This window comes from Perognathus longimembris, chromosome 13, assembly GCF_023159225.1.
Source record: "Perognathus longimembris pacificus isolate PPM17 chromosome 13, ASM2315922v1, whole genome shotgun sequence".
NCBI classification, from domain to species: Eukaryota; Metazoa; Chordata; class Mammalia; order Rodentia; family Heteromyidae; genus Perognathus; species Perognathus longimembris.
Window position 1 is genome coordinate 14778824 of NC_063173.1, and position 72089 is coordinate 14850912.

The 72089-nt window shown below is 39.3% G+C and overlaps 1 protein-coding gene across 2 annotated transcripts; it reads right to left on the reverse strand.

Moving 5' to 3' along the window:
- Positions 1 to 917: 917 nt before the first annotated feature.
- Positions 918 to 53634, reverse strand: LOC125361160 (interferon-induced very large GTPase 1-like). 2 transcript variants are annotated; one of them, XM_048359374.1, is made up of 3 exons: positions 53490 to 53634; positions 50349 to 50535; positions 918 to 8319 (listed from the first exon to the last, which is right to left on the reverse strand). In XM_048359374.1, the coding sequence occupies exon 3, from the start codon at positions 8313 to 8315 to the stop codon at positions 1032 to 1034; it is 7284 nt and encodes a 2427-aa protein (XP_048215331.1). In that variant the 5' UTR covers positions 8316 to 8319; positions 50349 to 50535; positions 53490 to 53634; the 3' UTR covers positions 918 to 1031. The 2 variants fall into 2 exon arrangements, with proteins under 2 accessions (XP_048215331.1, XP_048215330.1); XM_048359373.1 differs by having other exon boundaries at positions 918 to 8317; positions 50333 to 50535.
- Between the last annotated feature and the right edge of the window lie 18455 nt (positions 53635 to 72089).

A 72089-nucleotide genomic window follows, 5' to 3' on the forward strand; every position in this document is an offset into this window, starting at 1 on the left:
GTCTGAGAGCATGTCTTTTTTCTTTTTTTAATTTAAATGATCTGGCATGTTAATCATTTGCTCTGGCAACTCTCCTTTAATTGCATGTTCTCAGAATTGATAAATTTGGGATTTCTAGAGGCCAAGCCTCTTATAGATGATACATATTTGACAGGCTGCCAGGTACTTTCTTCTAGAAGGTTTTTGGGCAGTAAAACCCATTATTGGGAGATAACTGCTGCTCATTACCAAAGTCTCCTTTTGTCTAAGGATGAGTTTTTGGGCACTATCCTTGAGTTTTTATGCTCCAGGCCAATACTCTGCCACTTGAATCACAGTTCTATTTCTGGCTTTTTTGGTGATTAATTGGAGACAAAGGTCTAATGGACTTTCCTTCCCAGGTTGGCTTAAACCACAATCCTCAGATCTCAGCCTCCTGAGTGAGTAGCTAGTATTAAAGGCATGAGCCACCGGTGCCTAGAGAAAACCCCATTCTTGCACAGTCATTAGATCTCTGTCCCAAGTTATCTCTTCCCTATTTTGGTGTTTGAGTGTGTGTGTGTGTGAGAGCACGCACGCGTGTGTGATTTCTCAAGAAAAATCTCTAATTCTCATTTAATAATCACACTGCTTACTATTTGAGGATTTTAATCAAAGACCTGTTTTATTTAAACAAAACAATTTTGGCTTGAAAATGAATAGTAATGTATGATACATGATATTGATTAGTAGCTAAAGGCTTTTATGTATTCATTAAAATATTAAAAGTGGAGCTGTGAATGTGGCTTAGTGGTAGAGTGCTTGCTTAGCTTACACAAAGCCCTGGGTTTGATCCCTCAATACCACAGAAAAAGCCAGAAGTGGCGCTGTGGCTTGAGCAAAAAGAAGCCAGGGACAGTGTTCAGACCCTGAGTTCAAGCCAGAGGACTGGCAAAAATAGAACGCCTATCTAGCAGGCCTGAAGCGCTGAGTTCAAACTTCTGTATTACCTCATCCCAAAACAGATTAATCTGTGCTCTTTACATTAATCTAGTAATGAATTCAACAAATATTTACTTTTTCAGGTCATTGAGCACATCCTGTTTTGTGATTTTGGCCCATGCATCAGGAATTTTACCTGTGTCTGTAAATATTTTCTGATATTTTTCTTCTAGGTTTGATCTGAAGTGTGAGATGAACCATTTCCAGTATGGCTGACTGGATGAATCCGGGGTGATGCTCCAGGTGGCATAATCCCCTCCTGCCTGTCGATAGTTCTTATATGGGATTTCCTGGTCATTTCCTAAAAGTATGAAACGATCACTTGCTACTGAAGTTGTACAGCAATCAATGACAAAGTGGTTTGTTTTGTGCTTATGCCACCCATTGACAGCCTGAGGACGGTGGAAGGGGACACTGTGGTCCCCTTCATGATTAGGGATTGTGTTAGTACAAATTGCATTACATAAGGGACATTGTTTCCAGCAGCCACAGAGGTGTTCGGAGAGGATTTTCTCAATTTCAGGAACCATTACATCTATAGGAAGACTTGAAAAATTCTCTTCGACTTTCTTCATTGCTGGATTCAAAGCTGAACTCATAGCTTCTTTGAGAAACTCAATGTCTTTTATCTCCTGGTGTTCAATATTTACCAAATCTCTTCGTGGAAAGATCACATTGCTCCCCAGGTGATCACAGAACAAATCCAACCACTCAGATGCAGTGCTGCCTTTATCTTTAGCTACTGCTGTGGAGTCATGAATGGCAGAGAGAATGGCATTCTTCATGTCATCTAAGCTCATTTTAAAGAACATTCGTATTTTTTCACCTTCATTTGAACAGTATCTTTTAATACAGTTTTCAATGTAGCTGCTAAAAAATGATTTTGTGTGACGAAGGTATTGCCAGTAATTATCAAAGTTCTCTTCTTCTGCCAGAGAAATGAGAATGTGCTTCTCTAAGTTTGCCCTGTTTCCATTGAAGGCAGGGCAAGTAGCTCGCATTTCCCCAGCTATTTTAATGATCATCTTTCCTTGTATTGTGGCAGAGACAGCAGGGGTGAGCTTGTGCCACAGAAAATCAACAAATGTTGTGATGGAGGTGGCTCCTTGGCAGGAGATCTTAAAACTCATGAAGAATTCATCTTTCTTGCTTTCCAGGTAGTTCACAGGATCATTTGCTGCCTTGAATGCCCTGTGCATGTCCTTAAAAATTTTTGATGCTCTTTGGAACAAACACAAAGATAAGTCAATGTTGTATTTGCTTGTAAAAGTGTATCTTTCCTCAGTGAGTGCAGATTTTACCTCCTCATTTATTAGTCTCAGGATTTCATGGAAATAGCTTGCACTGTAATCACTTTGTTGCTTACGAATGTTGTTAATAGTTTCATTAAATCTTGAAACAATGTGGTCAGTAGTCATATTAATGGATTCTCTATCACAAGCTTTTAATGTCCTTGTCATGAAGTTATATTTTTTACTCATTTTGATATGTTCATCATAATTGATTTGAAACTTCTCTCCACAATTAGTCCTTAGTATGTCTACCATGTTTATCTCTTTTTGGAAATACTCCCAAAGGATATTTTCAGAATCTATATCAATATCAGGCTCTGTTATTTGAGGAAGATCTGAAGACACATCATAAACCCATTTTTTCAAAAGTTGGTTGAATTTCTCATGTAACTCTTCCTCACTTAATTCTTTACCCTTTATGGTTAAAGCCAACTTTCGGCTTCTTTCAAGTAATTCATTTTCATAACCTGTCTTTTTCTTATGTAATCTTTCTTGATTCTTTTTAAACTGCATAAGTTCCTTGGCTTTCCTTTTGCTGTCTAAAATAAGTGCCTCTTTAAGGATTACTAGCTTATTTTCAAAATTTGCTTTCCATTGAACCAGTATTTCACTCTCTGGGTCTTCACTGAAATATTTTTCAAGCTCTTGCTTGATTGCTGTGTATTTTTCTGTAACTGGAGCCTCACACAAGCTTGTTTGGAGTGTCTGAATCTTTCCATTCTGAATCTGATTGTTTAACCGATTCTGCAGGTCAAGCACATAACTCCTCAGCTCCCAGGTCCAGTGGTTGTACATGGTTTCTAATTTGCTCATGGCCATGACCTCTCGGGTATTCCTGAAACTGAAAATAAAGTTCTCATTTATCAGAGCTCTCCATAAATCTTGAATTCGGGATTTCACATGTGATATCTTCATGATGCTTCCCCTGGATTCTTGTTCTGCAGTCGAAAGAATTCTATTTTTCAGTTCTTGGACATTGTGGCTGTAGCGAGGATTAGGAGGGGCCATTGGGGGATTGCCATCCCAGAGGTGAGCAAAGTAGTAGATGTGAGTATTGACATTAAACCTAATGACATCACTGAAGTGAGCTATATCTGAGCACTCTTCTTGCTCAGCAGCTGTTACAGCCATTTCATCTAGTCTCTGCTCTAGACATCTTCGTCCTTCCATGGTCAGATCATCAGCTATAACATCTCCCACATTCTGATGGACAAAGAGACAACTTGGGGAGATTTTGACTTGCTTCATCCTCAGAAAGGCTTGGACAGCTATTTGTAGTATATCCTGCATCTCTGATGGATTCTCTCCAAAAATATTGATGATAGTCAAGTTTCCAAGCCCAATGACAAAGGTGGCCAGCTCATTGTCCCAGTTCTGAGATTTGTTGTTGAGTTCTGGGGCCCGAAGTCCTTCTGTGTCTACAACCAGCAGAAAGTCAAAGCCAAGTTCTTCTGTAAAGTTCTCCTCCACTTTGAGGAGCTGCATGTAGGCCCCCCTGGTGCACCTGCCAGCACTGATAGTGAACTGGAGGCCAAAAAGGGCATTGAGCAAGGTGGACTTCCCTGAGCTCTGCAGACCAAGGATAGAGAGAACAAACATCCGTTTGTCTCCAACTTTCTCAGAGACCTTGTCAAACACAGCTGACACCCACTTGAGAGGCACATAGGAGGCGTCCCCATCCATCAGCTCAATGGGAACTCCAGATAGCATCAGGTCTGCAGCAATTTGAGGAAGGGAGAGAAAAAGAGTGTCTCTTGTAGAAGAAGTTGCTTCCAGGGCTTCATAGATCTGGCCAACTTCTCTGAGAATTTGCTCAATTCCCAAGGTACAGTCTTGAATTTCTTTGGATATGGCTTCTATCTGATTTTGCCAGAGTTGCAGGGAATTACTCTTTTGTGCCTTTTGCTTTTCAGTTTGTACTTGTGACCACAAAGATCTTTGGTGTTCACGCAGTTTTTCCAAGTGTTCTGCTGTGAAGTTTTCCAAAAACACACTCAGCCACTGCAAGAAGTAGAGTTTGGTTTGAGTTTCTGAATGTTGAAAAATTTCAAGGACAGATCGCATTAAATCATTGAGAGGAAAGGCCTTCTCCAACTGCTGATGCCGTATTATTTGTTTATCGGTCTCAATCTCACTCTTATGTTGTTCAATGCTTCTATTTCCTTTTTCTCTCAGGTGATAGAATTCTTTGTCTTTCTTACACCAAAGATGCCACAGCTGTCCCTGAAGAGGTAGTAAGTTTTCTTTTATCTGAGATAATTTTGTTTCTCCCAAGAGGGCCATGATAGTCTGTGCCTTTTCTTTGGCTTCCTTGCAATCTCTCTGATATTCGTCCACAAGGAAACCTTGTTTATGAGCAATCAAGGAACACTCTTCTAAGCTGAAAGCAGTGTCAGAGAGTTCTAGCAAATGTCTGATTCCCATTGTGAGCTCTTCTGTTAATTCTGCCTCGTTTCTGTTCCTGATGCCAATTCTTACTTTTCTCCCAGAATTATTGGCCATGATTTTCTCTCTGTCATCCAGTAAGCAGATCACAGGTCTTGATGACTGGCACAGATCACGCACTACTTGTTGGTTTTCTTTATTGCCATCAGAAGCTGACATGAGGACCACAATGAGAGACGAGATCTCCTGAAGGAAGGCAAGCTGTCTCTTATGTTCCTTTGCATCTCCATGAAGATTAGTGAAGGCCACACAGTTGTCAAATGTGTCCTCTTCCTCCCCCCCAGGACAGAACCAGCAGATTTCCACCACACCCCCCATCAGGAGACAGTCTTTGCTGCTGGCTCTGCAGTGTCTGTGAAAAAACACATCATGTTTGCGTTTACTGAGAAGACAGTTCATGATCTGAGATTTGGAGGCAGAGAGGCCATTTCCAACTCTAATGAAGGACACGATGGAGGTAGAGACCTGACACATCTGCTGATTCTTATAGCTGTTCTTCTTTCCTTGTGATTTCCTTGCTTGTTGCCAACTTTTCCTAATTTGACTGAGAGACCAGAGAGGGAATTCAATTTCAGAAGTGCAAGGATTAGGCACTACAAGGGGGAGAGCAAACTGACAAATGGACAGTTTGGCCAAAATGTATTGTCTGGCTAGATCATCTGCACAGTGAAAAATAGTCATTTGAATATCCATTGGGTTAATATGTGGCTTAAACTTAATAGCTGAAGCACTAGTGACACTTTGGTTGTCTTCAAATGAGTCCTCATATGGATCAAAAGCTTCATTTTCCTCATTTGAAACACTTTGATAGTCTTGGTGTTCTGTGTTTCTGTCTTCTTTGAAGACCATGTGCCGTAACCCATAATCTAACATTAGTAGCTTCTGCAGGAAATAGAAGGGAAGTTCCTGTTCTGATTTGGGCTGGGTATTACATACAGAGTTCTTGTAGATAAGATGGAAGTTAGTTCTGCCCATCTTTTTTGGGTAGTAATGCTCTAGGCCTAGTCGTTTGAGTAAATCTAAGAAAGATGCATTTTCTATTACCTTGCATTTGTTGTTTATATCATTATATTGTTCATAGGATTGCTTCTTTCCATGGAAGAGACTTTGCAATTGTCTCTTCACATTGTCCATTTGCAAAGAAGAGATGGTGGCTTCATAATCACCATCAATGAGTAATTTCAAGTCTTTCTCTAGGTTTTCCCAATCATATTCTGCTCCAAGTTTGGTTAGGACATGTACAACTTCATTAGACAATGATTGTTCCATATGATGCCTCATTAGTGCCATTCGTTTTACTTTCTCTTTTGGAGAAACAGCTGCAACTCCAACTGTGGCTGTTAGACTTGTGAGCACCAGGAATGCTTGAGCTCTATAATCGCAAATATTTTTGAGCTCCTGATATTTATTTAAGGTGGTCTGTGTTTCATCCAGTAGGAAGTTTAACTCATCATACCCTAGGAGATACTGAAAAGTATTGTTTATTACTTGGTAGCCTACACCAGCTGCAATGGAAAGTAGCAAGAACTCTATGTCTGTCTGCTCTGTTTTTTTAAGGTGATTCAAGAAGCAGCTGAGAGCCATGCTGACCTCATAGGTAGCCTTTCTTTGAACTTCTTCCACTATTTCTGTGGATTCAGGTTTGACATTCATTTCCATGAGGTTATTTTGGATTTCTTTTAAGATTTTGATGAATTGAGAGAATTGGGAGATGCTGACATGCTCTGGCTCTGCCTCTGACTGGTAGATCCACTGCATGATGGAATGAGCTTGAGGAAAGTTAGTCACTTTGTAGATGTGAGGATCCAGAAGACTGCACAACTGAGATTTAATAAATTCAGTTTTATAAATGGGTGACTTTTTGCAAAAGTTAACAGTGTTTACTAGAAAATTCTGCAAATCCCAATCTGTGAGGCATATGTTAATCCAAATATCATAATTTTCCATTTTATGGCTCAACATTTGCATGAAATCTGTCAGTTGTTTAAGCTGTTCTTCAGGATTGGACACCTCCCAGGACTTTACATCCTCTAGAAAAGCCCGAGCTTCCTTCCCAGTACTCAGTATCCCCTCTCCATCCTGGATCTGGGCAGCAAGGCCACTCAGAGCAATGTAATTGTCCTTTAGGCAGATAGCCACCTGAAGGGGATCCTTAAAATCACTTGTATGATTGGACAGGATGATGTCCCAAATGGGCACCAAGTGAAGCCCTCGGTCAATGACACGCCAGGTTTGGTTGCTGGTAATAAGGCCAGCTTTCCACTGGACAAATCCATCTGCTACTGGTGGGCCACCTATCTGGGCCACTGATAATTGGACTGTGGTTTGGAGGTTTTGAAGACATTTACTCTGAGAGGCTGTTTTTGAATGTGGATCTGATGCATTCATACATGGAGCAACTTTTACTCCAAAGCCACTATAGCTGCCCTTTATGTACATTTCCAGGGTCTCTTCTACCTCCTTCTTCACCTCAGTCAGCTGCTCATTCTGGAAATCCTCTGCAGTGGCCTTCCACCAGTAGATTCCTCCTAAGTGCACAGGACCTTGATTAGCATGAGAGCCAAATCTGTGGAAGAAGTTTTCAGTTCTGTGTCTCAATAATGACATCATGTCTGAGTTTGTAGTTTGACCCAAGAGTTCTTCAATGCTTTTCAGTTCCTGGAGAGCAGGTGTGGAGAGCTGGAGTTGATCTGTGGGAAAGTGGCAGGAGGCCAGGGGGAGGTAGCAGAACTTGGATGAGCAGAAATGAGAATGTTCAGAATGCGAGTGTTGGGTTTCCTTTGATTCTGAATGCTTGCTTTGATCTATCCCAGCTTCTAAACTAAATCCCCAACCTCCACCCTTTGCAGCGGCAGTTATGCTGGAGGCTAGATTCGCTATAGTCTGGAAGAACATGGATTCTTCTTGGGAAGATGAAAATTCCTTTGTTTCTATCCATGTGCTCTGTTCAGGTCCAAAGAGTGAAAACTCCTTGGGGACACTAAGTAGCTCTTCTCTCTTCTGGATTAGGCCTTTTTGGTGACTGGTTTTATATATCCCCTGCAAGGCCAGCCCTCCAGATGCCCTTTTTATCAGATCTCTATCTGGGAGATTTTGCCTGTGGTTCATTGTCTGGTCCATTAGATGGAGTTGTTTCTGCATGTTTTCTATGACTTCCTGTAGAGACTCTTCAGGCAGGGGCCAATACTCTTCAGGTATCTCCATTACTTGCCTCAGCTCTATTTCTTTTCTCTCTACTACCTCTTCCTGCCTGTGTCTCCCTTCTGACAGTAAGTTCTTCAGCTCCTGCAATGTCTGTTCAGCCTCTTTCTGCCTTTTCTGTACCATTTGCATTGATGATGACTCCTGTAAGTCCAAAATACTATTTGATTGTGTTAGGTCAAATAGCTTCTCCAGGGCCTTTTTCTCCCATGGATGCTGTACCTGAGCTTTCAGCTTCTGGAGGTCTTTTTCTTTTAAGTATTGTAAAGACTGGGTACAGGTCACACCAAGATGTTCCTGCAGCTTTGGCAACCAGTATTCAACAGGAAGTCCCACTTCTTCCAGCATCACTTGGAGCTCTTGCTTCCTTTTGTCTCTGAGCAGAGGGTCCTCAGAGTTGTTCTCTGTTGTGGCCATGGCTCTGAAAAACAGACACTCAGTTAGCCTGATAGTGCTAATCAGAAGAGTCAACTACTTGGCCCAAAGGGTGAATATACTGATGATGCAAGTCTACAAGGGTTTCTCATCCCCTGTTTTAGTTTTATCAGCACACACACACACACACACACCTATTTCTATTCATTATTTAAGTTTTTAAAACTTATTTTTATTGTAGAGTTGATATGCACCAACTGATATGCACCAACTTATATTTTAAATACCATTTTTTGTGTGTTTGTGCAAGATGTTATTGTGGGTGCTTTCAACATGGATTGTCTTGCCTTAGTTACTGAGAAAGTTTTAATTTACTTTGACATTTGCATTACTTCTTACACAGAATCAGTTGCAAAGAGACTTGCATTAATCTGAGGGATGACATTTGATAATGTACATGATTTCCTAGGCTGATGCTTATTTTTAAAATAAGTATTACTATCAATTGATTACATTTTCTCTTTTAGTTTCTGTGAATTCTGTATTGACTGGTTCCATATGTATACCCCCTCCCCGTTCCAACCTCCTCCTCTTTTTGTTGGTTGTGGGGCTTGAACTCAGGACCTAGGAGCTGTCCCTGAGATCTGAGCCATAGCACCATTTCTGGTTTTCTGGTGGTTAATTGGAAATATGATCTCATGGCTGGCTTTGAACCATGATCCTCAGATTTCAGCCTCCCGAGTAGCTAGGATTACAGGCGTGAATCATATGAGGAGTTTTCGTCTTCCTTTTTAGAGGCAGCATCTCACTGTGTAGCTCAAGTGGTCAGAAACTTGCTAGGTAGTTCAGGCTCGCCTTTAATTTGAGATTCTCCTGTTGCAAGTCTACGAAGAACTTGGGTTTAGTCGTATGCTACAACACTTGGCTCTCTGTGCCTCTAGCAAGTCTTTTCATGATATTTATTAGCTGTCCTCCCATTTAAATGCACTACTAATCTTGTTTAAGGCTCTCAATTCTTATTCTTCATCTTTTCCTAGTTAATGTGTCTTTCTTTGATCTAAACCAATATCTATTTATTGATATCATCCATTCCTATGTATGTGAGCCCGAATAATCTCCTATATCCAGTATTTCATCAATGTTATGGACCATCTCCCTGCTTCACTGCCTCAGGACAGCCAATAAGATAAAATTTCCTAGGTTTCAACTTGGATACAATGGTCAAGTTTCCTTTTATGCATTAATTCCTGTCCTAATGAATGGTACTACCATATTTATTATCATTCTTTTCTAAGTACAAATTTAGTGTAACATTTACTTTCAGTTTGTATATTTTTTTTTTCTTATGTGAGTAGTGGAACTTGAACTCATGGCTTCTCACTCTCACTTTGCTTTTTCCCTCAAGGCTGGCTCTCCACTACTTAGGACATACCTCCACTTCCAGCCTTTTGCTGGCTAATTAGAGATAAGGGTCTCTTAGATCTACCTTCCTGGCTTCCAACTTCTATCCTTAGATCTCAGCCTCCTGAGTACTTATGATTACAAGTGTAGGCCACTGGCAACTGACATTTACTTTTTTAGCTGGTTTGAATTTGTACTTATTTCTATTAGACACACATTCTACCATCTGTCCTGGACTTTCCATTTACTTTCTTAACTCTCTCTCTCTCTTTTTTTTTTTTTTTTTTGCCAGTCCTGGGGCTTGAAATCGGGGCCTGGGCACTGTCTCTAAGCTTCTTTTGCTCAAGGCTAGCACTCTACCACTTGAGCCACAGCGCCACTTCCAGCTTTTTTTGTGTATATTAGTACTGAGGAATCGAACCCAGGGCTTCATGTATGCTAGGCAAGCACTCTGCCACTAAGCCACGGTCCCAGTTCTCACTTCTTTTTCTAACATGTACAACCTCTCCCTTTGATTTTGCTTCCATTGTCCTTCTATTGGATTGATATCCTAGTTGTCCAATCTGTTCTGGTTTGAATGTTTGTCCTCTTCAGAACTCATGTTTAAACGTAATTGCTATTGTACAATATTAAGATATGAGACTTTTCTTTTTGTTGTCTGTCCTAGGGCTTGAATCTGAGCCTGGGTTCTCTCCTTGAGCTTTTTGGTGGTTAATTGGAGATAAGAATCTTACGGGCTTTCCTACCTGGGCTGGCTTTGAACTGTGGTCATCATATCTCAGCCTCTTTAAGTAGCTAGGATTATAGATGTGAGCCACTGGCACTGGGTATGGATGTGAGACTTTCAGGAGGTGATTAGGCCATGAGATCTATGCTCTCATGAGTGAGATTAATGCTGCTATAAAAGAGAAAATTTAGTCCTCCATTGCTTCTTTGTGCTTGAGGAGGCTGGAAACCTGATATTTGACTTTTGTGCTTTCAGATCAACTCTAGGCATTGTTTATGGCAACTAAAATGGACTAAGACTGAAACTGATACCATAGAAGTATTGGTTTATGTTTGCCCTAACAGAAACTTAAAAATGTAGAGATTACTTTGGAACTAGGTAATGGACAGACATAAGTTAGAAAAGCTTGTATTGCCATGAATGGAACACTAAGGGAAAACCTGGTAAACGTGCAGGAAAAGAGATTTCAGAGAATGACTCAGTGATGACTTAAGTATTGCAGTCAGAATATGTATACTTAAGGCAATTCTGATGAGTAAGGATTAAGGAATTAGAAACTAGAAGAAAGAACATCTTTACTATAAAGAAGCAAAACAAAACAAAAACCCAACAACATGGCTGAATCATATCCATTTTTTAGGGCTCTATGTAAGCTAGAGTTTAAAAACAGTGAACTAAGGCCAGGTGCTGGCGGCTCATGCCTGTAATTCTAATTTCTCTGGAGGCTGAGATCTGGAGGATAGTGGTTTGAGGATAGCCTGGGAAAAAAATTTGGGGAGATTCCAGCTCCAAAATACACCTAGCATGCATCCAGAATGCTACCTGAATTTTATTAATTTAGTAAAAGGTGAAAAAGAGAAGTGATTTAATGACACAATTTATACTTAAAAGGAAAGCACAAAGTAAAGATGTGGAAAATTATCAGCTTGTCTGTGTGAAGTATAAAGAAGTATGCTTAGAAAAGAAAAACCAGAGGTATGGTTTAAGCATGTGCAGAAGAGATAAGAAAGACAGGAAGCCAGAGAGATTCGTTTGCTATTTCCCCAGACTGGCAAAAAGAATCTTTAATAACATATGATCTGAGCTTAAGTTAAAGGAACAAAAACTTAGAGAATATAGATGACAATACAGTTTTTGCCAAAAGAATTAGAAAATCCCCTTAACAATTACAATATGTAGCCATCAACAAAAACAAATTATGAGGAAGTATCTGATTTTCAGAGTTACCAAAGTATAATTTAAATGTATCTAATTTCCTGTAAAACCCCCAAACACATGAGTCATACAAAAAATAAAATAGGAAATCTTCAGTGAAGTAATTCCTTGCACGCACTTGGCAAAGGCTGTAAGTCAACTGACATAAATATGTTAAAAAGCTAAAGAAATAATGGATTAAGAACAAAAAAGAATGGATTAAGAGCCCCCCCAAAATCTCCTAAACTAGTGAATATAAGTGCAGAGATGCAAAATTATAAAAGTGTACAAAACACAAATTCTGGAGCTCAAAATTGTAATACCTAAAAAATGCAGACTCTACTTTTGGGATAGGAGCAGGAAGTAAACAGAAGACTTTGCCTTGGAAAAAATAACAGACAATTGGTCCCAAAGGCCCCAGTCCTCTGTGCTCAGGCCAATGCCCATAGGTGGAGTCTTGACATTCCCTGATGTCACATCACCTGTTGCTATTTGCAGTAGTGTCAGGCCATGAGTATACTACAGCAGGAGACAAATCATCATAGCACTACACCTCTGCTGTATTGAACTTAGTAGGCTGTGGTAGGCTGCAAGAGTAATCTAGCATTGTGGCATGGGTGACTGCAGGACTACTTCTTTCATTTTGACTCCAATCCCTAGGAACACACAGGAGAGAGCCATTTCTACATGTAAGAAGAAGAGAGGAAAACACACACAGTCAAAGCTTAAAAGCTTTGAGCTGGTCTTACAACAGGTAGAAATTTCTTTTGCTAAAAAGCACTGAATTCTTTGTTGGGACTATGAATTAACTAAAAGCAAGAGCAAAGCTTGGCATCTTTGTCTCTGTTTCATATCTGTGTTCTTTGCTCTAAGCCATTTTGTCTACAGCCACCTTGCAGACTTGGAATCCAAGAAGGACAAGACTGATGATGGACATCTTTAGGATAAGAGCCAAAACTACTCCCCAAGGAAAGGATCAGCAGAGCTTCACAGTATAGATCTCTCAATGATAATATTGCCTATAAAGATGAGTCTATATGTTGGAACAGGAGCAGTCATCATATGGGAACCAGATTGCTCCACTGAAATGATGACAGTGATAAATTTTCTGGAACTCCACATTATCTCAGTACTGAGATAATGGGCAACCAATCCACAGTGTGAATGGGACAGTCTGCACATGTATACTTACTTCTTTTTTCTTGCCCCAATTCTTTTTCTGTATAAATCTAAAGTTCATCCCTGGACCCTGATAATGGCTGAAATGCTTACCCTGCCTTTTCCCTTGGTGTGACCATGCTGTATAATAAACCTCTTTTCTCTGCGTCATCACTATTGCCTCTTTATTAGGCATGTTGGAGTGAGTAGCCAGACCTGCCATATGGAAGCCCTGGTGTTGGGTTTTGGCTTAAAACTTCAGTTTCAGTTTCTCTAGTGCCAGCTAGAAACCTTAGGCTTCTAGCCACAGGCAGGTATTGTGTATGAGATGTCTGGGCCCATTGTAACTCCTGAGAGAGGTTTATGGGTATGGATTCCCCAACTCCATCTGAAATATCAATAGTTACTTATAACCAGCTTGGACTCAAGGGAGTCCTTCAATTCTGAAACAGTAACAACACTCTTACCATAGATGTATCAAACCTAGATTCAAGATTCTATTTAGTAGTAAAAACAGCAGCAGAGACCAAAGGTTCAGAAAATTAAAAATAGCCTACTTCCTCCAGAAGAAAAGGCACATACCTGTATGTCAGGAGGAAGTAGGATGTGGTTCATCACGCTGAAGAAAAACTGGAAACTCAAAACCAATCCAACAGTAAATTATACTTTAGAAGTAGAGAAGAAAGACATTTTAATACATACAAAACCTGAGTTTGTCAACATACAAACCTATTATACAAGAAATGCTGAAAGAAGTTCTTTAGTCTGAAAGAGATACTGATGAATATGGAAAAACATGAGAAGGTATATAACTGGTAAAAGTAATTACATGGAGAAGTTGAGACTGATATTGTAAACATGGTGTACAAACCACTTGTATCTTTAGTTTGCAAACTTAAATCCCAAACAATGACAAATAAAAATAGCAATGTTAGGCAGTGGACACTATAGAAAGCTTTAAGATAGAACATCAAAAATTCAAAACATGGGCTGGGAATATGGCCTAGTGGCAAGAGTGCTTGCCTCCTACACATGAAGCTCTCGGTTCGATTCCCCAGCACCACATATATGGAAAACAGCCAGAAGGGGCTCTGTGGCTCAGGTGGCAGAGTGCTAGCCTTGAGCAAAAAGAAGCCAGGGACAGTGTTCAGGCCCTGAGTCCAAGGCCCAGGACTGGCCAAAAAACAAAACAAAAAACAGAAAAAACAAAAATTCAAAACATATTAGGAATGAAGTGTGAGTACTGGGTATTGGGGCTTGGAATCTGGGCCTCAAGCTCTTGTGTTTTTACTAATAGCTGGCATCCTAACATTTGAGTCAAACCTCCATTTCTGGCTTTTGGCTGGTTAATTGGAGATAGTCTCAAAATGCAATTAGCAGATCTCAGCTTCCCAAGATAGTTAATATTAAAGGTGTTAAACCATTATTCCTGGATAATAACTTGATTTTTTTGTACACCTCCTGGGGCTGGAACTCAGGGCCTTGACTCTGGAACTTGAGCTTCCAGCTTTTTAGAGGTTAGTTGGAGGTAAGTGTCTCATGGATCTTCCTGACTGAACTGGTTTTGAATCTTAACCCTCAGATTTCAGCCTCCTGAGTAGATAGGATTACAAGCATGAGACACTAGTATTTGGCACTGGATACTTTTATGAACAACTATACACCAACAATTTGACAATATAGAAGAAATGGACATATTCTTATATATTCTTACGAATCTCATTCTTATCTGCTAACTAGTAGAAAATACTATGGAATTACAAAGAAACAGAAAACTTGACTAGTCTACTAGTAACAAGTTTAAATCAGTAATACGTTTACCATGAGAAAAATCCAGGCACAGATATCTTCAATTGTAAATTCTACCAATCACTTAGGGAAAAACTAACAAGTTATTAATAATACTAATATTGGCAGTACTGGGTTTGAGCTTAGGACCTTAAGCTTCTAAGTCAGGTGATTTTACTACTGAGCTATGCCTTCAGATCCAATTATTTCTAAAGCATTTTTTATTGGTATTTTAAAGGTCATGTAGGGCGTGGGAATATGGCCTAGTGGTAAAGTGCTTGCCTCGTATGCATGAAGCCCTGGGTTTGATTCCTCAGCACCACATATATAGAAAAAGCTGGAAGTGGCTCTGTGGCTCAAGTGGTAGAATGCCTTGAGCAAAAAGAAGCCAGGGACAGTGTTCAAGCCCTGAGTTCAAGCCCCAGGACTGGCAACAAACAAACAAACAAATAAAGGTGATATATAGAAGGATTACAGTTATATAAGTAGATTCAATAATTAAATAATTCCAAAACATAGAAGAGAAAGTTCTTCCAAATTCTATAATTTCAGGGTTGCTTTGATACCAAACCCAGATAAAGACACAAGAAAAGAGATTAATAGACCACCATTCCTAGTTAACACAAATATGAAACTCCTTATCGAAATACCAGAAAACTGAATTTAACATCATATTAAAAGTATTCACCATGATGAAGGGTAGTTTGTCTCAGAGACTCAAGGATAGTTCAAGGTACTTGAATCGGTAAAAATGACACACTACATCAGGATGAAGTACAAAAACCATATGATCATGAAGAAAAAATAATAAAATTCAACAGCCTTTTATGATAAATTCTGAACACTTTAGGTATAAAAGGAACATAGTTCAAAATAATAAAGGCCATATATAAGATGCTCATAACATGAAATTTATGAGGGAGAAGCTGACAACTTCCTAAGATTTGGAATAAAAAAGGATGTCAGTTTCACTACTTTTTTGTGAGATTTGAACTCAAGGCCTCATGCTTGTTAGGCAGGTGCTTTACCTAGAGACACATTACAAGCCCTGTTTGCACTGGTTATTTCTGAGTGGGTCTTATTTCCTGCCCCAGTGCATGCCAGGATCCTGATATGCATTATTCGTTTCTCATGAAGCTAAGATGAGAGGTTTGTACTAGAACAGCTTTGGGTATTCTTTGAGAAGAAGAGGGTCTCAGGAACTTTTTTTTTTTTTTTTTGGCCTGGATTGGCTTTCATGATATCTAGGATTATAGGTGTGAGCCACAGGTGCCCATCTTCACATTCACTACTCTTATCAGCCCTAATGCTACAAGTTCTCACGAAAATTCGTCAGGCAAGTGAAAGAAATTGAAGGTAGCTAAATTAGAAAGGAAAAATAAAATTATTAGCACATGATATGATTATACATATACATACATACTCACATATACACACACATATCCTCAAGGAATCCACAAAAAAATGTACCAGAAGTGTTTGGTGTGGTGCTGCACACCTGTAACCCTAGCAACTTGGAGAGTCAGTCAGGATTGCAAATTCAAGACCATCCTGAGCTACACAGTGACATTGTGTCTCAAAAACTATAAATGGACAACTATTAGCACTAATACACTGAGTCAGAAAAAGTATAGGATATATAATCAGCCTATATAGATCAGCATTTTTACATGTTAATTGCCAGTTATCTGACAAATAAGGAAGCCATTCCACTTATAATAGTTACAAGGAATTAAATTCTAGGACTAAATTTAATCAGGGGTGAAATATGCCTACACTGAAAACTGAAACATTGATGAAATAAATTGAACAGGATATAAAATAAGTAGAAAAGGCATTTTGTGTTGATGGTTTGGAAGAAACAATGTTGAAATATTGATCCTACTGAAAGCAATCTATGAATTCAGTTCAATTTCTATCCAAACATCAATGACATTGTTTATAGAAATAGAAAACAATAAAAAATTATATGCAATTAAACAGATTTTCATTTAGCTAAAGAAATTGCAAACAAAAAGAGTAAAGAACACTACCAGACTTCACAAAATATAACATAGCTATAATTATCAAAATTATATAGTTTTGGCACAAAAATAGCCTTATTGATCAAGGTAACAACAAAATAGAGAGCCTACTACTGCTAACTGATATTTGACAAAGTTTCTAAAGATATACACTAAGGAAGAGACAGGCTTTTCAAGAAAAGGAGCTGGGAAAATTAGGTATTTAGATACACATGAGTAAAGCTAGTCTTATCTCTCTCACTATATCAAAAATACAAAAATCAGTTAAATAATAGATCAAAGACTTGGGTGTTTGAACTGAAAACAGAAACTACTAGAACAGGACATTGGAATCAGCAAGGACTTTTTTGGAAAAGGCCCTCCAAATACAGAAAACAAAACCATGAGTAGACAAATAGGAGATTATTTCAAAATAAAAAGCTTCTGCACAACAAAGAAAATAACAGAGTGAAGAGACAACTTACAGGATGGCAGAAGATATTTGAAAACTATATACTTGACAGTGGCTTAATATTCACAATATATAAGGAACTTAGAAAACTCAGAAAAAGGAAATATTTTAGTTATGGGTAGAGTGGTTGAAACAGTAAAGCATATTACATAGCAAGTTCAAGGCCCTGAGTTCAAACACCAGTGCCCTCCAAAGGAAAAAAAGAGAAAGCAAATATTTTACTTGAAAGTGGGCAGACTTAAATATTCCCAAAAGAATACATTCAAATGACCAATGGGTATATGAAAAGTGCTCAATATGACTATCAGAGAAATGCAAAGCAAATCCATGAGATATCACCTCATTATAATTAGAATGGTAACAAAACAAAAGGTAAAGTGCTGGTGAGAAAGTGAAAAAAAAGGAATCTTATACACTGTTAATGAGAATGTAAATTAATAAGGCTATAAGGAAAACATATAGGTTTGTCAAAAATATTGCACACAAAACTCCCATGTAATCCAGTAATTCCTCCTCCGGGTATATCCAAAGGAAATGAGATCAATATTTTGAAGAGATTTTTATATTCTCATATTTATGGCCATACTATTTTCAGCCAGTAAGAAATGGAAACCAGTATTTTGGAAGGTATAAATTAATAGAAAAGAAGTTGTAGGAATACACAATGTAATATTACTGATCCAGAAAGAATAATGAAATCTTATTTTGGCAATATGGATTGAACTGCAAGGTACTATTTAAGTGAAATGAGGTGAATGCTATCTGATATTTCACTCATTTGTGAAATCTAAAAAGATTGTATGTGAGATCTAAAAATCACAGTATTTGAGAGTAGAGTTGTTATTATAAGCTGGATAATGTATGGGAAATGAAGTGATAGGTATGGTTGATCAGTGGGCACTAAATTACAATTAGGGAGGAGAAATTATTCGGGCATTCTATTGCACAGTAGGGTGATTATATATAATGAAATGTACTATTTATTTCAAAAGGAATAATTTTGAATGTTTCACCACAAAGAAATGATGTGTCAAGAGACAGTCTCATTCTGATTTGACTGTTACATAATATATAAAGCTATAGAAATTTCACATTGTTGTCCATTATTTGTATAGCTTTTATGTGTTTATTTAAACAACCTAAATATAAAATATTTTGAGGGGAACAGGAGTGGAGGGAGGAAGGGTGAGAAAATGCAGTTATTAAATGTATATTATATACAAAATGAAACATGTAACTTGAAGGTAGGGACCGGAGGAGGAAAATGGGGCAGGATGAAGGAAGGGGAATGACATTGACCAAGAAGCATTGTATTCATAACCTGACTTAGAGAATTGTAACCCCTTTTGCAGCTGTATCATCATCATTATTATTATGATCATCATCATCAACATCATCACCAACTAAATATACTCAACTTGGATGAAAAATTAGCAGCTGGGCAAAAAGACACGAGTCTACCCATTTTAGGATCTCAATAAACTCCAAGAAAAGCAAACATCAGATTTCTATCTTGAGACATTTTAATAAAAAATTTGAAAGCCAAATATAAAGTGAGACTCACAAGACTGTTATAATGAAAGAAGTGATTTGTCCAGAGAATCTTCAATAAGAATAAAGTAGCAGGGCATAGCATCTCTTGCCTACAATGAGGCAGGAGGACCACAAAACCACTACTTAAAAACAGCCGTGGCTACATAGCAAAAGTCTATCTCAAAAGGAGGGGAAAAAGCTTGTTGAAGTTGCTCATATCTGTAATCCCAGTACTTGGGAGGCAATTTGAAGGATTATAGTTTGACGGCAGCCTGGACAAAAAGTTATTGAGACCCTCTTCTCAACAAACAAGCCAGATGTGTTGGTGTTAGCTCATACACCCGGGGGCTGAGAGCTGAGGATCATGGTTAAAAGCCAGCCCGGGAAAAGAGGCTGTGAGACTCTGGAAGTGGCACTGCGCTGCTGTGTGAGAAAACTTTTGGAGGTTAATTGGAGATAAGAGTCTCTTTCCATTTTGGTATTCCCTTTCCCTTCCCTAGTTCCCATACATGTATATACACTATGTGAAGTATTAAGGGAAAGGGAATATCAAACTCGAGAGACAAAGGACAAAAAAACTAACCATTGCAATAGCAATCCTCACAAGACCAATTGCTATTAACTAACTGTACAACTCATGGGGTGGGGGAGGAAACTGGAGAGGGGGAAGATGAGGAGGAGATAACGTCAGATAAGAAATGTACTTCCCTTACATATGAAACTGTAACCCCTCTGTACACCACTTTGACAATAAAGAAGAAAAAAAAGGACAGAAAATGTAAAAAAAAAAGAGTCTCTTTCCATTGAGAGACAAAGGATAAAAAAGACAAACCATTGTAATAGTGATACTTACAAAACCAATTGGTGTAAACCAACTGTACAACTCATTGGTGGGGAGGGTGCTGGGGAGGGGAGAGACAGGGAAACTAAGGGAGGAGGTAACAAGTTGGATAAGAAGTGTACTTATCTTACATGTGAAACTGTAACCCCTTTGTACTTCACTTTGAAAATAAAGAAGGAAAAAAAGAATCTCTTTCCTGTAGGGGCTGCCTTTGAACCATAATCTTCAGATCTTAGCCTGCTGAGTAACTAGTACTTCAGGCATGAGCCACTGGCACTTGGCAAAATAAAAAAAATATTTTAACAGGAAAATGAAGATATTAAACAATGATAAAATGTCAAGCTATGAAAAGATAAGAGTTATAAACATGTGTAACTACTACATGATGCAAAAATTGTGAAAATTGAGTGAAGAAATGGACAGTTCTACCACAGTGGTTGGAGATTTCAGTACTCCAGTTTCAATAATGAATGAAATGAGACAGGAGGTTAATAAGGAAATGAAGGGCTTGAACAACACCGTAATAAAACCTGGCAGATGTATGCACAATGTTCCACCCAACTAAATACACACATTCTTTTATAGAGAATAGAGTATTCTCCATATGGAAGACGTAGGACGTTTCAATAAAATTTCAAAGATGAAGTCCTAAAAAGCTTAAAAGTTTCCACCTTGAACACAACGGAATGAAACCAGGAAAAAATAACAAAAGAGAAATTAAAAGTATTTACAAATACATGGAAGTTAAACAGCACACTTTTTTTTCTTCCTTTGAGATGAGGTCCTAATGTAGCCTAGAGTGTCCTCAAAATCATAATCCTCTGACCTCAAGATTACAGGTGTATGTCACTGTGTCTGCTCAACATGCTTTCCTTTTTTATGGTCATTTTTTCTATTTTTTTCTTTTTTTACTCATGTGGTACTGAGGAATTGATGTATACTAGGCTTCATGTATACTTAACAAGCATTCTACCAATGAGCCACATTCCCAGCTCTCAACATATATATATATATATATATATATATATATTTATACTCAAGGTCTTTAATTGATTTAACTGTAACAGCAACCGTTGGTGAGAATTTTTTTCCCCTAATTTTCAAACACCTGCTGGTTTGGAAGAACATTTAAACAAAAACTAATCATGGAATCACACCATGACTGCCTCAAGGTGCCCTCTGCCATCATGAGTGGGAGGGAGGGCTGAGGGGACAACACACAGGGAGAAAGGGAGGATCAAAGGTGCTGGCAGCTCTGCCTTCCCATTTAGTGGCTGAAATTTGTGTACCCAAGAGAAAAGGGCTTCTTATACAAAACATTTATAAAGATGCTTAAAACTGGACCCTGAACCTGAGTGTCCCTGGGATCCTTCAGGTTTAGGGCAGGGGAGGGAGCCTTCCCAGTGGAGAGATGGCTCTGCAGGTGAAGGAAAGGCACTGGCACAAGTATCCCTCTCCCGCTCTCCCGGGTTCCAGTAACAAGTCCTCTTGGCCTGAGCTTGGGTTTGGTTCATTGGGATATAACTGAGGCAAGAACAGATATTGTGCTGGATTCATGGAATTCTCTAAGTTTGAAGTGTCCAGGAATTTTGGCTTTGAACAACTAATATGTTAAGAAGCAGAAATCACCACAGAAACTTGATGAGACTTTGAGAATGAAGGCAAATTAAGGACAACATGCCCAAACCAGTAAATGAAGTGAAATCAGTTCCCAGGGGAAGTTTATAATTGCAAATCACTACATTAAAAAAGAGGAAATACCTCAAATCAATAACCGACCTTTATAACTTAAAGAACTAAATACAGGCTGGGGATATAGTTTAGTAATGAGATAGTTTACTTAGTATTCATGATGGCCTGATGGCAAAGCCAAACAAAACAAGAAGCACAAGGACAAATAAATATATTTAGAGACTATGGAAGGAAGAAAATAGTAAATGTTGGTATAGAGATAAGAATAGAAAACTATGAGAAAATCACTTCCCCAAATTAGATTTTAGAAAAGGACAACCAGGGCTGGGAATGTGGCTTGCCTAGCATGCTTGAAGCCCTGGGTTCGATTCCTCAGCACCACATGTATAGAAAAGGCCAGAAGTGGCGCTGTGGCTCAAGTGGTAGATTGTTAGCCTTGAGCAAAAAGAAGCCAGGGGCAGTGCTCAGGCCCTGAGTCCAAGGCCCAGGACTAGCAAAAAAAAAAAAAAAAAGAAAAGAAAAGGACAATCAAACTGACAAAAATTAAGCAGACTCCAACTACTAAAATGATATGTAAAATGTGGAAATTGCTGTATATATGATAATTATAAAATTAAAGGGATTTGTGCTCCAATAAATCAGAAAATTATAATAAGGCCTGCTCTTTCTTTAATGCTTTATAATTAAATTACAGAATTGTATGCCAAAAAACACAAGCATTCTTAGTGAAAAACTACTAGAAGAGTAGAAAAACTATGAGATTTTTTTTTTCACATTACAGAGAAATTTCTGTCCAACCACAGCAATTGCAGAGGGTATAGGTCAGGCACTAGTGCACTGGCCTTGCAAGTGTGAAACCCTGAGTTAAAATCCCAATACTGTAGTAACAATGAGTATAATTATTACCACTATTATTCAGTTTTTGAACAGTTTAACAATTAACTCTTTGCGGTCTCTTTTTTTGGCGGGGGGGGGGGGCAGTCCTGGGCCTTGGACTCAGGGCCTGAGCACTGTCCCTGGCTTCCTTTTGCTCAAGGCTAGCACTCTGCCACTTGAGCCACAGCGCCACTTGTGGCCGTTTTCTGTATATGTGGTGCTGGGGAATCGAACCCAGGGCTTCATGTATATGAGGCAAGCTCTCTTGCCACTAGGCCATATTCCCAGCCCCTCTTTGTGGTCTCTTATTAATATAAATTTGTCTTTGGAAGAGTAATTCGAACAAAGGAGATTTGCATACCTCCTGAACTTTAGAAATTGTTGCCATGCCAAATGGAAATAATACCTAATTTTCCAGGTAGGCCAGCAATTGAGTGCTTATCTCATTTGAAAATTTATTGCATCTATTTCAATTTTAGAATTAATATAGCTGTATTCTTGGTTGGTATTACTACCACAAAAATATCAAACCAGATATCTATTATTGACATTTCTTCTTTTTTTAAAATATAATTTTATTATATTTTATTTTTATTATAATTTTATATATATTTTATTACAATTTTATATTTTATTTTTATGTGGTACTGAGGAATCAAATCCAGGGCCTCATGAATGCTAGACAAGCACTCAGTACTAAGCCACATTCCCAGCCCCTACATTTCTTTTTGAAACCATTGCAGATCACTATTCTGTTGGAGGAAGGAGCTGATGGGTTCTGGGCACAGAGCTCTCAATCTTGCTTGGTAGCAAACACACACAGATTGCAGAGATTGGTCTCAGTGTTTTCAGACATGGCCCAGCAGTTCCCCATCCTGGGAATGTAGGGGAAGAAGCTGAAGAGTCACATGATTTTCTAGACCTGGGTTCAGAGCTCTCAGTCCTGCTGGCAGCAAATACACAGTCAGTGGATACCTGCTATGGTCCAGGCACTCTTCCAGCAATGGACTTGGCAGTGCTGTGTGTCTTTAATTATCCTTAGGTAATGGAGAAGATCTTCCTCACTAGGAAGGCAGAGCTGCCTACCACCATGCCCTTCACTGCCCAAACTTCCTGCTGCTTATACTTTTCAGTGGGTCCAATAGACCTTCTCGTCCACAGGCATCTCGTTTGTTTTGTTTTGTTTTTTGCCAGTCCTGGGGCTTTAACTCAGGGCCTGAGCATTGCCCCTGGCTTCTTTTTGCGCAAGGCTAGCACTCTCCCACTTGAGTCACAGCGCCACTTCTGGCTTTTTCTATATATGTGGTGCTGAGGAATTGAACCAAGGGCTTCATGCATACGAGGCACTTTACCACTAGGCCACATTCCTAGCCCTGGGCATCTCTCTTTTTAAAAAAGATTTTATTTAACCCAATTTGTCCAAAATATTGCCATTTAACATGTAAACAATATAAAAATACTAATAAGCTATTTTAATTCTCTTTTTCATATGAAGTCTTTGAAATACAGTATGCATTTTGCACTTACAGTCTATCTCAGCTTGGACTCGGTACATTTTGAGTATTAGCATGTTAGACAATACATATCTAGAGATCTCCTTTTTTTAAAAAAAATTCAGAATTCTCTTGATCTTCTGAGTCCAGACAGGAGAAAAGAGAGAGCATATAGAACATCCCAGAGGAAGTTTTAAGGTTTAGATGAGTCATCAAAGTAAATCACTTTCACTCACATTTCTCTAGCTAATACAATCAAAATTCCCCATCTGTCTAGGACACCTGGGAAATGTAGGTTAGCTTCATATGCAGAAGAAAATAGTTTGGTGAGCACATAGTAGTCTCTACCACAGCAGGCAAAGTATTTCTACATTTTACAAATCCAGAAACTACACCCAATCAGATTAAATGGTGGGCTAGCTAATGAAGGAGTACAAGTAGAATGAAGATCTTTACCCTGTAGAGTGATACATTAAAAAAAAAAGTGTTTCTTTTATCAGACTGACTTACTTTCTCTTAAAATTTTTTTCATCTGAATTTTTTTGCTTAAGAGAATGTATACTAATTAATTAATTTATATATTGTTATTGTAAAGGTGATGTACACAGGGGTTAGTATTTCCTAAGTTAGGTAACCAGTGCATTTCTTTTTGGACAACATCATCCCTTTGTTCACTCTTTTTCAGTTTTTCCTTCCCCCTTTCACTCAAAACTTGTATAGTTCATTTTCAAAATAGAATCTAGTGTGTAACACTGCTGTATTTGTTCACCATTTGCCCTTCATTTCTGTGCCCCGCCCCCCAAAAGACAAATGAACAAACAAGACAAAAAAAAAACCCTCTTATTTCCATTTCCTGTAATTCACTTCAGTAAATATTATTTCATATGATCAGTGGCACAGAGGCATTGTGCCTTTGGATACCTCCCCTTAAGAGTGTTTTCCTTTGGTCTCACTCTGTGTGAACACCTAGAGTCCTGTATAATTTATCACATCCTGGTGTATTTTACATTTAGCTTCCTTATATGAGAGAAAGTATGGTCTCTTTGAGCTTGGCTTACCTCCCGGAGTATCATGATTTGTTTTTGAATATCTTTTAAAATTATTTAATTCTTTAAGTAGTTGTACAAAGGAGTTGCCATTTAACAAATCAGTTTATGAATGCATTATATCTTGATCAATGTCACCTCTTTCAACATTTTCATTCATCCCTCTCCTATGCATCCCTTCCCTTGTGTTCTTAATTTTATAGACTGTAGATTTGTTGTTTGTCTCCATTTTCCTCTTCTTCTCTTCATTTGTCTCTCTTTTCCCTTTGACCTCCGACTCCACCTCTTTTGAGTGCCTGCTTCCTGGTGTTTTATTTTGCTGAACTTTGATTTGGACTTTCTAGAGAATTACATTATTTGAGTTCTCCCTTGAATCTATCATATTTCAGTTAATACACTTGCTACCACCCAATGTATTTACTTATGAGTGTGCAAACTGAATCTAGCTTCTATATATAAGGGAAAACATGGATCCTTTGTCTCTTTGGGACTGACTTCACTTAACATAATTTTCCCATTTCTTTACAAATGGTACAATACCATTCTTTTTAGTGGGTGAGTAACATTTTATTATGTATATATACATCACAGTTGCCTGATCCATTCATCCACTGAGGGATCTATGGGCTGATTCCATACATTGACTATGGTGAATAGTGCTACAATAAACACGGTTGTGCTGATGGCTTTACTGCATCTAGGTTTGTAATCTTTTGGGCAAATATGCAGGAGTGGAATTGCTGGGTCATAAGATAGTTCTAGGTTTAATTTTTTGAGAAACTTTCACACTGCTTTTCAGAGTGGTTGAAGGGCTGGGAATGTGGCCTAGTGGTAGAGTGCTTGTCTAGCATGCATGAAGCCCTGGGTTCAATTCTCAGCACCACATAAACAGGAAAAAGCCAGAAGTGGCACTGTGGCTCAAAAGGTAGAATGCTACCTTGAGCAAAAAGAAGCCAGGGACAGTGCTCGGGCTCAGGACTGGCACCTCCCCCCCCAAAAAAAAACAACAAACCTTTGGGCTGGGGATATGGCCTAGTGGCAAGAGTGCCTGCCTCATATACATGAGGCCCTGGGTTCCATTCCCCAGCACCACATATACAGAAAATGGCCAGAAGTGGCGCTGTGGCTCAAGTGGCAGAGTGCTAGCCTTGAGCAAAAAGGAGCCAGGGACAGTGTTCAGGCCCTGAGTCCAAGCCCCAGGACTGGCCAAAAAAACAAAACAAAACAAAAAAACAGAGTGGTTGAACAAGTTTACATTCCCACCAACAGTGCAATATGGTTCCCTTTTGGCTATATCCTGGCTAGCATCTGTTAGTGTTTGTTTTCTTTTTTTATTTTATTTTCTTTTTTATTTTCTTTTTTTTGCCAGTCCTGGGCCTTGGACTCAGGGCCTGAGCACTGTCCCTGGCTTCTTTTTGCTCAAGGCTAGCACTCTGCCACTTGAGTCACAGCACCACTTCTGGCCATTTTCTGAATATGTGGTGCTGGGGAATCGAACCCAGGGCTTCATGTATATGAGGCAAGCGCTCTTGCCACTAGGCTATATCCCCAGCCAGTGTTTGTTTTCTTGATAACTGCCATTCTAACTGGAGTGAGGTGGAATCTCTGTTGTTTTGATTTGCATTTTCTTTATCACCAGAGATGTTGAGCATTTTTCCATGTGTCTATTGACCATTTTCAAATCTGTCTCTTAGTCATCCATTTCTGAAGCCATATTCCATGCAAACACTATGGCAGAGTGTCTCATGAGTCCTTGAGCCATGCTTGTTTGTTGTTTTTAAGTTCCCAGAGCAGCTCAGCCTCAAATAATAGGCCTTTTCTCAAAATTATTCCTCATTTTAGCTCTCTGAGCTAAAGGAAGCAACAAAATATATTTTGTTTCTGAAACTAGCCAGCTATAGGGAAGCAGTCACAAGCATACCAAATCCCTGTACTGATTTTAAGGCTTGCAGGATGTATGGGATTATCCTATAACTAGAACTGTGTTTAACACCAGGTCCATCTGTTTTACTTTGTGCCTTTGGCTTTGTATCTCCCCTCAGGGAGCCAAGGATGCAACTGCAGGTTGTCTTCTACATTTATACAAGTTTGTGTTTTTTCCATGCTTTTCAACTGTCTTGTCCCTTTCTTGATTTCCAGTCTTTCCCTCTTTAGAATGTAATCTATTTATTACCCTGTTCTCCTTCACAGATCCAAATGGAATATACTCCTATATTAGGATGAAGAGATATAGAATATTGTCTTACTGAGTAAAGAATGATCAGGACAGATAACCTGAATTAAGGTCATGCCTTTTTCCTTTGTACTATCACTTGAACCTACATACCAGAGCTGTAGCCAGGGATCCTAATCTGTAGGGTAAATTTTATGAGTAGCTTCCCATTTTCTAAATTCTTCTGCCATGAATTTATAAAGATAAGTAAACTATGAGCTGGGAGCCGGTGGTGGCTTACACCTAGAATCCTAGTTACTGAGGAGGCTGAGATCTGAGGATCACAGTTCAAAGCCAGCCCAGGCAGGAACGTCCATTAGACTCCTACTCTTAATTAATTACTCTTACTCTTTTTTTTTTTTTGGCCAGTCCTGGGCCTTGAACTCAGGGCCTGAGCACTGTCCCTGGCTTCTTCCCGCTCAAGGCTAGCACTCTGCCACTTGAGCCACAGCGCCGCTTCTGGCCGTTTTCTGTATATGTGGTGCTGGGGAATCGAACCTAGGGCCTCGTGTATCCGAGGCAGGCACTCTTGCCACTAGGCTATAGCCCTAGCCCCCTACTCCTACTCTTACTCTTACTCTTAATTAGACTCTTAACTTGTTTTTATAGGCTAGTTTAACTACCTGACTTGATAATTGACAATCCAGATTATATCTTTCTTTTTCTCTCAGATTTGTAGTTATGTTTTTGGAGCAATAATTCCAAATTTCTATTTATGTTCTCAGCATGTCTTCATCTCCTTGTGTTCCTGACTGTTCTCTATCACTATTTTCATCAATGTCTGTTACAGTTTTTTTTTTCTGTTACAGTTTTTGTCTCTGGGTCTGTTGCATGTCTCTGTCTACCCCATTTCCTACCTTCTTCTTCACCTACTTGTCTCCTTGAGGCCAAGCTCCCGACTTCAGGTTGCCTGCTCCAGAAAGAAGTCCATGGAGAGTGGGTTCCTTCCCCAAGGCTGGTTGGCTGCTGACTCTCAGCTGCAGCTCACATTTGGTTACTTATGTGAGGGAGGGAACTGAATTTATTCTCAGAGCAGAAGTGAAAATTTGACTTTACTTTTATAAAAAATTTTATTGTGTTATGTTTTTGTTTTATCATGATGCCTGGGATTAAAATTTATCAGGAAATTGAAATACACTCCTTAACAAGACCCTCCATAAACCTAACGGATCAAAATTAAACAACTCAAAGTTCAGGCAATAAAGATAGCTTAATGATATTTGACTACAATTTATCTTAGTCTTCCTTTAGGGCATGATGGTGATTAAGGATGATACCACAATATGGTCTGATTTGAAGATGGATTCATTTTTGTACCTAGCCTGCTAGTCACAAAAGTCATAGTAACTTGGAGATCCACAAAAACAAAACAAAACAAAACAAATGAAAATTAGAGAATCATGTAATAGTCAAGTTTGCCACCTACCATTTAGAATTCCTGCTGCTGAACTGGTAGCTGATCCTGGAAACACTATGTGTTCCTTTTCCCTGGGAAATTTCCTTAATGTACTTGGTAGCAGTGCATAGAGACACAGAATTTCCAGCCACCCCAGTGGTAAAAATTCGGGGAAAGTTAGTGCAGCTGTTAGTTTCATTCAACATGCACAAGCACACGTAAGTCCTCAACATGAAGAGGCAATGTAAAGCTACATGATGTAAGGGTTTTGCTGAATGCAGACATTCCCATTTCCCTTTCAGAGAATGGCTTCCACTATGCTATGGGAACTGTTGGGCCACTGATTAGCTCTGACATTTGAGATTTCATCTAACTTGTCTTCCCACTACTGGCATGAGTGAACAGTTGGGGAACTCTTCAACTCTTCCTTAGTGGAAACTCTCTACATCTCTTTTGAGGTTGATAGTGAGGCAAGATAGACAAGGTGACAGGAACTTTTTTTAAAAATTAATTTTAAAATTGTTATTATAAAGCTGATGTACAAAGGGATTACAGTTATATAAGTCAGGGAAAGAGTACTTTTTTTTTTTAACAACGTCACTCCTTTACTTGCTCAAAAATTTAAATTATAGAAAAAATGAGAGCCAGACTTAACACAGAATCAATTTTTACTTTAAAAACAATTGAAAAATCAAAACAGCAAGTACTCTACAACACTTCTCTTTTAGACATTAAGTTACAAAACATACGGGACTATTTGCATCTGCTTCTTTTTTGTGGTTCTGGGACTTGAACTCTATTCTTTGTATTGAGTAGACAAGGAGCACTCTTACTACTAAGCTATGCCAGTCCTTACTTTTACTCATTGTTTTTGAGATAAGATCCTGCTTCTTGCCTGGGCATTCACCTATGTTAGGCTTCTTAAATTTCTCTTTCTTGAGAAACTGTCTCATGAAGCTTTTTACGCTTGGAATGGCTTCAAACCATAAGCCTCAATACTTAAAAAGGCTCCCAAGTAGCTAGGATTATAGGCATCAGTCACCAGAGTCTGGTTCTCCGTTCCCCTTTGGCAGGTTAAGAAGTTGCAAATTCTTTGAGTGGGTAAAGACAAAAATTTGGAAGTTATATCTAGTAAATGGGAGTCCTGAAACTGAGACCCTTAGTCCCTGTGTTGGTATGTTATAGATGACATGACCACATGTACTATCTCAGATCAGAAGATAGAATCATTCCAGAAAATATCCAAATTTTGAGTCTTCACTACCATTTCCTAAGTGGGATGTGGGAAATACTCTCCTTTTCCTATTTATCTCGACCTTATTCTATTTTACTAATGTAATTCCTTGCTAAACTTGTGAGGCTCCTTGTGAGGCCCTTTGAAATGCTTTTCCTTGTAAATCTCAAGTTTCTGTGATTTGCATGGGTGCTGGCAAGCTGAGGATCCCCTTGTCTTTTCTTCCTCAGAAATAGTATTGATTTTAGTTATTTGACACATTGGCTTCTGATTATGGGAAATTTCAGAGCAAGCCCCAGGAAGAAAGCGGGCCTGAAGAGGGTCATTTAGAGTCATTTAAGCAGAGGTCAGTTACATTTGTTTGCCATATCTATATAACTTCTGAATAAGGTCCAATGGGAAACCACTTCTTGTGGTCCCTTAATAATATGCTATGAAGATATGTAATCACATTTAATAGAAAGAGATATTTCTGAACTTAACCTAGGGATATTACACAAGCAATATCTCACACCTACATAATGCCCCCAGATCTCAAGTACTGCAAGTATCACTAATCTATATATTTTTTTATCCAACTTAAAACTACAGTGACAAAATAACAAAGAGACATGACAGAGAAAACGAGACTCAAGATACCAATTCACAGGGAGACCAAAAAAGGCCAGTCTTGGGAGAAAGGCACCAAAAAGTAAAACCCAAACACTAATTCATATGTACCTAAATTAATATCCAGACTGAAAAGAACTCCAAAGATAAGGAAGTAAAGGACTTTTTAATTAGTCTTATAGTATTTAGAGGGCCATATTCTTTACCTCGCATGTGTATACACGTGCACATCTGAGGGAAGCTGGGAGGAGGGCACAGAATGAGTGGAAAGCAGATGAAAAAAAAATACAGTAGAGGGGGCCCAATATCTGCAGTGGACATTGATGAGAGCAAACTAAGCAACTCAAGGGCAGTGGGGGGAGGGAAGAAATGAGAGAAAAAGAAGGAACAGACTACACTAAGCAAAAGGAAAGAAATGTACTTACCATCCAACCTGGAAGGAATTGTTTTATTCGTTAATATTCATAGCGTTCATAAGCTTTGTAGACTAGATGGTGATGTCCATCATTGGGAAGGTTAAAAAAAATAATGAAAGCAAGGGGGGTGGGTTAGAGGGAGGGAAGGCAGGAGAAAAATAAGGTAGGGGTAACAAGACAAGAAATGTATACGTATTCACCACCTTCAGTATGTAACTGTAAGCCCTCTGTACATCATCTTGAGAATAAAAAAAAACTACATTGACAAATTTCTTCCTTTTCCATTTTAAGATGGACACAAAATTATATATATATGTGGTTTATCATGTGATATGTCATACACATATATGTTATGCTATGTTCAAATCAAAGTATCTGTCTCCTTAAACATTGATGATTTCTTCCTAGTGAAAACATTTCAAAGAGCTTGTTCTAGACACTTTGGCCAAACCATGATGGAGCATGCCCTCCATCATGTACACTGAAGGCAAGCTCTTGAACATTCCCTTAAAAACCAGACACTTGCTCTCAAAAGCAAGAGAGATTTTTTTTAAGACTGGAGTCTCATTTGCCTGGTGGTTTAATAAATCTTAATCTTCTTTTTTCTCGAAATTCTGATCTCATTGTTGTAATTAAACACCAAGTCCAGAGGCTGAACTTTCAATTATTTAATTCCCACTGGCTATACACTTACTAGTGGGATAGCTAGATCATTATGCATAATACTATTTATAGTATTTCTAGGGTGATTTTTATATTTTAGAGGCAGCGAGAAACAATAGCTAATATAAGAAAAACTGTTAGCTATCTGGAATTCAGGATAATTTGGGCTCAGGCACCTGTGAGGCCAGTTGTTGTCCTGCTGCTGGTTGATAACTTTCCCTGAAAATCTGGGCACTCCTTTGGCTGCGGCTCTTGAAGAATGGGTAGGGCAGCCCTGTGGCAGGGGTGTGTGTGTGTGTGTGTGTGTGTGTGTGTGTGTGTGTGTGATCTATGGGAGGACAGTTGGCCACAACCAGAGCCATTTTATTTTGGCAGCAGCAACCATGACCAGGGCCACATTGGTGCTGCCACTTGTTGTTGAAAGGATTTTCCATTCCTGATGACAGAAATGATGAAAACTTTTAGAATAAGAAGATACTTTACATGGAAATTTTACCCTACTTACAACATCAGCTTAATTCACTTGTTTTTGAAAGTTATGCTTGAGTTATTCAGGAAGATGAGATAACCAGTAAGTCATCATGTAAAAATTGTTTTTCTTGCTGATGAGTTTTGTCATAGAGATATGTAAAGCTTATTTCAGCAGTAATCCTACTTAGGAAAAGTCATGCATCATTATTATACTTAGGGCTAAAAATGCCTGAGACATACCTGCTTTGACCAAAACACAGATATTTTTATTTTGCAAAGTTTATTCAAGTCCTATGAACTTGAAAAGCATTTGGGTTATATATCAGACTTTTCTTTATTACTATAAGGAAGTATCTGACACAGGTAACTTTATAAATAGAAGAGGTATATTTATATCATGTTTCTGGAGGCTGAACTACCTAACACCTAGCTCAGCTAAGTTTTGGTGAAGGCTTTTTCACATTATGGTATATAGCAATGGTGAGTTTGTGCTTGGGACTATGGTCATATCCTGGTTTAGGAGGAAGAGAGCTGAGTAAGGTTAAGCTTGCTCCTTTTATTAAGGAACAATCCTCTAGCAAGAGCTATTAAGATGTCACATGAGAAAATACCTCATGATTAATAGCTTAAGGACATCTCATTCTTAGACCATCTCCCATTATCATCACTCTGGGGAACAAACCCCAATCACATTCATTTTGGGGGGAGTATAATTGAACTAAAGTGAAATCATAGCAGGTTAGTTCTTAATTTTCTTGGAGAGTATTTAATTTATATAGCACTTATTTTTTTAGGTCAATAAAATAGAGCCCTTTTACAATTTAATTTTGATAATTCTATACAGAGATAGATATGGTTAAATGCATATATTATACAAACAGTTAAACCGAGCAGTGGTGGCTCAAGCCTATAATCCTAGCCACTCAAGAAACAGATTTGAACAATAAAAAAGAAACAGATTTGAGGATCACAGTTCAAAGCCAGCCTGGGCAAAAAAGTTGGTGGGACTCTTTTCTCCAATTAAACACCAAAAAGCCAGCCGGGGAGGTATGGCTCAAATGGTAAAGCACTAGCCTTGAGCAAAAATACCCCTCAGGGACAGTACCCAGGTCCTGAGTTCAAGGGCTAAGGACCAGCACAAAAATTAACAGAAAACCATGCCACCTTAACCCCTAAACAGACATAAATAAACATGAACAGAAGCAGTACTCACTCCTTTTGTTTAAAAGTTTTAGGCATATGTCAGGTGTAATAATACAAAACTCATTAAAGAGTATTTGCATCTGAGTTAGTTTTCTGGTCAACAGAACAAGCCTTACTTTCCAGATTGCTAAAGCTTTTGAATGTATTGTTTAAAAATCCTCATAAGATATTCCTTTTCATTTTCCTCTGTAAGAAATCTTTAAAATGGCAATCTTTGTTTCATTTAATCTTTTAGATGCCTTTGTGAACCAGCTGAAGGACACATGTCATTGTTTGACACTATACATACTTAAAAATTACCTATATATCTCTGATGAACAGAGATCATTAAAATTTAACAATAGAATAAATAAAATACAAAACTATTTGAAAAGGGTGTTGCAGATTTTATTATACATAAACACTATGCTTGTACTAAAATCTTTTATTATAGCATTCTTGGACCTTACTCTAAGTGACAAAAGTCTGGCAGTTTGATATGGGAGGGATATGAAAATAGTAAAAAAAAAAGATAGTAAGAAAACTTTCTGAAAGTTGTTGTGGTATAATATGAGGAGGAGATAATATGATTATGGGTAAGGTCTTCAGACTGAAAAGGGTTGGAGGGCGGATAGAACAGTTTGCTTATTTTTGAAAGTTAGGCTTCAACGGTCTGAAATTTGAATTCGATAAGAAATTTTAAGAGGCAGTTATTTCTGCCACAGAAGGAAAACGTGCTTATCACCTGCTTTGAATTATTAGCAATACATTGCATGTCTGCCGTGTTCAAAGGTCAAGGTTTAAATTTTCCTTACATGTGTGCTATTTTTCCCCACCTTTAACTGTTATTAAGTACTCCTTACTTCAATGGATCTTGTTTTCTTCTGAGCTTGGGGTGAATCTGTAGGTGGTTATTTGAGATGTCTGATTTTTTGTTGTTGCCACCACCTACAGTTATAAACTTCCCTTTTAGAACTGCCATTGCTCTATCCCAAAGGTTCTAGGAAGCTGTGTTTTCATATTCATTGGTTTCTCAGGATTTAAAATAGTTCCCTTAATATTGTCAATGGCTTACTGGTCATTAAAAAATGCTCTCTTTAATTTCTTTGTGCTTGAATAGTTTCTGTAGTTACTTTTGCTATTGATTTCAGAGACGAAAAGTGAAGAGAGCAAGGGGTTCTGCACTGGGAGGGGAAGAACTGAGGGAAGCCAGTCCTCTGATCATCTCAGTCCTCACTCTGAACCTGACCTCACCTAGTCATTCTGTCTGATATGGAAGAAACACTCCGTTGGTGTTTTTTTTTTTTTTTTTTTTAAATCTAAACCATTAAGCTCATTTCAAAGATTTCTCCTCCCTCCCCAAATCCTGTGTCTTTACTGATTTTTTTTTTATCCTGGTCAATAATTTTGAATTATTTTCTGCCATTTCAGCTATTTTAGTTTTTGAAGGGTTACGAACACTTGGAGAAGTTACACTTTTCTTTTCTGCATGCATTTTATTTCTGTGTTATGATTTTTGTGTCTCTTGGGATAGATACCTCTTAGGATTTGTATGGTGTCTTAGTGAGCAGCCTTCTCTTGAGGCATCAAACTTCAGGTCTCTCAGAGAGTAAAACACACACTGCAACAACAATACCAAAACAAACCAGATGGGAACACAGTAAAAAGATCAAGTACAATTACACCCCTGATAACGACAGAATTGAAAGTGGAAAAAAAATAAAGTGGACTAAGCTATAGAGTTAAAAATTAGCAAAGGTAAAAGCAGTAAAAACAAAAGAAGTAGGTGGAAGAATGAAGAACCAAAGTTCAATAAAAGAAAACATTCTGAAGGAGAAGAAAATAACAAGACATATGAAGAATGATTTCAGATTGAGGAATAAATACAGAAAATTAGATTGAGTGAAGAAGAGGAATAAAAATAAGATTGGCACTATATTTGAACTGAAAGCTTAGTATGTAGTTAGCCTTTCATATCCAGTCAATTTAGAATCTCTTCCCTTTTAGAGTTTGAGGCCAGTCTGGGCTACATAGTGAATTCTAGGCTATCCTAGAGATAGAGACCCTGAGAAAAAAAAGGAGGATGTGGAAGAAGAGGAGAAGGAAGAGGTTCCCTTTTTTACACATCAGTAATTGCTGCTATTCAATGCACTTTGTGGCCTGTGGGCTGAGCAGAAGGCTCTAGTGGCCCCAAAGTTTGTATACTCAGGAGCAGCAAGTGTCCAAGCTAAGAGCTGTCCCAAAATGCATCAGACAGTGATGGCAGTGAATATCTCGATGGGGATAATAGAAAACTCAGTACTCTGCCTGCTAGTTGCAGCATTTTCAGAATCCACCCATCAATACACTACCCTGTAGGAGGGAGGAAGCAGCAAAAAATCAGGTGGTCCCTTGGACCTGACTGCAAACCATGAATAATAGCATGAAGGCACGTTTGGAGGTGAAACAATCTTCTAGCTGTAACCTGCAGCTCTCAATCTCTACAGTAGTCCACTGGAGGTGGTGTTTACTCCTTGCCATAGAATATAGGACCAATAATCATTGTGCCCTCCATAGCCTGGACTTACCTGCTGCTTAAGGTTTTTTGCAGGTCTGCATCTGACCCTTCCTATCTCCATGGTTGCGTCTTGTATCTCCCAACCAGACATTGGCAGGATGTTTCCAGGCTCCCTGATGGTACCCAGAGTTGCTCTGTCTTAAACACTAGGCTCTCTCTTAAAGATGGCACTTAGCAATAGACTAAGATATGAAGAGGGATGCAGCTGACTTCTTCTCCAGAGTAGCCTGCCACATAGGACTCATCATTATTAAATGTCCACACCAGATTTAAGGCTTATAAGAACTATAGGTTTTTGTTTTGGGGTGTTTTTTTCCTATTGTCACTAGGATGCCTGGCTTAGTCTTTGGCCATGGCTTTGGGTTCACCTTCCCTGCAAAAATATGGGGTTGGAGTTATATACTGTTTCTTCTTTCTCTCTGCAGCATGTTTTTGTTTCCCATACTGTCTTTCACCTTTCTTAGTTCCTGATACTGTTTTCCTCTTCTTGTCCCTGGAATCCTTGTTATCCTAACTTCTCAAATCATACAGAGGAAATGTACAATCCACCACCCTACTCAGAACTTTCTAATAGCAAAATTTCCATTTTTATCTACCCTAGACAATGGTGAGGTAGTGTAGATACATTTCTATTTTGTGTCTGTCTTTGAGAGGCAACAACTGATGGGACCCAAGGTACATATTCAATTTGGGAGAACTGCTGCAGACTATAGTAAGAGACTTGGAGTTCTCTTGAGAAGCAATAGTTAAAGTTGTACATAGGTACTACTAGCAGAGTTGAGGTCATGTGAAAGGCGAAGTTAAACAAGAAAAGGAAGTAGAGACTTGCAGAATCTTCACAGAGATAAAAGACTAAAATTTCATAAAGGGAGAGTAAGGTATGGCTTTATTTTCTGAAATTGCCATGAATTTCCTCTTTATCCTTTAAATACACACATTTAATACTTGAACTAGTTTGAATGAATTTCTTTTCTTTGCAGTTATATAACCTAGTTAATATGTTTTTAGAACAGAGAATAGGGAATATAGTGGATGGAATCCATGAGTAGGAACAGATGAATAAGTTGGATAGCTATTATGTTAAGCTAGGTATTTGAAATTACGGTGCTTGGGACTAACTTTCTATGATCTCTTTTCTCCAAATTGTGGAGAACAAAGTTTAGAAAGAGAGAAAAATGCCTTTATCAGGGGTAGGAATGTGGCTTATTTGTGGAGTGCTTGCCTAACATGCATGAAGCCCTGGGTTCAATTCCTCAATACCACATAAACAGAAAAAGCCAGAAGTGTTGCTGTGGTTCAAGTGGTAGAGTGCTAGCTTTGAGCAAAAGAAACTCAGGGAGCGTGTCCAGGCCCTGAGTTCAAGCCCCAGGACTGGCAAAAAACACTGAAAAACAAATAAAAACCCCAAAATTGCCTTTATCAATCCTCAGAGGTCAGAATAAATATATTTTCCTGGGATGTTTGTTATGTTTGTCTATAGTCAGAGAGATATCCTATCCTAAATTTGCTTTCATTTTTGTCTTAGTCTGCTTTTATATTGGTATAACAAAATACCTGAGATTAGGCAGTTAATAAAGACAAGAGATTTATTTTAGCTCAAGACTTTGGAATCTATAAAGGCCAAGAATGGGTGTTCACATCTTATGGGGGCCCCAGGCTGTATCATAATGTGGTAAATTATATTATATGGAAGGAGCACACGAAAGAGTAACACATGACACAGGTAAAAAAAAGTGATCATGGGCTGGGAATGTGGCTCAGTAGTAGAGGACTTGCCTAGCATTCATGAAGCCCTGGGTTCAATTCCTCAGTACTACATAAACAGAAAAGGCCAGAAGTGGTGCTGTGGTTCAAGTGGTAGAGTGCTAGCCTTGAGCAAAATCAGATTAGGGAGAGCAGCTTAGGGAACTCAGGCCCTAAGTTCAAGCCCAGGACTGGAAAAAAGAAAAAAGAAAAAGGGATCATATGGTGCCAGAGGAAGCAAGAGAGTAAGCTGAGCTGAACCTACTTTTAATAACTTGCTGTAGTGCGAACCAACTCAACACTTCAAGATCTGCTTCACAGGGCTGGGGATATAGCCTAGTGGCAAGAGTGCCTGCCTCGGATACACGAGGCCCTAGGTTCGATTCCCTAGCACCACATATACAGAAAACGGCCAAAAGCGGCGCTGTGGCTCAAGTGGCAGAGTGCTAGCCTTGAGCGGGAAGAAGCCAGGGACAGTGCTCAGGCCCTGAGTCCAAGGCCCAGGACTGGCCAAAAAAAAAAAAAAAAAAAAAAAAAAAGATCTGCTTCACTGTTATAAGAGGCATTCATTCCTTCTGAGATTGGTGTTCCCAGCACTTCCTATGAGACTCCATGTCTTAAATATCTCATCACCTCTCAACACTACCTCCTTGGAGAACAAACTCCAGCACATGAACCTTTTGGGAACAAACTGTAAGCAAAACATGTTATTTCTAGGTTAGGGATATGACACACCAAGCGAGTACGAAAAGATTGTCATTTACATAGTTGAAATCTTTATAGAGAAAAGAAGAAGCTCCTGAAGGAGTTATGAAATATTTAAGAGAGAAAAGAAGAGACTAGGCTGGATTTTTATTGTGGTTTTAGGATGGGGCTGGGTGAAAGTTCCTGTAGGAGGGCCACAGACTGTGTGATTTCAGTCCCTTTCTGTTACCAGACTAGGAAGCTCAGGCCTTTTTTTTTTTTTTTTTGCCAGTCCTGGACCTTGGACTCAGGGCCTGAGCACTGTCCCTGGCTTCTTTTTGCTCAAGGCTAGCACTCTGCCACTTGAGCCACAGCACCACTTCTGGCCATTTTCTATATATGTGGTGCTGAGGAGTCGAACCTAGAGCTTCATGTAAACCAGGCAAGCACTCTTTGCCATTAGGCCATATTCCCAGCCCAGTCAGGCCTTTCTTTTTTTTTTTTTTTTGGCCAGTCCTGGGCCTTGGACTCAGGGCCTGAGCACTGTCCCTGGCTTCCTTTTGCTCAAGGCTAGCACTCTGCCACTTGAGCCACAGCGCCGCTTCTGGCCGTTTTCTATATATGTGGTGCTGGGGAATCGAACCTAGGGCCTCGTGTATCCGAGGCAGGCACTCTTGCCACTAGGCTATATCCCCAGCCCGGTCAGGCCTTTCTTGACAGTTTGCCTAGGTGTGGGACACAAGAGGAAGGAGGGGTGAAACATAAAAGTTGTTGGCAGTAGGCTTGGGGAATGTAGCCCAGTGGTGGAGCACTTGTCTAGCATGTGCAGAGTCCCTTGTTTGATCCCTGGCACTGCAAAAATTAAAGGCAGTTAGCAGTCAAACATCCCTTGCCTTATCAATGGAATTGGACTCATTAAAATGCTTTATTCCAATGTCCTTTCTTCCCAGCTTAGAGTCAGTACACTGTAGTAGGAGGCACAAGTTCTAGTATAGTAATATTTAAAGAGCCACATCTTTAAATGAAGCTCACAATCAAGTTCTATTAGCAGGATTTGTGAAGTAATAAGGAAGATAAAAGAATTTGCATTGGTTTGACTGTTTAGTGTCCTTTTAGGTTACTCATGGAGCAAGTATCTGGGATGGTGAGAATGAATGGTGGTTGGAGCCAGGTAAACAATTTTCCAGATATAAAATGGTAACTAAGAACTTTCATAAATTCTTGGCAAGAAAAATTGTAGAGGAAAGTTCTTCCACTAAAGAAGCTATTTAACCCATGTTCAAATGTCTGAAAAATTTGCCACACCATACTTTTCTGGTCTTTGCTTGACATCATCATCGTAGATAGTTCTGTGTCACCTCACTTGCATTTGCATTCTAGGTGCTAGATACTTTCCTTTTATAGCCAATTTATGTTTAGTTAAGATCTTTCCAGGGACAGTTTTTGCTATGGCTTAATGGTGCTTGAGATAAATTTGGATTTTTGTTTGTGTTTATGATGAGTTGAAACAAAGTTTTGAAATGAAAGTCATCTAAGTTTCAGAGTTTAATGATTAAGTTGCCTTTCTCCATATCTCTCTTTCATATCTCTCTCCCGTATCTTTTCCCTCACCTTCACAGTGGCACAGAATAATAGCCATGTATTTATATAATTCCTTCTGTTTGGATTTCTGTGATTTTCACATTGGAATTATGGGTTTTAGAAAAAGATTATAGAATTATAATATTCATGACAACATATTGGAAGGTACATTATATAATAGGGTTATATAATAAACAATTTGATAAAAATTCATGCCACAGGTATTTATTTATTTATTTATTTATTTATTTATTTATTTATTTATTTATTTATTTATTGCCAGTCCTGGGGCTTGAACTCAGGGCATGAGCACTGTCCCTGGCTGCTTTTTGCTCAAGGCTAGCACTCTGCCATGCGAGCCACAGCACCACCTCTGGCCTTTTCTATATATGTGGTGCTGAGGAGTTGAACCAAGGGCTTCATGTATACAAGGCAAGCACTCTTGCCACTAGGCCATAACCCAGCCCCCACAGGTACTTATAACAAACATTTATTACCATTTCATTTCTCTGATGCCACTGGAATATCATTCTTTTTTTTTTTTTTTTTTTGGCCAGTCCTGGACCTTGGACTCAGGGCCTGAGCACTGTCCCTGGCTTCTTCCCGCTCAAGGCTGTAGCACTCTGCCACTTGAGCCACAGCGCCGCTTCTGGCCGTTTTCTGTATATGTGGTGCTGGGGAATCGAACCTAGGGCCTCGTGTATCAGAGGCAGGCACTCTTGCCACTAGGCTATATCCCCAGCCCCTGGAATATCATTCTTAATTCTGTGATAGATCAGCCAAATGAAGCCGTATGCTGTTCCTTTCCAAGCTGAATGTTTGGCTTTCTGCCATTTATCTACAACTGTAAAATATTCCCCTTAAATTTTTTGTCTGGAAATTGATCATAGTTTTCTATTTTATTTTGCTTATGAAGTTCTCAGGGGACTATATGAAGGATCTAAAGGCACAAGGCCTCTTGTTCCTGAGTGCAATGGGAATCCTCTCTAGTCTCCAGTACTTTGTGCTTTTGAATATACTATTACTGTTTTTTTAAAAAACACTTATTTTTTATTATCTTTAAGTAGTTGTACAAAGGTATTTCAATTCAACATGTCAGTTTATGAGTACAATGCATCTTGATCAAAGCCACTTTTCAATTGTTCTCTCCCTACCTCCCAACCCCATCTATTTCCTTAAGACCACTACTGTAATGACAGAACTCTCCAATGTATTTCTGTTGTTAGGACATGTGGATTTCAGATGTCAAAATATTTTATGGCTGGTTCTGGTCGCTTATGACTATAATCTTAATTTGCTCAGCAGGTTGAGCTCTGACAATCATGGTTCTAAACCATCCCAGGCAGGAAAGTTGGTAAGAGTCTTTATTTCCAATTAACTACCAAAAAGCTGGAAGTGGAGCTGTGGCTGAAGTGGTAGAGTACTAGCCTTGAACACAAAAAGCTCAGGAACAGCATCCAGAGGCGAAGTTCAAGTCCCGGGACATATACAAATACAGACACATAACACACAACACACACACATACACATACACACACACTTTATGTTTTTTCCACAATAGAAGAAATTGAAACCCAGCAAAATGCTAACAGTCCTTCCAAGTAGTGAAATACCTTAAACATTTTATGTAGTTTTCCATTCTAAAAAATCCCAGTGTTTTCCACTAGATGTCAGTAAAGGGCTTTTGTAAAACAATTCACATGCTGTAAGTAGCTAGCGTTTACAATCTCATGAGAGCAAAGAATCTTTAATGTTGTGAGGAACCCTACTGACCCTAGCTCGTGAATCTTTAAGAGAATCTGGTATAGCTTCAAGGCCCAGGACTGACAAAAAAAATATTGTCTTGTAAAGTCATCTGCACAATGAAAAACTGCCATTTGTATGTCCATTAGAAATGCAGAATTTTACTGTGGCTGATTGTATTTCATTGATAGTGTGTGTGTGTGGGGGGGAGGGGGTTGTTCCTCAATTGTTGGTTTTCTTTCTGATTGGTTGATTTTTGTTTTTAATTTCTGAGATCCATTAGAAATGGTATCTGTATAAACTAGGCACCTTAAGTGGTAATCTAATACCAACAGCTTCTGTAGGAAAAACTGTGGTAGACCTTCTTCAGCTCTTGGTTGAGCATCAAGGAAGGAGGTTTTATTTATCAAAACCAAATTAACTTTGGTCATCTTCTTGGGGTAGTAACACTCCAGATTAAGTCACCTGATCAAATCATAAAAGTGTCGTTCTTTATCACTGCTTGTTTGAAGATCTTGGAGATGAGGATTGGTTTCCTTGGGTTCTTTCTTAGGATTAAACATAATTTTTGTTTATTTGTTTTTTGTTTTGTTGCCAGTCCTGGGGCGTGGACTCAGGGCCTGAGCACTGTCCCTGGCTTCTTTTTGCTCAATGCTAGCACTCTACTTGAGCCACAGCGCCACTTCTGGCTTTTTTTGGCCAGTCCTGGGCCTTGGACTCAGGGCCTGAGCACTGTCCCTGGCTTCTTCCCGCTCAAGGCTAGCACTCTGCCACTTGAGCCACAGCGCCGCTTCTGGCCATTTTCTGTATATGTGGTGCTGGGGAATCGAACCTAGGGCCTCGTGTATCCGAGGCAGGCACTCTTGCCACTAGGCTATATCCCCAGCCCCATCTGGCTTTTATCTATGTAAGTGGTGCTAAGGAATTGAACCCAGGGCTTCATGTATACAAGGCGAACACTTTACCACTAGGCCATATTCCCAGCCCCTTAAACATAATTTTTAATTTTCTAGAAAGGAATGGAATGAAATGATTTATCACTCCATAATAAGTTTTCTTCATTAAGATTATGATTTATGCATGCATAAAATATTAGTTTTCCAAATGTCAATTGAATTTTTCTGTGTTAGACAATAGGATAATGGAAAAAACTATAATTCAGAATCCACCCTTGAAGGATTAAAACTTAATGGGAGAGTTTTGAACAAGTATGTATTTAACCATACTACATTTCTACACAAATTAAGACCAATGACAGTATGTTCAAAATGCATGGGTAACACGGGTAAAGAAGTATTTAGATCTTTTTGGGATGCAAAGATGAGGAAGGAGTTACCAAACTGATGTATCAGTCATAAAATGTGTATGGTGGGGGAGAATAGAATCTAAAAAGAAGTACTGTAGAAATAAACCTAACATTAGTGAAATAGAGGAAGCCATTCAGAAATTCATATTGAATAATAAAAGACCCCAAATAGCAAAAACAATCCTAAGTAGAAAGAACAGTGTGGAGGAATTACAATACCAAACTTCAAGCTGTACTACAAAGCTGTAATAATAAAAACAGCTTGGTATTGGCACAAGAACAGGCCCAAGGACCAATGGAACAGAACTGAAGACCCAGAAATGAACCCACAGAACTATGGCTACTTAATCTTTGATAAAGGAGCTAAAAAAATAGGATGGAAGAAAGACAGCCTTTTCAACAAATGATACTGGAAAAACTGGTTCAACACCTGTAACAAATTAAAACTAGATCCTTATATATAGCCCAGCACCAAAATCAACTCCAAATGGATCAAAGACCTTGAAGTAAAATCAGATACCCTGAGAACACTATAAGAAGGAATAGGAGAAACACTTGGACTCCTCGGCACAGGAAGAAACTTCCTTAATAAGGCCCAGAAATGCAACAAATAAAAGAAAGGTTGGACAAACAGGACTTTATCAAACTGCAGAGCTTATGCACGGCAAAGGACATAGCTTGCAAGATAAATAGAAAATGCACAGATTGGGAGAAGATCTTTACCAGCTATACAATGGACAAAGGCCTCATATCTAAAATATATGCAGAACTCAAAAAATTAAATTTCTCCAAAACGAATCCTTAAAGAACCAACAGCCCCCTTAACAAGTGGGCTAAAGACCTAAAAAGAGACTTCTCTGAAGAGGAAATGAGAATGGCCAAGAGACACATGAAGAAGTGATCCACATCACTGGCCATAAAAGAAATGCAAATCAAAACAACACTGATATTTCACCTCTACCCAGTAAGAATGGCCACTATCAGGAAAACTAATAATAACAAATGCTGGAGGGGATGTGGCCAAAAGGGAACCCTACTATATTGCTGGTGGGAATGCAAACGTGTTCAGGGACTCTGGAAAGCAGTGTGGAGGTTCCTCAGAAGGCTAAACATAGAGCTTCCCTAGGACTCAGCAGTCCCACTTTGGGCATCTACCCAAAAGGTTACAAGCAAGACCACACTAAAGCCACCAGCACAACTATGTTCATTGAAGCACAATTTGTTTTTTTTTTTTAGAACAACTCAGCAAAATAAAATTCCGGTTTATTGTTGGACAGCATCGTTTCACACATACATCAAACAGGCAAAAAAAAAAAATAAACAGCAACTTCATAGACAAAAGGAAAAAAAGAAACCTTTTTATCTTTGGCCTTTTTAACCATCTCATACAAACCAACTACTTTATAGTACAGCGAAGTACATACACAAAAAAAGTTACTGGAATGCTCGGAATAAGATTTTTTTTGTTGTTGTTTTTGCTTTTTTTTTTTTTACAAGTTTTTTTTTCTCCTTTGAGATTATAATGAACATGGTCATACCACAAGTAGTCAGAAGTAGGACAGAATGCTCTGAAGGCTGGTTTGGTCATCCGAGATCATTAAAAATGGCTGACCCCTCACAATATGTACAAAAATATAAAATGTAAATAAAAAATACAAACAAATTTTCCTTTTTAAAGTACTTTTAAGAAAAAAAGCAGGGCCTTGGAAGTTTTGGTATTTTCCTCCCCTGTTGCAAATTCTCCTTGTGGTTTTGGTGGGGTGGTGGAGAGTTTGGTGACGCTGCCCGCAGTGGGCGGCGGGCCTCTCTACTCGAAGGTGACCACGTTTAGATTCTGAGACTGAGAAGTGGAGAGTGACTAGGTCACGGCGGCCTTTTTTGAGTTAACTTTTCCTTTTTTGCTGTCTAGTCATCCTCATCAGTCTTCTGCTTCTTGGTATCAACATCCTCATCCTCATCATCTTCAGCTGCCCATTTGCCTGTAGCTGCATCGGCCTCCTCATCTTCATTTCCATCCTCCTCCTCACTATCGCCCTCCTCCTCCTCCTCCTCCTCCTCCTCCTCCTCCCCCTCCCCCTCCCCCTCCCCCTCCCCCTCCCCCTCCTCCTCCCCCTCCCCTCCCCCTCCTCCCCCTCCCCCTCCCCCTCCCCCTCCCCCTCCCCCTCCCCCCTCCCCCTCCCCCTCCCCCTCCCCCTCCCCCTCCTCCTCCTCTCCCCCCCCCCCCCCCCCCCCCCCCCGTGCTGGGGAATTGAACCCAGGCCTTGATGTATATGAGGCAAGCACTCTTGCCACTAGGCCATATCCCCAGCCCTGATTACTAGTATTTTCATAGAAGCAAATAGACTGATAATGGTACTGCTTTAAGATGATCAAGATTTATTGGGCTGGGAATATGGCCTAGTGGCAAGAGAGCTCGTCTCGTATACATGAAGCCCTGGGTTCGATTCCCCAGCACCACATATATAGAAAACGGCCAGAAGTGGCGCTGTGGCTCAAGTGGCAGAGTGCTAGCCTTGAGCAAAAAGGAAACCAGGGACAGTGCTCAGGCCCTGAGTCCAAGCCCCAGGACTGGCCAAAAAAAAAAAAAAAAAAAAAAAAGATTTATTATAGGACCAGACTAGGTTTTACTTGTTAAGAAGGCAAGTAGAAATGAAAATTGGGTTTAGTTGGGCATATCTTTTAAGGATACAGTTTGGATGTCTCCAAACTGGTTGGAGTTATCAGTATTTGAATGTATAGCACATTAGTATTTGGAAACAACATTTGAAGTCAGGAGATTGATAAGATCACTTTGCAGATGTCAGTAATATTCTAACATTCAGAGAAAAAAATAAAGAATACTAGACAAAAGCATCCAGGAAGGAGGTGTTGACAAAAAAACAGTCATGACCTCTTAAGCCTGTTTTGCAGAGTTGCTATTTCATGAAGTCACAAGGAACTTAATTTTCCTCGCTCTTGTATTTTTAGTAATTTTGTTTACCTCATGGGTAGATCAGCAAAAAGATAATTGTTTTTGATATAAATAGGAAATGCTAAGATAGAACTGTGTTAAGAGAGACAAAAGAAAAAGATACAGGCATAAAACCAGTTTAAGGGTTTAAGGTGGAAAGACTTGTCTGAATTGTTTGTGGAAATGGGAGTGTAGTAGCCCCTGAAGATAATTCCTAAGTTTATGCTTAATCGTGTGATTTACTAACATGGAGGACAATTGGTATGATGAAGATTTAGGGGGAAGAAGAAACCAATTCAGTTTGATACATTGAGTGAGAGTAATATAATGGTTGACATGGGTGATTTGCATTTTCTTTCAAGTATTTGCAGTTTCTTTCTTACATGTCTTATATGATTTAATACATGTAATGACCTTATTTATTATTATTATAGACATGTAACATAAATACTGAATTAGAGATCCAACTTGCCCAGGGCCCTATGACATCAGATTTTAGAACAAATGTCCTTCATGTCTACACCTACAGTCTAGTGGAGAGTTCTACTGATCCTACAGCCCTGCATATGAAGATTTAGAATAGTGAACTGTAGCCTCTAAAACAGTCAAAACCATAAAAAATATAAACATCATCAAGCAGGGAAAACATGTTAGGACAAAAATTGGCAAGCCAAAGACTGTATATATGCAGAAGTGGTACTTAGTAGGCTGTGGGATGATCTTATCAGTTATCAAATATAAAAATATAGTGCTTTTATACTATGATAAATAGATATTTTTTGACTCCCACTTTTCCAGATTCTCATATTCTAGGGATCTCTAGAGGGGTATTGCCATTTTAAGGACTAACATTTTATTTTTGTGCCATTCTTGGGCTTGAACTTAGAGTGTGGGCACTGTTCTTGGGCTCTTTTTGCTCAAGGTTAGCACTCTACCATTTGAACCACAGCTCTACTTTCAACCTATTTGGGGGAATACTTTATTAGAGATAAAAGTAGTAGACTTTCTTGCTCAATCTGGCCTTGAACTCTGGTCCTCAGATCTCTTCCTCCTGACTCAGTTTCCTGAGTAGCTATGATTATAAGCATGAGCCACTAGCAATACTTACTTTTGATTTTATTGTATTACTTGTACTTTTATTTATAGATAGTAATGGCATATAAGTATGAGTACAGTGTGATTCTTTTATACATGACATTAAGGAATGTACATATGAGGCTAATAAACATAACTATCACCCCACATATTTATCATTTTTTTGTGGAGCGAGAAATTGAATTCACTTACAGAATTTTAAAAAATCTCTTTATTGTCAAAGTGATATACAGAGGGGTTACAGTTTCATACATAAGGCAGTGTGTACATTTCTTATCCAACTTGTTACCTCCTCCCTCATTTTCCCCCTACCTTCCCTCTTCCCTATTTCCCTCCCGTTTGAGTTTTACAGTTTGTTTACAGCATACAGTTTTGTAAGTATTGCTATTGCATTGGTTTGTCTTTTATCCTTTGTCTCTCTATTTCACTCATAGAAATTTTGAAATGTGTTAGTCACTGAACTCAAGTGACTGCTGTGCAGCCAGAATTTATTCCTCTTCTGTATCTGAATTTTTATCCTTGACCAGACCATCTTTTTTCCCCTTTCTCTTCTCAGCCTTTCATAACCTCTATTATACTGTCTTCTACAAATTTTCAGTTTGAAAACCAACATAATTTTTAGTTCATATAATTGCATAATTTTAGAGTCACTGTCCAAACCCCATTCATGGAGACCTATGACTCCTTTCTCATTGTATTTTGGATATCATCTTTAACGATATAAAACGTCCATAAATCTGTATCAGTGATCAACAATTTCTGCTTTTCTATTTCCCACCTTCAGTTGACTATTTTAAGGGTCCATTCTACTGATCATGGGAACCCTATCTGTATTGACCTTATAGCTCTGGTCACTTTAATCTTACGACCCACATCCCTACATGTGTACATGTGTATCTCCATCTTGATGATCTCACCTTATTTGACTCTACTTACTTTAGCTTCTTTTTCCTGAAGTGTTTCTTCCCCAGTGATATCAATCAAACCACTGTTTTCATCACTGTGGACGACTGTTGTCACCAGCTCAATTCCAATCCCTCCTTGTTGGCAGCATTTATTCCCCACTACTATTACAGAAACCCCCATTTCTACATAATCATCTGTCTCATCTGATTTACCTCTTCCAAACAGCACTGGAATCTCATTTAATAATACCAGAAGAATTTATCAAAGCTTTAAAAATGCATACAAAATAATTTTAGCTTTAAAATCCATAGTAACCTATGATAGATGATACTCCTTAAAGAACATGGATTCCTTAAACAACCATGAAAAGCATTCAGCAAATATTAGTTGAACAGTCAACCTCTTTCAAGGAGCCAGGAACTCTGTCAACAGGACCATGATGTGTACTGGGCCTGTGACTATTACAGGATCTTTCCAATTCTCACCTATACTGTGTTTTTTTTCTTCAAAAGACAAGATGGGAAAGAATGATATTTGAGAACAATTATGTCTTTTACTGCTCTAAGATTTCTGGAGGCAAGATTCATTTGACCAGAAATTGAGAAAATATATTTAAAGCCATTTGATGGAACAAAGGGGGACAGGCCAGCATTCCTACTGCCCATCTTTGAAGATGCAAGTTTTTGACTATGGTTCCCTGGATTGCCTGTTTGCACTATCTAGAAATTTGTGCTATCAAGCAATGATTTAAAACTTCTTCTTTAAAAATGAACTTCTCTGTCAGGCTCTGGTGGGTTGGGTCTATAATCTTAGCTACTCAGAAAGCTGAGATCTAAGGATCATAGTTGGAAACTAGCCAGGACAGTAAAGTTGTTTTTTTTTTGTTGTTGTTGTTCCCATACCAGGAGTTGAAACTGGGCTGCCTGACAGTAAAGTTTTTGAGACTGTATTTTCCACTAACCAAAAAAATGCTGAACTGGAAATATGGCTTGAGTTATAGAGCTCTTGCCATGAGTGCAAAAGCTGAGCCATGGTACAATGCCCTGAGTTCAATACCTGCTACAAATATAAGAAGCAAACTAATTAAAATCTTCTCTGAGATCAATTGTTTGAAGTTTTTACAAATGGATTTTATTTATTTATTTATTTATTTATTTATTTATTGGCCAGTCCTGGGCCTTGGACTCAGGGCCTGAGCACTGTCCCTGGCTTCTTCCTGCTCAAGGCTAGCACTCTGCCACTTGAGCCACAGCGCCGCTTCTGGCCGTTTTTCTGTATATGTGGTGCTGGGGAATCGAACCTAGGGCCTCGTGTATCCGAGGCAGGCACTCTTGCCACTAAGCTATATCCCCAGCCCCAAAAGATATACTTAACTTCATAAATGAATATGAAATCCTGAATGATTTATTAGTTGAGAATTTAATATTTATTACTCTAAACGCTAAGTTTAGAATATAACTGTATTAATTGTATTGGTATTATAAAATAGCAAATCAGTACATTTCTTCTTAAATTAATAGGAACAATAAATTATACAGATTCTGCTAGTTTTTGTGTTTGAAAAAGTTCAGAGAGTTTGTAATTTTTTTCATGAACTTTTTTTCATGAACTTTTTGTTCATAGGAAGAAGGTATTAGATTCAGATATTGTCAAAAGACACACATAGAAGTCAGGTGTTACCTTAATGGGATCGTTTATTTTCCCTCTCAGTGTCCAACAAGCAATAAATGAGGATGTTGGAGAGGTTACTACTGAATATCTCAGTGACAGAGAGAATGTCAGTGAGTATCTCATTTTTTACTAGAAAATGGTGAGTTCATCCTACTGCTAGAGCTGACTGTTGCTTACTTTATTGATTTATAAATCATGACATATTAAAGAAATACATGGGACTGTTACTCTCAGGCCGACAAAAGGGTTGATTAGCAGATTTCTTTGCCCACTGGGGACAAGGAAAGTGACAATTTCAGTTTAGCTGGTCAGCTGCAGAAACAATGTAAACATCTTCTTTATGAGAACACGTAGGCACATAGTGTTACAGGAGAAAAATCTAGATTAAATTTGTTTCCATTTCTTGCCAGTTGGGTGTGATCTTGGATAAATCACTCACTCCTCTAGGATTGCTTATCTTAAGAAAAATTTAAAACAAATGTTCTGAAAATAATTTCTCATTGAGGTAACCAAATAACATGTTTTTGTTTTCCATTGCTATATAACAAATTACCACAAGTGTACTGGGAACTTGGGAAACTCACTAAGTTGGTGCCATCATTCATGTCCTTATAATTATAGGCTTGGCACACTTTGTTTTGTGCTGGCTGTTGTCTAGAAAGCACCCTCAGCACCAAAATACTACAAAATACTAGTTTGTCACATGACTTTTACGACAGAGCCTCTCTTATTTGGAAAAATACTTTGCTAAGGTCTTTTGAAATCTAGCATAAACAAATCTTGTGAATGAAGGAGAGGAAGTAAAACATTCGTTAATTCAGCAATGACACATAGCATAAATTTCAGCATCTGTCTTCTCTTCCTATCCCTCAGGGCCGTATAAGGTGTACTCGGTAGGTCTTAGTTTGTCAGAAGAGGTGTTATAGAAAAGCTCTTGTGACTCATAGCAAAGCTGTAAGACTTGTAAAAATGAACAGATTCTTTCTGCTGAAAGTATATATCAAGCATTCGGCAGAAAAAAACACAATAACAATTCTATTATTACATTGTTTATATATTTCCTGACAAAATTTCTAATAAAAAGTATAGAGAATAATGGGAAAATAAAGGAAGAAATTGGGTTACTTTCAGATGAAAATTTCAAGAAAAATTCTGTGCTTCAAGAGAAACAATGGGGGAGGGGGGAGTATGAGGGACGAGGTAACAAACAGTACAAGTAATGTATCCAATGCCTAACATATGAAACTGTAACCTCTCTGTACATCAGTTTGATAATAAAAATTTGAAAAAAAAGAGAAACAATGGATATTCTGTGATATACTCATTTAGGAGTAACTGGGTTGATAAACTATGCCACCATATACCAGCTTGTTGGTGGAAATGAGATCTCACCAACTTATCTATCCCATTTCCCACCTTCTTTTTCACCTACTTGTTTCCTTGAGGTCAAGTTCCTGTCTTCATTTGTTGGGTTGCTGGCTCATAGGGAGAAGTATGTGGAAAGTGGCTTCCTTCCCCAAGGCTGGTGGGCTTCTGTCAGCTGCAGCTCAGATTTGGCTCCTTATGTGAGGGAGGAGCCACACTTTATCTTCAGGGAAGAAACTTCCTAGTTCTCCTTCCTGTTGGAGGAGAGTGTGTTGTTCATGTTTATATCCTTTGTTTTAGAAAAAATGTATGAAATATAGGGGTGTTTAATAAATGTGTAGTGATTGAATAAGGAAATTAGTCTATCTGTCTCAGCTGTTTTACTTTAGTGTATGTGGTGATAATAATACATTTTTTACTTAGGGCTACCACTAGGGCTGAATGCTTTCAGTTTCATTTCTCAGTCTCAATTCACTTTCAATTCCCAGGAAGGTTTCCTTTTTTATGTAAAACGACATAATTTGTTACTTTTTTTCTTTATTTTATAAATTTTACTGTGAAGTTGATGTACAGAAGGGTTAGTTATAGTTACATAAGTCATGTAATGAGTACATTTTCTTTTGAACAGTGTCATCCCACCCACATTCTCTCCCAGTTTTAAACCCACCAAACTTCTTTCCACTCCATGTTGTATACTTCATTTTTGACATAATGTCAGAATTGGTTCATCCTGTGTCCCATTTTTTTTTGTGCTTCCCCTTCCCCTCCCCAAATCACATAAACTTGTATGCAAGACAAAGGGTACAGAAATTAGAAAAAGGAAATAAACCAAAAGAAAAAAGTAACTACAAGCAGTATAACATAAAATATCTCGTTTCCATTTCTTGGAGTTCATTTAGATGAACATCTCATATGGTCATTTGCACTTAACTATTGAGCCCTTGTGATCTTCTAAGAATATCCTCCTTTGTTTTCACTGTGTGTATGTTTAGAGTCCTTTTTAATCATGTCCAAGTGTAATCATTTGTCTTTTACTATCCATTGGATTTACTTGTAGATTTATAGGCACATTCTAATTCTTACAAATAAGGGAAGTCATGCAACCTATGTTTTTTTGTGGGTCTGGCTTACTTCGCTTAATGTAATTTTTTTCAAGTCTTCCCATTTCCTTATGAATGAGTCAATACCATTCTTGCTGATGGACACATAGACTTTTATTGTGTACATAACCGCATTTCCTTGATCTATTTATCCACTGAAGGGCATCTAGGTTGATTCCATATCTTAGGTATGGTAAACAATGCTGCAATGAACAGTGCAATACCCATCAAAATCCCATCAACATTCTTCAATGATATAGAAGAAGCAATCCAAAAATTCATATGGAATAATAGAAGACCCAGAATAGCAAAAACAATCCTTAGCAGGAAGTACAGTGCTGGAGGAATATCAATACCCAACTCCAAACTCGATTACAAACTGATTGTAATAATAACATGTTGATACTGGTATAAGAATAGGCCCAAGGACCAATGGAATAGAAAAGACGGCCCACTCTGTACATCACTTTGACAATAAATAAGAAAAAAAAAAGAAGGCCCAGAAATGAACCTACAGATGTATAGCCACCTAGTATTTGATAAAGGAGCCAAAAACACAGGGTGGAAGAAAGATAGCCTCTCTTCAACAACTGCTGGTAGGGCTGGGAATGTGGCTTAGTGGTAGAATGCTTAGCATACAGGAAGCCCTGGAATCAGTTCCTCAGTACCACATACACAGAAAAAGCCAGAATTGACACTGTGGCTCAAGTGTTATAGTGCTATCCTTCCGCAAAAGAAGCTCAGGGACAGTGCTCACACCTTGAGTTCAAGACCCAGTCTGGCAAAAAAAAAAAAAAATTGCTGCCATAACTGACTGTACTTGAATCCACATACATTATTGGTATTATTCCATATGAAATAATATATGCTTATGATAATTACATATTCCATTTCAAATGGATGGAAGACCTCAATGTAAGGCCACATACTCTGAAAATATTACAAGAAGGGATAGGGGAAATACTAGGGATCCTTGGCACAAGTTGAAACTTCCTCAGTCAAGATCCAGAATACAACAAATATATAATAAACATACAACAAATCAAAGAAGGCCTGCATAAATGGGATTGCATCAAACTGAAAAGTTTCTGCATGGCAACGGAGATAGCTATCAAGAGAAAGAGAAAAATCATAGAATGAGAGAAGGTCTTTATTAGCTATACATCAGACAAGGGCCTCATATATCAAATATACTTAGAGCCTAAAAAATTAATTCCCTTCTCAAACACAAATTCTCAGATAATAATATCCCAATTAATAAGTGGTCTAAAAATTTAAAGATAGACTTCTCTGAAGAAGAAACAGAAATGGCCTATAGACACATGAAGAAATGTTCAACATCTCTCTTTTTTTTTTTTTGGCCAGTCCTGGGGGGCTTGGACTCAGGGCCCGAGCACTGTCCCTGGCTTCTTCTTGCTCAAGGCTAGCGCTCTGCCACTTGAGCCACAGCGCCACTTCTGGCCATTTTCTGTATATGTAGTGCTGGGGAATTGAACCCAGGGCCTCATGTATACGAGGCAAGCACTCTTGCCACTAGGCCATATCCCCAGCCCAGTGTTCAACATCTCTGACCATAAAAGAAATACAAATGAAAAATACCTTACCCCAGCTGAATGGCCATTATAAAAAATATTAGTAATAACAAATGCTGGTGAGGATGTAGTGGTAGGACCACCACTATACTATTTGTGGCATTTTAAACTTGTTCAGCTACTCTGGAAAGCAGTACAGAGGTTCCACAAAAGACAACATAGAGCTTACCTATGACCCAGCATTCCCACTTCTGGGATTTTCCCAAATGTCCGCAAACCAGGTGGTGCTAAAGCCACCATCAAAACCATGTTGCAGCATTGTGTTTGTTTTTATTTGATAATATAAATAATCAGTTGCCTTCTTTTTCCTTTAAACTATGTCTTCTTTCCCCACATTTGTAACTACTTTTTAGCAGCGTGATGATTTATAATTCATGTTTGTGATATTTAGCATTTGATAATCTCTGAACATCTCTGACTATTCCCTGTGAATTATATTTCTGGTTCTGTTTTGTTTCTCTGTGTGTGGCTGTGCTTAATCTGTTTATTCCATTTACCATCTTCTTTTTCACCTACTTATTTCCTTGAGGTCAAGTTCCTGTCTTCATTTGTTGGGTTGCTGGCTCATAGGGAGAAGTATGTGGAAAGTGGCTTCCTTCCCCAAGGCTGGTGGGCTTCTGTCAGCTGCAGCTCAGATTTGGCTCCTTATGTGAGGGAGGAGCCACATTTTATCTTCAGAGCAGAAATTTCCCAGTTCTCCTTCCTGTTGGAGGAGAGTTTGTGTTGTTCCTGTTTATGTCCTCAGTTTTAGACAAAATATATGAAATATAGGGGTGTTTAAGAAGTGTGTGATGACTATTTTACTTTAGTGTATGTGGTGATAATAACTTTTTCACTTAGGCCTACCTCCAAGGCTGAATGCATTCAGTTTCATTTCTCAGTCTCAATTCAGTTTCAGTTCCCAGGAAGGTTTATTTACTTTCTTTTTGTATGTAAAATGGCATGATTTATTACATTGTTTTTTTTCTTTTTTAATTTTAATTGTCAAAGTGATGTACAGAGGGCTACCATTACATAGAAGATAATGACTACATTTCTTGTGAAACTTGTTACCTCCTCGTTCATTTTTTGTTGGGGGCTGTCCTTCCCCCCAGCCCTGGGACAATGGGAAGGAGCCCCTCCCACCTTCCGGCCTCAACAGGAAGAGAAAGGCTCCGCCCCTTGGGAGGTGAACACGTGTGTGCCACCATGATGGGGTTGTCCCGCCCACAAAGGAAGTTTCGTGATGTCACTTGATGGACATGGTCCTTAGCCTATGACTGGCCCTTTGGCCAGCCCCCTTTCTTTCCCGCCATTACTTCTATATAAGTGCCCTTCCATATTAAAGTCTTTGAGACGCTTCCCACCACCGCAGCATGTCCCTGATGCCTTCCTTTTCGCCTCCGCCCTTGGTAATATGTGAGGGGACTGGGAGGAGGGGAGGCTTCAGCAACCTTTCCTCAACTTAGCGCTTGCCCATGTGAGCACGCCTTTGGACTTCCGCTGGCGGAGGGCCAGGCTGAGTGCTCTTTCATATAGTTTGTGGTTACCATTCCCCCCGTGGGTGGAGAAAGGGGTTTTCCAGACCCCAACAATTTTTCTCCCACCTTTCCTCACAGCCCATCCCTACAGAATTGTGCAGTTAATTTACAACGTTTTTCCTTGGGAGTATCAGTGTTGCATTCGGTCGCCTTTTATCATTTGTCTCACCATTTTGATATTTGCCTTCCCTCCCTAATTCACATACACACACACACACACACACACACACACACACACACACACACACACACACACCAGGGTACCAAAATCAAATACAGTGACAACAGAGGTATAAACATAGTGAAGAATAAGGAAACAAAAAGAAATAATTTCACATAGTACATTAAAAATAACAACAATGAAAAATTTCTTGTTTCCATGTCGAGTTCATTTCACTTAGCTTCATCTTATGTGATCATATGTACATAGCTACTGAGCTACTGTGATCATTTGCTAGGACTATCCTAGACCAACACTAATTATTACCAATGAGGGAAACCGTAGAGTCTTTAGGTCTGTCTCACTTCACTTAGTATGATTTTTTCCAAGTCTTTCCATGTTGTTATTAATGGGGCAATGTCATTGTTGTTGACAGAAGCACAGAATTCCATTGTGAATATATACCACAATTTCTTGATACATTTTTCTACTGAGGGGCATCTGTGTTTGTGCCATATTTTTAGATATGATAAATAGTGCTTCAATGAACATGGTTGTGCTGGTAGCTTTAGTATGGTCTTGTTGGTGATCCTTTGGGTAATTTCCCAAAAGTGGGGTTGCTGTATCATAGGGGAGCTCTATGTTTAGCCCTTTGAGGAACCTCCATACTGCTTTCCAGAGTGGTTGAATAAGTTTACACTCCCACCAACAGTGTAGTAGGGTTCCCTTTTAGCCATGTACCCACCAGCATCTGTTGTTATGTGTTTTCTTTTTTTTTTTTTTTGTTATGTGTTTTCTTGATAATGTGCATTCTTACTGGGGTGAAGTGGAATCTCAATGTAGTTTGATTTGCATTTCTCTTATGGCCAGAGATGTTTAGCACTCCTTTATAAGTCTCTTGGCCATTATCATTTCCTCTCCAGAGAAGTCTCTCTTTATATCTTTAGCCCACTTATTAATAGGGAAGTTGTTTCTTTGAGGATAGTTTGGGGAGGAACTTAATTTTTTGCATTCTGCATACATTTTAGATATGAGGCTCTTGTCTGTTGTATGGATAGTGAAGCACTTCCTCCAATCTGTGGCCTTTCTATTTTTCTTGGATGCTATATCCTTTGCCATGACGAAGATCTGCAGTTTTATGCAATCCCATTTGTCCAACCTTTCTTTGATTTGTTGTTTCTGTGTCTTTTTTAAGAAAGTTTCGAGGGAAAGGGGGAGGCAGGGGAAAATGAGGGAGGAGATAACAAGTTGACAAGAAATGAACTCACTGCCTTACATATGAAACTGTAACTCCTCTGTACTTCACTTTGACAATAAAGGGGGGAAAAACATAAAATAACGAGCAAGTTTTGACCTGTGCCAGAGTCCTAGTGTTTCTCCTATTCCTTTCTGCAATGTTTTCAGAGTATCTGCTTTTACCTCCATATCTTTCATCCATTTGGAATTGATTCTGGTTCAGGGTGATATATAAGGCTCTAGCTTTGTCACATGTGTATAACCAGTTTTGCCAGCACTGTTTGCTGAAGAGGCTGTTCTTCTTCCATCCTATTTTTATTAGCATCCTTATCAAAGATTAAGTGGCCATATGTCTGCGAGTTTGTTTCTGGGAGCTCAGTTCTATTTCACTTGTCCTGAGGCCTGTTCTTGTGCCAATACCAAACTGTTTTAATTCCTATAGCTTTTTAATAGAGTTTGAGATTTGGTATTGTTAGTCCTCCAGCACTGTGCTTCCTGCTAAGGATTGTTTTTGCTATTCAGGGTCTTTTATTGTTCTATATGGATTTTCTATTACTTCCTTTATTTCATTAAAAAAGTTGTTGGGATTTTGATGGGTATTGCACGGAATTTGTAGATAGTCTTTGGCAGCATTGCCATTTTCATGGTGTTAATCCTCTCAAGCCAGGAGTATGGGAGGTTTGTCCATTGTTATGCTTTAATTTCCTCTTTCAGGTTTTTAAAGTTTTTTTTTTTTTTATCATAGAGGTCTTTCACTTCTTTGGTTAAGGTTATTCCTCTGTATTTTTTTTGAGGCTATTTTTAAAAGGAGTTGCTTACAGAAAAGCCTTTGATTTTTGAGGATTAATTTTATAGCCTGCTACTTTGCCAACATTTTGGATCAGCTCAAGAAACTTGGAAGTAGAGTCTATGGGGTTCTTTAAATACAGGGTCATGTCATCTGTAAAGAGAGTTTCACTTCATTAGCAGCAGCTCTTGCTGAATCCTGGGGCCAAGGAAGCCCAGACAGGTAGCCCTGCTCTCCCCTCTCCCAGTGCTCCCCCTTCTCCCTGCGCAGGCACACAGGCACACCAGCCTCTGGGGGAGAGGGCCAGACTGCCTCTCCCACAGGTGGTTGCTCCTTCACCCCCTCCTCCTGCCTCCTGCTCTCATGGGGGGCGGGGGCGGGGGTTATCAAGCCCTGTGCTCCTCCACCCCCACCCCCCAGGCAGGGGATGGGGCAGAGTGGGCACGGGGTCAGCAGTGATGTCGGCTACCCACCAGACCTTTCCTGGAACATGGACCAAGGAGTCTAACACCTTCTGTGTCTATGGAAATGACCATGTGATTCTTGTCCTTGCTCCTACTGACATAATGAATTTCATTACTTGACTTGCATATATTAAACCAGGTTTGCATCTCTGAACTGAATCCTGTTTGATCATAACATATAATTTTTTAGTGAGTTGTTTAAGTTGATTGGCCAGAATTTTCTTGAGTTTTCATCAGTGATCATAAAGAAATGGTTTTATAGTTCTCTTTCTTTGATGAGCCCCCGTCTGTTTTGGGGATGAGAGTTATTCTGGCTTCATAGAATGAGTTGAAACCTTGTATCTCCACCAAATCAACATTTCAGAAAATTCTCAAAGATGTTCTTAACATTGAAAAACAACAAGAACATGATACTGGCAGAGAAATGGACCCTAGCTAGAAAACTAGATAATTATAGCAAGAATTGCCAAAGGACAGCCCTTAAAAAGATAGATATAATGACAAGAACCAACAAACACCTGTCAATTCTAATTGTTAATATTAATGGACTTAACTCTCCAATTAATCATAAATTCATCATTCTAGAAACTTTGATATGAATATATCTCATTTGGAACTATTTGCATGATAGATAACTTCTGAAATATATTACATCTAGGTATTTCTGAAAATTTATCTACTGTATTTAGAAATTACAACTGCAGTGTTTTCTGATGATCAGGAAATGAAAATGATGAAGTATAGGAGATAAAGACCATAAATCCAGAACTACTTCCAATCCAGTGGCTCAATCATGATTTTGAGTAGGAAAGAGCAATTCAAAAATTTAAAAATCATCAGAAAAGAAAGAGTGTAAGAATACTTCTTAGCTGAACGTAGTCATGTAAGCCTGTCATCCCAGTACTAGGGAATCTGAGGAAGAAAGACCATGAATTAGAGGATATCTTGAATATATAGCAATTTTGAGGCTTGTATGGAGTCCAGAGCATAAGATAGTAAGACTCCAAAAGAGAGAGAGAGAGAGAAACCAAATCAAACGAAAACACATTTCTTATTCTTCACCTTCAGAATATATCAAATTTTGCTCAGTACAAAACTAACAATAAGGGGCGGGGAATATGGCCTAATGGTAGAGTGTTTGCCTCACATGCATGAAACCTTGAGTTCGATTCCTCAGCATCACATATATAGAAAAGCCAAAAGTGGTACTGTGGCTCAAGTGGTAGAGTGATAGCCTTGAGCAAAAAGAATCCAGGGATAGTACTCAGGCCCTGAGTTCAAGCCCTAGAACTTGCAAAAAAAAAATATTAAAAAAAAGATTCTGAGTTTTGCTATAACTGTAGGGCAGCATTTCCTATCTCTGAACACATGACTTATTCTTACTAATTCACTTCATATCACCAATCCCTTTCTCTTCTTACCTCTTTCTCCCTATCATGGAAAGACTTTTTTTTTTTCAAGCAAGAGAAATTTATTTCTAACAGTCGATACAAAAAGTTATGTTTTCTGCTTTGATTGTTTTTCTTTAGGGGCTACTGTTGTAATCATTCATTCATTTATTTTGAACTCAAGACTTCTTGCTAGCCTGGCATGATACTGCTGAGAATATATCTAGTTCTGTCTTTTACTGTTTTGTTTTGTTTTTTAATAACTACTTACTTGTCAAAGTGATGTACAGAGGGGTTACAGTTTCATATGTAAGGCCATGGGTATATTTCTTGTACTATTTATTACCTCCTCCCTCATTCCCTCCTCCCCTTCCCCCTTTTCCTCTCCCCCCATGAGTTGTTCAGTTGGTTTACACCAAATGTTTTTGCAAGTATTGCTTTTGGAGTCATTTGCCTTTTTATTCTTTGTCTCTCGATTTTGATATTTCCTTTCACTTCCCTAGTTCTAATACCAGTATATACAGTATCCAGGGTACTCAGATGAGATACAGTGATAGCGCAGGGACAATCACAGGAAGGGGATACAAGAGGATCATCAAGAAAAGAAGCTACAGTTTCACATGGCATGTTGAAAGTAATTAGAACAGTGATATAACAGTCATTTCCATAGCATGAAGTTCATTTCACTTAGCATCATCTTATGCATTCATAAGGGCATAGCTATTGGGCTCTTGTGATCCTCTGCTGTGACTAACCTGTGCTAATTATTCCCTATGAGGGCGACCATAGAGTCCATGTTTCTTTGGGTCTGGCTTACTTCACTTAGTATAATTTTTCCCAAGTCCTTCTATTTCCTTACGAATGGGGCAATGTCATTCTTTCTGATAGAGGCATAAAATTCCATTGTGTATATGTACAACATTTTCCTGATCCATTTGTCTACTGAGGATCATCTGGGCTGGTTCCATATTTTAGCTATGACAAATTGTGCTGCGATGGACATTGTTGTGCTGGTGGCTTTAGTGTGTTCTTGTCTGTGTTCTTTTGGGTAGATGCCCAAAAGTGGGGCTGCTGGGTCATATGGGAGCTCTATATTTAGCCTTCTGAGGAATGTCCTTACTGCTTGCCAGAGTGGCTGAACCAGTTTACATTCCCACCAACAATGAAGTAGGGCTCCCTTTTGGCCACATCCCTCCAACATTTATTATTACTACTTTTCTTGATAAAGGACATTCCTACTGGTGTGAGGTGGAAACTCAATGTTGTTTTGATTTGCATTTCTTTTATGGCCAGTGATGTAGAGCACTTTATCATTTTTAAAATTTTTATTTATTTATTTTTTCGGTGTGTGATTGAACTCAGGGGCTGGGTGCTGTCCCTGAGCTTTTTATTCTTTTTTTAAAAAAAATTTTATTTATTAATTAAATTTTGTTGACAAGATGTTGTGCAAAAGGGGTACAGTTACATAATAGGGCAGTGTATACATTTCTTGTGATATCTACACCCTCGTTTTTCTTTCCTTTCCCTAGATCAGGTAGGCATATATACAATACACAGTGTACCAAAAACATATACAGTAGCCATGTGGCATATGCCAAAGGAAATTCACCTAGAACTTTAAATATAACGTCAACAACAGAGTTTGCTTATCTTTGTCTTATATGATCATGCACACATAGCTTTTGAGCTATTGTATTCCACTGAGAGGTCTATTTTAGACCTTTTTATGTTTAGTAGTTGTTTGGTTTTAGTTACATAATGTAAGGTCGCTGACCCAAACCTCTGGGAAATACCCTTTGAGAAGAAGTTTTTTGTTTCACAGAGCTGGTCTCGGCTGTCCCCCCTCCCCCCACCTTAACAGCCATATATCAAGGAGATCATGCCCCTTTGTTTTCTGTGTTCTAGGCTTGTTGTCTCGCTCAACCTTGTTTATTCAAGTTCTGACCATTTCCCTGCGAATACCAATAATTCACCATTTCTAATCTCTATGTAGTATTCCATTGTGTATAGGTACAACATTTTTTGGATCCATTCATCTGTAGAGGGGCATCTGCGTTGTTTCCATATTTTGGCTATTGTGAATTGTGCAGTGATAAACATGGAAGTGCAGATGTCTTTTTGATATCCTGAGACCTGTTGTTCAGGATAGATGCCTAGGAGTGGTATGGCTGGGTCATAGGGTAGGTCTATTTTGAGCTTTTTGAGGAACCTCCATACTGTTCTCCAAAGTGGTTGTACTAATTTGCACTCCCACCAACAGTGGAGAAGGGTTCCTCTTTCCCCGCATCCTCTCCAGCATTTGTTGTTGCCTGAGTTCAGAGTATGTCATTTTAACTGGAGTGAGGTGGTATCTCAGGGTTGTTTTTATTTGCATTTCCTCTACTGCCAGGGATGCTGAACATTTCCTTATATGTTTCTTTGCCATTTTCATCTCTTCTCTTGTGAAGTCTCTCTTTAGCTCCTTTGCCCATTTCCTAATTGGTTTACTGGGCTTGGAGGGGGTTAGTTTTTTGAGTTCTCTGTAGATGACAGATATTAGGCCTTTGTCTGTTGCTGTGCTGGTAAAGATCCTTTCTCATATGGTTGGCTGTCTTTCTAATCTGATGGCTATATCTTTAGCTGTGCAGAAACTTTATTTTGTAGAAGTCCCATTTGTTGAGTCTCTCTCCTAACTGTTGTGCCCCTGGGACTCTATTCAGGAAGTTCCTTCCTGTGCCTATAAGTTCTAGTGTCTTTCCTACTCTGTCCTTCAGTAGTTTCAAAGATTCAGGTCTGATGTTGTGGTCCTTGATCCATTTTGAGTTGATCTTGGTGCATGGTGATAGGCTAGGGTCTACTTTTATAGACCCATCATAACAAAAACAGCTTGGTATTGGTATAAAAACAGACCTGGAGACCAATGGAACAGAAATAAAGCCACACTCTTACAGTCAGCTGATATTTGACAAAGGAGCTAAAGACATACAATGGGAAAAACATAGCCTCTTCTACCACTGGTGCTGGGAAAACTGGGCAGCCATATGAAAAAAATTCATTTTTTTTTATACCCTGCGTATTATCAGAGTCTTTCCCGTCCTCTCTGCCTCTCTGCCTTGGGTTCTATGCTCTTCATAGAGAAACTTTCTCCTTATTTGTGAAGCCTTTTATCAATCCTGCAGATCATGCAAGTAGCTCTCTTTTCTGTATTTACAGAAGGTTCTGCAGTCAAATCAGTGCTATCAACAGCCTTCAACTTTACCTTAGTCTTTTGCTCCTGGAAAATATCTATGGTTAAGAAAAAAACCAAGTTATGGATGCCTTTTTTTCTTCTAAGAAAGAGCTTATGCAATTAATCATTTCTATTTGAAGGACCCCTACTTGTGGATTGGCAGAATTAAAATGAAAATACTAATGAAAAGGGTGAGATTGACCAAGATTTGTTGAATGGTACCACTTTTGTATAATTACTTAATGTTAACATAATAAATGTAATTAAAAATGTCACCCTATTCCTCACCCTATCCCAGTTAGGGAAGGAGTCACATTGTCCAAAAGTAAATGTATTCTTTTCCTGATTTATGTACCTTTGTTTTTTAGCATTTTTAAATAAAAATAATGAACAAATAAAGAAACAATTAAAGCTAAAACACTGAACTTAGAAACAATCTTTCCCATAAGATTTAGACGAGACCTAGGTCTCTGTGTTTACTAACAGGACAGACCCACACCCTTAATATCCCATTCTTTTGTCTCACAAAGGATTAGTTGAATTATTTGTTAGACACAATTATTAGGAACAAAATGGTTATTAACTTTTGTAAGCATCAGTTTGCTTTCTCAATCCCGTATAATCCTCAACTGTGTCAAGATCTGCAGCTGAACTAGCATGCAGTTTCTTTTGATCCCTTCTCAGAATCTACTAGCCTCAATGAAAGCCTTCTATAGTCATCCCTCTCCCCTGTACTGAGCTCTTTCTTGCCTTGTTCATGGTTTCCCATAAAAGAGTAAACCTCTTTCTGCCTGGCTCTTGAGATCTTTGTAGCTCTTCTTCCTGGATTATACACCTTGTTCCTATAGTCCCTTTCAAGTGTCTGTAAGAATCATTTCAAATATGTTCTATCTAAGTTTGCGTTTGTCTTGATTTGATAATATAAATCATCGATTGTCTTTTTTCCCCCATTTAAAACTATGTCTTTCCTGTTCTCCCACAATTGTAAATGGTTTTTGGAACAGTGGTGATTTCTAATTCGTGTTTGTGATTTTTAGCATTTTATAATCTCTGTGCATCTCTTACTAGTTTGTATGAATTTGTATGTGGCTATACTTATCTGTTTTTCCCATTTCCCACCTTCTTTTTCACCTACTTGTTTCCTTAAGGTTAAGTTCCTGTCTTTGTCTGTTGGGTTGTTGACTCCTAGGGAGAAGTACATAGAAAGTGGCTTCCTTCCCCAAGGCTGATGGGCTTCTGTCAGCTGCAGCTCAGATTTAACTCTTCATGTGAAGGTGGAGCCACACTTTATCTTCCCAGCAGAAACCTCCCAGTTCTCCTTCCTTTTGGGGGAGAGTTTGTGTTGTTCATGTTTATATCTTTAGTTTTAGACAAAATGCATGAAATACATGGGTGTTTAATAAATGTGTGATGATTGAATAAGGAAATTAGTCTATGTGTCTGAGCTGTTTACTTTAGTGTATGTGGTCATAATAATAACTTTTCCACTTGGGCCAACCACTAACGCTGAATGCATTCAGTTTCATTTCTCAGACTGAATTCAGTTTCAATTCCTGGAAATGTTTATTTTTAACAAGTGACTCATGATTGTGGACTAATGACTGTTCTTTGTAAGCTGTTGTTATAGGCTTTCTTCTTTTTTTCTCCTTCTTTCTCTTCCATCCCCCTCCCTGTCCCTTGCTTGCTTTTTTCTTTCCTTTTATGCTGATGCTGTGACTGGAACTCAGGGCCTGGGAGTTATCCCTGGGTTTTTGTGCTCAAGAGTAGCAGTCTAACAATTTGAGCCACAGTTCACTTCTAGAATTTTGGGTAATTATTTGGAGACAAGACTCTAATCACTTTCCTGCCTGGGTTGGCTTTGAAATTTGATCCCCAGAACTCAGCCTCCTGAGTGGCCACCAGCTCCAGTGTGGGACCAGCAAACTGAGAGGTGTTAGTGAATGTATTGTCCTCACTTTTGTACCTGATTTATCTATTCCTATTTTTTAAATTTATTAATTAATTAAACAAAAATTTTTGACAAGGTGTTGTGCACAAGGGGTACAGTTACATAGTAGGGCAGTGTGTACATTTCTTGTGATATCTACACCCTGTTTTTCTTTCCCTTCCCTAGGTCAGATAGACATATATACAATACACAGTGTACCAAGAACATATATAGTAGCCACGTGGCCTATGCCAAAGAAAATTCGCCTAGGCCTTTAAATGTAATATCGACAGTAGACAATATGTCAACAATAGTCATATATGAACGTACATACATAGCTTTTGAGCTATTGTGATCCACTGAAAGGTCTATTTTTGACCTTTATATGTTGAGTAGTTGTTTTGTTTTAGTTACATAATGTATGGTCGCTGACCCAAACCTGTGGGATATACCATTTGACAAGAAGTTTTAGGTTTCGCAGACCCGGTCTCTACTGTCTCCCCCTCCCCCCTCCTTAACAGTCATATATCAAGGAGATCATGCCCCTTTGTTTTCTGTGTTCTAGGCTTGTCTCGCTCAACCTTGTTTATTCAAGTTCTGACCATTTCCCTGCGAATACCAATATTTCACCATTTCTAATCTCTATGTAGTATTCCATTGTGTATAGGTACCATATTATTTGGATCCATTCATCTGTAGAGGGGCATCTGCGTTGTTTCCATATTTTGGATATTGTGAATTGTGCCGTGATAAACATGGAATTACAAATGTCTTTTTGATATCTTGGGGCCTGCTGTTCAGGATAGATGCCTAGGAGTGGTATGGCTGGGTCATAGGGTAGGTCTATTTTGAGCTTTTTGAGGAACCTCCATACTGTTCTCCAAAGTGGTTGTACTAATTTGCACTCCCACCAACAGTGGAGAAGGGTTCCTCTTTCCCCGCATCCTCTCCAGCATTTGTTGTTGCCTGAGTTCAGAGTATAGGCCATTTTAACTGGAGTGAGGTGGTATCTCAGGGTTGTTTTTATGTGCATTTCTTTTACTGCCAGGGATGTTGAACATTTCCTTATATGTTTCTTTGCCATTTTTATTTCTTCTCTTGTGAAGTCTCTCTTTAGCTCCTTTTACCATTTCCTAATTGGTTTACTGGGCTTGGAGGGGGTTAGTTTTTTGAGTTCTCTGTAGATGACAGATATTAGGCCTTTGTCTGTTGCTGTACTGTTGAACATCCTTTCCCACATGGTTGGCTGTCTTTCTAGTTTAGTGGCTAAGTCTTTACCTGTGCAGAAACTTTTTATTTTGTAGTAGTCTCATTTGTTGAGTCTCTCCCCTATCTGTTGTGCTGCTGCATCATCATCCAAGAGAGAGATTCTGGATTCAATATGGTCAATTCTTTGTGCTGTGGATTCAAGTGTGGAGTTTATGAATGCCAGGGAGCTATTTATGGTTGGCAGATCAGCTCTGATGGTGGAAATTTTTCCTTTAAAGAGTTGTATTTTAAATCTATTTTTTCGTGCATTTATCTTCTCAGGATGTTAAAGTCTTCTTTAACGGAGGTTTGCACTGTATCCATTTTTGCTTCCATTTCTTTCTTGGTTTCCTGGATGTCCTTTGAGACTTCCATTATAAACTGGAATTTTTTTCTGATTTTGTTCCTGAGGCTTTCCATCGTTTCTACTATCATAGCCTCAGTTGCTTTTTTATTCTCCATCTCCTCTCTGGTCGTACTGCTTTTTGGAGCTGGTGAGTTGGCTTGCCCTTTCATGTAATTTGTAATATTTATTTGTGATTTGCGCATCTGGAGATCGGTAGGTAGCTTCCTTGGGTTGGTTTTGTGCTGGTTCCCGCTGGTCCGTCAGTGGGAGACTTGTTTGTGTCCTGGCTCTGGGTTTGAGTTTGGTTGTTGAACCTTACTGCCCAATGGGTGAGCGTGACTGTCTCGGTTGTTGCTGGGGTGGTCACCCACACTGCACTTGGGGGTGGGTAGGTTCTGTGTCTTTCTCTGCAGGATAGTGTCCTGCCACTGTGTTGTGCTGACCCTAGCATGGCCCTGGTGGGGGTTTGCGGGTCGCTGATTCAATGTGGCGTGGAGGCTTTTCTCTTCTTTGGTTCTTTTTCACACTCGGTACCTTGGTCAGAGGAGCTCACCTCTCAGATTGAGATTTGCTGCTGAGAGGCGGCTTGCCCACCTGTGTGGCTTGCTCCTGTCGGAGCAGTTGTTGCTGTTGAGGAGTAGCCCACCCACCTGTGCAGGGAGCGCCTGTCAGAGCGGGTGTTGTAGTTTGCCCGCTTGTGCATTCACATGGAGGTTTGGGCAGGAGATTCTCCTGCTGTGGGACTAGCACACTGGCCCACGCTGGCCCTCCGGGGGGGGGGGGCGCGTGTGTGTGTACTCTAGTGCTTCCTTTGGGGACGTGCTGCCCCGAGTTGTTGGAGGGTGCTTGTGCCCTCTCGCGAGTTTTCTGTGGTGGGCGGTATGCGTGGACCCCAGCAGGGTCAAGTGTCCGGGCGTGGGTTGGTGCCCACAGACTCTCTGTGCTTCTGCTGTGAGGGGGGGGGCGTGTGTTCGGGCCCAGGTGTCCCTGCTGTGCTGGTATTGCACACCAGCGAGCCTGTGACTGTTGTTCAAAAAGTCCTCGAGGACCAGGCACCTCAGGTGGGGCTTCCAATGCCTACCAGTCTCTGGGCCCCTGCTGGGGAGGGGGCAGGGCTGGTGCACTCAGGATCCCCAGCTGGGGCTTTGGGGGGGATGCCTTGGCACTGCTCTGCCTCTGTTTCTGTGTCCTCCCAGAGGTCTTAGCGCGCCCCAGATATGGGGCTGCTTAATTCCCTTGGGGTAGGGAGGGGCAGGAAGGGAGCTCTAGCTTCTTTGTAGGTTTTGGGTCTCTGCTAGAGCTGGTCTCCCATTTGGGGGTGGGGGGTAATGGGGAACTTACTGGTCTTGGGTTGTGTGTGTGTCCCGCGCTGCTGTGGGCTTTTCGGGGGTGGGGTGCTGTGGTGTGGCGATCGGTCATTTGGTGGTGGTGGCCCTGGCTCTCCCCATCTGCACCATGGGTTCCCCTGCTGATTACGTCTTATCCTGGCCGTTTGGTCCCGCACCTCCAGTCCCTCACCACTGTCTGTCTCAGTCAGTCTGCACTCCGTCTGGGGTTCGTGGAGCTCCTGTTGTCTGGACTCTGAGCTCCTGGTGTGACTTTTCGGCTCTTGGTTTGCCAGCGCCTGGTCCCCTTTCCTAGCCTTGCCCTGTTCGGGCCAGGGTTGGTGGGTGGGTGGGGGGACGTACCCCGGAGATTTTCCGGCTCCGTGCAGGTTATAGGCTCTTCTTTTTTTGTTCTTTTTCATTTCCTGTGTTTCTCTGTTGCTTCTGGTTGTTGGGTTTGCTGGATTCTTGATGGGGTCTTGGGTGCTGGAGTTCCCAGCTCACTATTCCATTGGAGTGAGTTGCAGTGCCTCCCTTTCATGATGGTGCCATCTTCCCTCCCCTATTCCTATTTTTTTATTTTATTTTATTTTATTTTATTTATTTTTATTTTTATTTTTTTGGCCAGTCCTGGGCCTTGGACTCAGGGCCTGAGCACTGTCCCTGGCTTCTTCCTGCTCAAGGCTAGCACTCTGCCACTTGAGCCACAGCGCCCCTTCTGGCCGTTTTCTGTATATGTGGTGCTGGGGAATCGAACCTAGGGTCTCGTGTATCCGAGGCAGGCACTCTTGCCACTAGGCTATATCCCCAGCCCCGCTATTTTTTTAAATAAGACTCATTTGGTTTGAAGCTCACAGACTTAAAGGCATGAACTAGTATTGCAAGGCATTTGTTGTCAATTCTTTTTCATAGTCTTCAGGTTGGAAAATTTTAATATGTAGATTTCTAAGACCAGTTCATAGATTCTGCTAAAAAAAGGTCTAGCTACTGTTCAATAACTTGGTTATTTGTAGAAATGCTCCATGTTTATTTTGATGAATTTGTCTGCTTTTGTCAATTATTTTGTAAGAATTCTATACTATCATGAAAACACTGTCAATGGAAAAAATGTCGAGGGGTAAATCATAAATTTGTCACTATGTATTCTGTGACATGGATATATCTCATGTGGGTTATTTGGATGGTAGATAACTTCTAAAATTTATTGCATTTAGGTATTTCTGAAAATTTAACTACTATATTTAGAAATTACAACTTCAGTGTTTTCTTTTTCTTAATTAAATTTTTTTGACAAGATGATGTGCAAAGGGGGTACAGTTACATAATAAGGTAATGAGTACATTTCTTGTCATATTTGTTACACCCTTCCTCATTTTTCTTTCCCTTCCCTAGTTCAGGTAAGTATATATACAATATCCAGTGTACCAAAATCATATACAGTAAACATGTAGGGTATGCCAAAGGAAATTCACCTAGAACATTAAATGTAATGACAACAATGGAATCCTCCTGTGTCCTCTTGGAGTTCTTTTTGCTTATCCTCATGTGTATTTTCATTGTCATTGTGGTTTATGAATTTGTTAATTTCATTCTTAATTTGCTCTGTGACCCAAATGTTAGATAGCAGTAAGGAGTTTAGCTTCCAAGTTTTTGTGTAGTTTCTATAGTATCCCTTGTTATTGAGGGCTAGCTTGATTCCACTGTGATCAGGTAGAATACATAGGATAATGTCAGTACTCTTGTATTTGCTGAGGCTCTTTGTGTGGACTATGATATGATCAGTTTTGGAGCATGTTCCATGGGCTACTGAGAAGAATATATATTGAGTCTCTGTAGGGTGGAATACTCTGGACAGATCTGTCAGATCCATGTGGGATATAGTGTTACTTAGGTCTTCGGCTCCCTTGCTAATCCTCTGTGTGTTGGATCTGTCTCTTGGAGATAGTGGAGTATTAAAATCTCCCACTATGACTGCATTTGAGTCTATCTTGTTCTGTACTTCGGAAAGAATTTGTTTGACATATTTAGGGCCTCTTTTGTTCAGTGAGTATAAATTTATCATGGTGATGTCTTTTTCCTGAATTCTTCTTTGTATTAATATGTAGTGTCCTTCTTTATCTTTTTGAACCGATTTTAATAAGAAGTCTAGCTTGTCTGAAATCTGGATGGCTACCCCTGCCATTTTGGTAGGTGTGTTTGCTTGGAAGATCTTCCTTCATCCTTTCATTCGGAGCCTGTTTTTGTCTTTTGCTGTAAGATTGGTCTCTTGAAGACAACAGATAGAAAAGTCTTGTTTGCAAATCCACTCTGCTAATCTTTTCCTTTTTATCAGAGAGTTCAGTCCATTAATGTTTATAATTACTATGGATAGGTGTGGGTTTTTTCCTTCCATTTTCCTGTTAAGCTGTGTTTTGCTTCTTTCCTTCTTGTGTTTATTGAGTTTTTTTTCCTATTCGGTTCTGGCTATTGGAGTTTCTGTCTGAAAGTCCTGTCTGTTTTCTGTTGGATGATGTTCTCCTCTTAGAATTTTCTGTAGTGCTGGCTTTTTGTTCATATATTCCTTTAATTTTTCTCTGCTGTGGAAGTTTTTGGTTTCTCCCTTAAAAGTAAATTCTAATTTTTATGGGTGTCTAAGTCTGGGTTGGAAGTTGTTGGCCTGCAGGACTTGGATGGTGTTCTTCCAGGCTCTTCGTGCATTGTAAGTTTGTGTGGAGAGGTCTGCCATGATTCTGATCTTTTTTCTGTTGTAGTATAGTTATTTCTTTATTTTGACTGCATTCAGGTATGTTCCTTGTTGTTTAAATCTGAGGCCTTGACTATGATGTGTCTGGGGTGTTTCTTCTAGGGTCTGGTCTGTTAGGTGTTCTCTGTATGCTTCTGTTATTTGAGTGAGATTTACCCTTTTGAGATTGGGGGAATTCTTTGAAATAATTCTATTGAATATGCATTATACAACACATATACTCCTCTCCTTCATCTATTTAGATTATATGCAGATTATATCTCTTCTCCCTGTCCACTATCTCCTGGATTAGTCTGCCCCAAAGGTTGACAGTTTCTTGGAATATGATAATCTTCTGGTCCTTTTCAGCTGAGTCATCATCTAGCACTGAGACATGAGATTCCAAATGATCTACCTTTTGTGACGTGGCTTCAAGTGTAGTTTGCATTGGGGCAAGTGAGCTGTTTAAGGTTTCTAGATCAGCTTTCAGTGTGGTAATTTCTTCTTTTAATGAGTTGCATTTCGATCCCATTTTTCATGCGTTTTGATTCTCAGGATGTTAAGGTCTTCTTTAAATGAGGAGTGGACTGTATCTATTTTTACTTCCATTTCTTTCTTGACTTCCTGAAGTTCCTTCAGGAATTCCATTCTGAATTCCTAGAATTGTTTTTGGAATTCATTCCTGATGCTTTGTCATTTCTGCTATCCTAGCCTCAAGTATTTTTTTTTATTCCCCATCTCCTCTTCAGTTGCACTGTTTTTTGGAGCTGGCAAGTTGGCTTGATCTTTCATAAAATTTATAATATTTCTTTTTTTTTCAAATTTTTATTATCAAACTGATGTACAGAGAGGTTACAGTTTCATACGTTAGGCATTGGATACATTTCTTGTACGGTTTGTTATCTTGTCCCTCATACCCCCTCCCTCCTCCCAATTTATAATATTTCTTTGTGCTTTACGCATCTGGGATGAAGGAGTTATGGATTCTTGATTCGCCCCTGCACTACTTGGCAATGGCCTGTAGGTGGCAGCCTTGGCTTGGCTTTGCGTTGGTTCCCACTGATCTGCCAGCCGGGACTTGTTTGTATCCTGTTCTGGGTTTGAGGTCCGCCTTTGTACCTTCCTGCCCTATATGTGAGTGTGTCCACCTCGGCTGCTGCCAACGTGGTCACCCTCTTCGCAGTTAAGGATGGATAGGTTCTGCGGCTTTCTCTGCGTGTCAGTGCTCTGCCGCCATGATGTGCTGACCCTAGTGAGCCCCTGTTGGGGGTTTGCGGGTTGCCGATTTGGCGTGGTGTGGAGACCTTTCTCTTTTTTGTTTCTTTCCCCACTAGTTGCTGTGGGTCAGGAGTGCTCGCTTCTCAGAGTGAGTGTTGCGGCTGAGTGGTGGCTCACCTACCCATGTGGAGTGAGCCTCTCAGAGTGAGTGTTGCTGCTGAGGGGAGGCACTCCTACCTGTGCAAAGTGCACCTATCAGAGTGGATGTTGCTGTTGAGGGGTGGTTTGCCCACCTGTGCGCTCCTGCGAGGGAGTGGGTTCTGGGCCCTTCTGCTGGAGACTGGGATGCTGACCCATGCGGGCCTTCTGGGGGGGGGCACATGCGTGTGAGCTCTCATGCCTCTTTTGGGGGTACACTGTCCCAGACTGTTGGAGGGTGCTTGTACCCTCTCATGATTCTACTGTGGGGCGGTATGTGTGACCCCAAGTGGGTTCAAGTGTTTGGGTGGGGGTTGGTGCCCACGGCTTCTCTGTGCCTCTGCTGTGGGGGTGTGTGTGCTCAGGCCCAAGTGACCCTGGTGGGCTGGTATTTCACACAAGCACAACTGTGTCTGCTGTTCAGAAAGTCTGCGCAACCCCGAGCGCCTCAGCCAGAGGTCGAATGCCCACCAACACAAAGGGTACAGAGATTAAAAAAAACAACAGTGACAACAGGAGATAAACTAAAGGGGCAAAAGAAAAAAGAAATAACTGCAAGCAGTACACTAGAAAAATCTGTTTTTTTCCATATCTTGGAGTTCATTTCAATGGTCATATGCACTTAGTTATTGAGCTATTGTAATCCTCTGCTAAGAATATCCTTAACATATTCTATTCTAGTTATAACAAATGAAGGAAACCATGTAGCCTGCGTTTCTTTGGATCTGACTTATTTTGCTTAATAGAACTTTTACCAAGTCTTTCCATTTCCTTATGAATGGGACAATGCCATTCTTTCTGATGGAAGCATAGAATTACATTGTGTATATATACCATATTTTCTTGATCCATTCATCTACTGAGGGGCATTTTGGTGGATTCCATATCTTATTTATGGTAAATGATGCTGCAATGAACATGGTTGTGCTGGTAGCTTTAGTGTGGCATTGTTGTGGTCATTTGGGTAAATGCCCAGGAGTGGGATTGTTGGGTTACAGGGAAACTCTTATGTTTAGCCTTTTAAGGAACCTCTATACTGCTTTCCAGTGTAATTGAACAGTTTACATTCCCATCAACAGTGTAGTAGTCATCCCTTTTGGCCACATCCCCACCATCATCTGTTATTATTAGTTTTCTTTGTAATGGTCATTCTAACTGGCATAAGGTGGAATCTCAATGTTCTTTAGATTTGCATTTCTTTTATGGATAGAGATGTTGAACATCTTCATGAGTCTATTGGCCATTCTTCTTTTTCAGAGACATCTCTCTTTAAGTCTTTAGCCCACTTATTAAAGGGGTTTGTTTCTTTCAGGATTTGTTTTTGGGGAGTTCATTTTTTTTGAGCTCTAAGTATATTTGAGTTAGGAAT

What these genes read in the sequence shown, in the direction of transcription:
- LOC125361160 (XM_048359374.1), bottom strand. Translation starts at nt 8,315, where the DNA reads ATGGCCACAACAGAGAACAACTCTGAGGACCCTCTGCTCAGAGACAAA.